The following is a 60,948-nucleotide window of genomic DNA, read 5'->3' as shown; positions in this document are numbered from 1 at the left end:
CTCTCCACTTTCTCTGCCAGCACATACACACACCCTCTGTAGGAAAAAGTTGCCTCTTACACCCTTTTTTAATCTTTCCCCTCACCATAAACCTAGGTCTGTAGTTTCGGACTCTTATTTCCCCTGCCTCACCCCAAGAAAAGACCATATACAGGTGCAACATGATCTCCAACTCCTATACTCAATGTGCTGACTAATCTAGGTGGGTCTAGAGATGGGTGGGGTTAGGTTAAATGTCCAACACCATGGACTGCCCATAAAGGTATATGTACCAAATGCCTTCACTATTGTCTAGCTGTGACTCTGCTTACAAGGAACTATGAATCTGCACACAAAGGTGTAGTTGTTCAGCAACACTCTCCTGGACTTAGCAGTACTTTACCATTCAGTGTCTAAGATTTGAATTTTTCCCCAAAATGTAGCACCTCAACTTTAAACACCATCTGCCAGTCCTTGGCTCATTGTCTGTTTGATCAAGATGCCGCTGTACGGAGGTAAGCTTCACTGTCCAATACACCACTAATTGGGGTGTCATCTGCAAACATAACCAAGCATACCTCCTAATTCACATACAAATCCTTCATAAATGTTAATGCAGTGGACCCAGTACTGGTCACAGGCCTCCAATCTGAAAAGCAGCCCTCCATACCTGTCTCTTAGCTTCAAGCCAATTTAGTATCAAATGGTCAGCTCTTCCCTGGATTCCATGATCTAACCTTTGCTAATCACTTAGGAGTAATTGAGTCCTGTTTTTGAGTTTTAATAAATATACATGTAAAGGGTGTTGATAAAACAGATGAAGAGTATATTCCCCTTGAGAGACTGGAGTTTGGTTAAGGGCCAACAAGTTTAATGAAAGGAAATTACTTCTCACAAAGGATCGCAAGTTTCTAGAATTCACTATAGTGTAGTGGATGGTGGGATTTTTAACTTAAGTTGAAGGGAGTGCAAGGTCAGCAAAATAAAGTTGAGGTAAAGATAAATTCCACATGACCGAAAGGGTAAAGCAGGCTTGACGGCTGAATTTGTCAAAATAAACAATCTGTTCTTTCACGGCTGGTGAACTCTATTTTAGTCAAGCTTGAGGATGTTGATTCTATCACCTCTCCCACTTCATGTGGGCATCAATGGGTATATTAGCAGTAGCCTATTCCACACCCAAAAGGCCATAAGATATGGGAACAGAAGTAAGCCATTCACCCTTAAACTTGTACTATCTGATCCTTTTATCCATGTGTTAGCCTTTTCTGCATTGCTTCATGCCCCTACTGATCGTAATCTCAACCTTAATGCAAGGTAGCCCTGCGAAGCTGTGGTGAGGAGTCCTGAAGGCTCAACGCTCAAATTCTTCCCCATCTCACTAAGGTTGCTTGTTAATTCTGAAGCTCTGCCATTGGTCAGAGACATTTCCCATGAGGGGTAGCCTCCTTTCTGCATATGATTTGTCAAGCCCCTTTAATATTGTTTTAATGAAATCACTTGTCATTCTTCCAGACTAGTGTATAGAATTCCATCCTGTTTAACCTTTGCTGATCACATGTCTTTATACCAGGAATCAACTCCTTCCAATGAATAATATTTTGTTAATGGAACCAAAACTCTTCAAAATACTCAAGACTTGGTTTTACCAGCACAATGTACAATTACAATATGCTTCCTACACTTGTGCTACAACCCCCTTGAAATAAGGGCCAATATTCCATTACCCTCCTTATTAATGCTGTACTTGTTAAGGTAGAGATGAGATGTGCCCAGGGAATTCCTTGTGGACTCAGATGTGTAAGCCTCTCTTGGTTTGTCCTGGAGATTGTCTTTCACTTATCCAAAAAGAACAATAAATTAAGGGAGAAAGGTTAAGTGACAGGTCTGTGTACACTTGACTAATCACTGTCATATAGGTACAGCATGGAAATTTACCCTTTTGGTCTAACCTGTCCCATCCCAACCCAATCTAGTCCCACCTGCCAGCCCCCAGCCCACATTTCTCCAAACCCATCCAAATCCTCTTAAATGTTGTACTTGTACCAGCCTCCACTTCCTCTGGCAGCTCATTCATACATGTACCACCCTCTGGGGAAAAGTTACCCTGTAGGTCTCCTCTTCCCCTCACCCTATACCTATGCACTCTTGTTCTGGACTCCCTTTCCCCAGGGAAAAGACTATCTGTTTATCCTATCCATACCCCATATAATTTTGTAAACCTCTATAAGGTCACCCCATAGCCTCCGCTCTAGGGAAAACAGCCCCAGCCTGTTCAGCCTCTCCCTATAGTTCAAATCCTCCAACCTTGGCAACATCCTTGTAAATCTTTTCTGAACCCTTTCAAGTTTCACAACATCTTTCCGATAGGAAGGAAACCAGAATTGCACGCAAAATTCCAACAGTGGCCTCACCAATGTCCTGTACAGCCACAGCATGACCTCCCATATATGTTTTCTTAACCAAACCATCAATTTCTTTAGTCATCCAGCATTCCCTATACCTAGCAGGCTTTCCTTTCACCTTAACAGGAATATACTTTTTCTGGATTCTCAATCTCATTTCTGAAGGCTTCCCATTTTCCAGCCGTTCCTTTACCTGTGAACATCTCTTTTCTCTTTTTTCCCCCCCCCCCCCCCCCCCCAAAAGTCAGCTTTAATACTGTCAAAATTGGCCTTACTCCAATTTAGAACTCCACCATTTAGATTTGGCTTATCTCTTGCCATTATTTTAAATCTAATAGAATTATGGTGTTTCCCCCACTAACACCTCAGTCACCTGCCCTGCCTTATTTCCCAAGAGTAAGTAAAGTTTGCACCTTCTCTAGGAGGTACATCCACATACTGAATCAGAAAATTGTCTTTTACACATTTAACACATCCCTCTCCATCTAAACCCTTAACACTGGCAGTCCCAGTCGATGTTTGGAAAGTTAAAATCCCCTACCATAACCATCCTATTACTTTTACAGGCCCTAAGCCATTCATCTTGTAGGAAAACAAGCTAAGCAACGTACCTGCTAGTGAGAAACTCCTATCATAAAGAGCTACCAGTCTGAGCTAATTGGAGAGTTCATAAGAGAACCTTGCACAGCTCAGATGTCAGATACAATTATTTTACAAAATGGCTTCTTAGAGGGCAAACTTTTGACTGTAAAATGGCTTCCTGATGGTGTCAGAATCTCTTCAATGTTGGGCTTAGAATGGTTTTTTTCTAAAGTGTAGAGCAGACTTTTTTAAAAGCACTGAATTATTTTGTCCCTGAGGCTGAGATGTTACTGTAAGGTTGCATTTAAACTGATTTCATTAGTCTTCAAATTAAACATGCTTGCTTCTTAGGGTTGATTCAAATTCAGTTAAGACACAGGATCTGATTTAGTTAGAATTGACAGTGGGGCAGTCTGTATGGTCTGCAAGAACAGTGAGTAAGTTAAAGCTTCATCAATATTACTTCAGAGTTTGTATTTAATATCCAGTAATGGCTACTCAATACCACCATAAAGTACCAAAATGTAATTAAGTTCAGTCCATAGCAGTAAGCACTAAAAGTTAATTTTCTACTGGATTCAACAGCCTCAACACTAAAATGGTCTCTGTCTAGTGTCCCTTTGAACTCTCCAGTTAGGGTCTTGTAACAGCAAATGTTGTTCTGTCTCTACCCCACTTTCAAGGTGTAATAAGAATCCATTATAATTGACAAGATCTGACCATTTACCAGGCTTTTGATAGTACTGAGTTTTGTTTCAGGGTCAGAATCAAACAGCCATTCATTTTACAAGGGAACTGCATGCATGTTATCAGTGTCCTGTTTACACAGATTCACTGATGCTAAGGCAACTGTTCTTAATTGCCTTAGGGCATCTTGTTATCACTTAGGGACATGTGGACTCACCATCTCATGCATTCCTTAAGTTCCCCCCCTTTTCTGAGCCTTCCTGCCTATCTATTTTCTAGTGCAGTAAATGTGTTCTATAATTCAGCATTACATTTTAGTCTAAAGGCAAGTTTTAAGGCTATAGACTTTCTCACCTGTGTGCAAGCTTTTTGTGAGCATGTGTCCCCAAGTCCCTTTGATAAAACTTCCATTTAAATACACTTCTTTTCCCTCCCAAAATGAGCAACTTTGTTTTCTCACATACTCCATTTGCTAACTTTTTGTCCACTTAACAATATCTCAAAGTATTTGTATTCCTCCTGTAACTTGTCTTTCCACCTGTTTGTCTTCTGCAAATTTGGATATGGTAAATGAACTGGCTGTTCCTTTCCTGAACCACTGTCCTCCTTGGGGTGTTGAATATCTGCAGTGCTTTATAGGTTTGCAAATCTAATTTTGACCTGATGTCTTTCCCAGTGATGGGAGTTTGAAAGGTGCTACCAGAGGGTATATGGTGAGATGTTAGTGCATCTTGTAAATGGTGCATGCCACTGCCACCACTGGTGAATGTTGAAGGTGGCACATGGGGCACAAATCAAGTGGATTGCTTTGTCATGGATAATGTCCAGTTTGTAGTGTTGGAGTTGCACTCATCTAGGCATACTTGGATTCTGTCCTGACTTGTACCTTGTAAATGGTGGTTGGTTTCGGAGCGGTGAGTTTTTGCTGTGCTTTCTAACTGTATTTACATGGCTGGTCCAGTTCATTTTTTCTATATTTTGGATATTCAGATTGCATCCATGATTACTCTGCAACTATGGTTTTAATTGCTCAGATCATTACTTATAGCGATTCTTGTTTTGTTACAAATGTACAAAGTGAGGTACAGAACTGAACCTAACTTGTCTTTATCTCTAGCCTTGCTGATAATCAAGTATGTTTTCTCTTCCTGTTAGTGATCATTCTTCTAAACTAGTGTGTAGAATCCCATCCCAAATTGCAAACCACCTTATTTCTTTGTGTTCAGTAAGTGTTTTTATGATCTCTTCCACACTCATTTGAAGCCCCTCTGTTAGGTCTAGATGCACGACTCACCAGAACATGTACTTGAACAGCTCCCATTTTCCCCATTACTTTCATACTTGGAGAGCAGTCAGTAATATGGCAAAAGAGCCTCTAGGTGACTGCAATCAAGCTTAGTGGAATTTTACAGTTTGAGGAAAAATTGTAGGCCTCAGACTAAAGGTTTAAACCTAAAAAGCAGTTAAAAGGAATGGTAGTAGAGCTAACAAAGTAAACTGGGGAATGAGGTTAAAAACTAGATTAATAGCAATTAATCAATGTTAAAACCCACCTCTGTATTCTTTGAGCCATATTTTCTTATTTACCCTGTTCAATTTTGCTTGTCTCTTTATAATCCAGAGGTTACTGTTCAAGTTTGCTCTTAATCTTGCTGCTCATTACTCAGATGTAACTATTTCATAGTCCTGCCTCTGGTTACCAGTGTTGCTGTAACAACTGGACCATTGCCAACTGCAAGCTGCTCTCAGCCTAGAGCAGATGGCCTGAACTCTGCCTCCAGGCAGGCAACAAAGCCTGGTGCCATTGTCAGTTCATTTAACCTCCTGATAGCAATTTTTTTATTACTGGTTGGAAGAATTACAAGAGTTGAGGCATCTACCTTGATCCCCTTGCCTAGTGTTTAGTTTGCAGTCTGGAGTCACAAGTAGCCCCAGCTAGACCTAATGCTGCACTTCACTCCCTAAACAACACTAAGCACAGCTTTTTACTTAATTCAAATTTCACTGTCTGCTGTATTAAAATTGGAACGTGCCCAGGATGTTTTAGCCTTGGGTTAAATATTATTGGTCCAATAATACTACAGCACACCAGTCCTCTGTGCTGCTAATATCCCTCATTGCAATTAACTTTGATCTTTTGAGGTGCATGTGCAATGTTACCACACCAATGTCTTTTTGGTAATGGGACGTGCTGTATCTACTAGTTTATGTATCCTGCTTAAGAGCAATAACAAATTTGTCAAGAATTCTGTGGTAATGTCGGGAGTAATGAAGTCTTTCTTCTATTGTATAGGAGCCTGGTTAATCTGTACTCTGAATACTCTGCAGTTTTGGTCGTCCTATTATGGGAAACATTGACATCGAGGGAGTGACACAATTTCACCTAACTTGTACCTAGGATGGCACCACTGTCCTCTGGATCGATCGGGCAGACTGGACCTGTGTCGAATAGAGTTTGAGGTGGCCTCATTGAAGCCTACAAGACAGTTAAAGGGATAGTCATGCAGGGTAGATGTAGGTAAGAGGTTTCCCTAGTTGGAGAGCTCAGTTTCAGGAAGTACATCATCCCTAAAGTTTTGAAGAATCAACACTTTTTTTGGCTTCTGTTTTGTGATAGACTGACACTAAATGAAATATCACCAACAGAATGAGTTAGAATTAGAATCCCGAAAGTGTGGAAACTGGCCCTTTTTGGCCCAACAAGTCCACACTGACCCCCTGAAGAATATCCCACCCAGACCTATTCCCCTACATTTACCCCTGACTCATGCACCTAACTTATACATCCCTGAACATTGGGCAATTTAGCATGTCCAGTTCATCTAATCTGCACATCTTTGGATTGGGTGAGGAAATTGGAGCACCTGGAGGAGACCCAAGCAGACTCCATGAGAATGGTTCAATTCCAGCCTCTGGTAATTTTGTGGAATTTGCAGTCCCTGGTGCTGAGGCAGCAATACTAACCACTGTGCTGTCCCAAGAAAAGCAACAACAAACAGACCCTGCATGTGCAAACCCCAATGTCACACTTGGTCAGTGTGGGGATTGAACTCTCTACCTTGGTGGTGTTAGTGCCATGCTTTAACCATCTGAGCTAACTGACATTCAGTGCTAGGGCTCACTGATGTTTACAGATGTCTTGTTGGGCAAGGGTCCCTTGAATGAAATCTTGAGATTACACCTAGTGAGCACAAGGATACAACTGGGTAGATGAATGGTGTGGTTTGGGTAGGTGCAGGAGAAATAATTTTAGATGATTAGGTTACAGGATCTCTTCTAAGATGGTCTGCACCTTAACTAGAATTGGAAAACATGTCCCTGCTAAACTATTTTACCTCCTACAGCACTAATGCAGTGGGACCGGAGACAGCATTAATTCAGTCGTACAACTGTATATCTTAACCATGGCACAGAATTCAACCATGTTTCTCAAGGGGGTAAGGCAAGGATGGATGGCCTCTACTGTTGGAAGGAAAGCAGATGAGTAGGACATATTTGGGATAGCAATATGGAATTGTAATGTGGTTGTAGGAGGGACAAGGCTGGCAACTCAACATTGTGGTATAGGATACTCAGGAGAGGGAAGGTGCAAAAGTGGAGATGTCTCCTTTTTCAGTTAGGAAGTCAGTTATGCAGCAAAGATGATATCGTTGAAGAGTCAATGTTTGTGGGTAGAGTTTCAGGATCGAGTGCAGTCAGTGAAGGCTTCCAAGCAGTCAACAGGCAATTGAGGAGCAGATATCAGTGAATTGACTGCATATGTAATAACAATTGGTAACTATATTAAGAGATGAGTGACAAGGAAATAAGGGTCCCTGAGCAAATTCAGTTGTTGGTAGCTGTATGTCATCTGGTAGCTCCCCTGCAGCCAATGTGGTTTTGCTTTGCAAGCATGGTGATAGAAAGGGACAAGGTGCTATAGAGCCTTTCCTATAGTAGGGAAACTATTGGAGAAAATACAAGCTAATTAATCTCAATTCTGTGGGGGGAGGTGTTGGCAGAGGGAAAGGAAGGAGAAAGGACTGGAGATCAGAGTTGCGAGTATGGTGCTGGAAAGGCATTGCAAGTCAGGCAGCATCAGGAGCAGGTGAATCGACATTTCAGGTATAAGCCTTTCATCAGGAATGAGGAAGTGTTGATGCAGAAATCAGACAGTCAAATTGTTGGAGATACTTCAGTGGTCAAAACATCTGTGGAGAGAAAGTAACATTTTGGGTGCAGTGACTTTTTATCAGAACTGATTGGTAGGAAAGGGTGTGGTATGTGATGAATGGAGCCCAGAGAGAAGCAGTTGGGTGAAAAAGAGATGGGTGAAGGTCAGCTTGGGAGAATGAATACCTGCTAAAGGGATCATTAGCTGATAAATCCATCAATAATTGTCATAGCAAAACAAAAATCATAGCAAGGTATTATTTGCAGCATTAGGCTGAAACATGATTGCTTGAAACTACACATAGGTAACCAATTGTCTTTTCTTTCCAGCAATAATTTGGGTGGCTCAGTGGTTAGCACTGCTGCTTCACAACACCAAGGACCCAGGTTCAATGCCAGACTCTGGCAACTGTCTGCATGCGTTTCCTCAGGGTGCTCTGGTTTGCTCCACAATCCAAAGATGTGCAGGTCAGGTAAATTGGACAAGCTAAATTGCCCATACTGTTCGGTGCATTAGTCAAGGGGGGTGGGTTGTTCTTTGGAGTGTCGGTGTGGACTTGGCCCGAAGGGCCTGTTTCCACACTGGAGGGAATCTAATTAATATGATGGTAGGGTCTGGGATATGGGTGTTAGGGTAAGGAGATGGGAAAACATGCTCAGGCCCTAAAATTGTTGAACTGAGTCCAGAAGGCTGAGATTTTGTTGTTCTAGCTTGCATTGAGCTGCATTGTAGCAATCTGGAGAGAAATGTTAGCCAGGCAACTGGAAGCTGTCACTTTTGTTGACAATGTACAGATGTTTGCAGATTGGATACCTGCAATGACCGAGACCACATTGTGAACAGCAAGTACAGTCAACTAAGATTTACATTTAGATTACTTAGTGTGGAAACAGGCCCTTCGGCCCAACAAGTCCACACCGACCTGCGGAAGTGCAACCCACCCTGACCCATTTCCCTACACTTACCCCTTCACCTAACATGACAGGCAATTTAGCATGGCCAATTCCCCATACCTGCACTTTTTTGGGCTGTGGGAGGAAACCGGAGCACCCAAAGGAAACCCACACAGACACAGAATGTGCAAACTCCGGTCAGTTGCCTGAGGAGGGTATTGAGCCCAGGTCTCTGGCGCTGAGGCTGCAGTGCTAACCACTGTGCTTATTTAATGGATTGCAGATTAATTTTCACCTGGAAGGTGTGTAGGGCCTTCAATAGTGAGGAAGTAAATGGGCAAATACTAACCTTCTGTGATTGCATAGGAAGATGCCATGGGACTCAGGTGATGCTGGGTGTGAAGGGGACCAAGATGTCCCAGAAGGAATTGTCAGCCTTCCACAGGGACAAGGAAGGAGATGGGAATTTATCTGGTGGTATTCTGCTGGAGGTGCCAGAAATGGTGACTGGTGATAGTTCGGCTGTGGATTCTGGTGGGATAAGTGAGAATAAGGGTACTTATTGTAAGAGGGTGAGAGCTGAGCTGCAGGAGATGGGTCCGACACAGCTGAGGGCTATATCAACCAGTGATCAGAGAACCCTCGGTGAAAGTAGAAAGTGGATATTTTGAGGCCTTTTTGAAGTTTGCATCATTGGAACAGATGCAACAGAGAACCTGGGAGGATTGTATAGTCTTTATATCCCTAGAACCATGTATTACCAGGTATACTCTACATAAGAGTAGGTGGAGAAAGTGAGGTCTGCAGATGCTGGAGATCAGAGCTGAATGTGTTGCTGGAAAAGTGCAGCAGGTCAGGCAGCATCCAAGGAACAGGAAATTCGACATTTCAGGAAGGGCTTATGCCCGAAACGTCAAATTTCCTGTTCCTTGGGTGCTGCCTGACCTGCACTTTTCCAGCAACACATTTTCAGATGAGAGCAGGTGGATCTATACTGGATATTGGTGGCTACCCTATCCTCTGAAATGGAAACAGATGCTGAGGAAGGGAAGGCAGGAGCTGGATGGACTAGAGAAGAAAAGAGCAGGGTGGAAATGGGAAGTGAATTTGAATTATTCCAATTCCAGATAAGGGAAGCCCAAGTGTGGATGGAGGCTAGAGTAGGACTGGAATAAGGAATGTTTCATGTACCCTCACTAAGTGACCGGCATAATTGGGACCCATGCAGGTATGCATGTGCACCTTTTTGACCTGGAGAAAGTGAGTTAGTGTTTTAAGTGAGAATGAGCTTGGCCAGTCAATTCAGACCATTTTCCCTAGGAAGAAGCAGTGTGGCTCAATGGTTAGCATTGCTGCCTCAGTGCTAAGGATACAGGTTCAATTCCACTGTCAGGAGTTTGCATATTCTCCCACCTGGGTTTCCCTACATGCTTGTTTCCTTCCACAGACTAAAGATGTGCAACTTAGTTGGACTGACTGTCCTAAATTTCCCATAGTGCCCAGGAGTGTAGATTAGGTGGATTAGTGAGAAATACAGGATTGCAGGGATTGAGTTTAGCTGGATGGGTAAGAATGGGATCCTCTTCAGAGTTGGTGTGGACATTATGGGCTGAATGGCCAGCTTCTGCACATATTCTCATTCTAAGCCCTGAGCATTTTGGTGGTCAGATGGAAGAATGGATGTGTAAAGCATTTACATGTCCATGGTGAAGTGGCAACAGCAGCAGCATGCAACTGGAAATTGTTTACATGGTGTTTCAGAATCAGAAAAAAGGTAGAAGGGACTGTCCAAGGAGTGGGGGAAAAATTAAGCTGAGGTAGAAAGAGGAGTTCTGTGAGGCAGGAGCAGCCAGAAACAATGGGTCTGCTCGGAGTCCTGTTCATGGATTTTGGGGAAGGGTGAAGTGAGCTGTGTAGGATTGGGCACTTGTGCTGGGGGCAGTTGAAGTGGGAGAGATCATTCCGTGAAATCAGATCACAGACTATGGACAAAATGGCCTGGGTCAATAGGTATGAGCTAGCACTGAGCCTCTAATGTAGAGGTTAGTATATCAGACAACAGCACTATCCATTGTCAACAGATGTGATTACAAAGTCAGGATTGGATCTGAGTATGGAGTGCCATCTGTTGGAGGTTGTAATGGATGAGATGACTTCAGATGTATAAAAGGGGCTGGGGCAAGGTGAGTAGAAAGTAGCTGTTCCCTGAGTGGAATAGTCAATAACAAGGAAGCATACTTTTTAAAGTGAAAGGCAGGTGGTTTAGAGGGGGTATAATGAAAACTCACTTGCAGTGCTTGGTGGGAATCTGGAATGTACTGAGTAGGTAGGAGAGGTAACCTCAAATCTTTTAAAATACTATTTTGCTGCACACTTGAAATGTCAGCTTTCAGGGCTGTGGGGCTGGTGTAAGTGGACATCTGCATGTACAGATTGAATGGGCTGACCAGCCTCTTTGCTGTGATTCCATGGTATGGAACAAGTTAAATTCTGTGCCAACACAATGACCATGATCTAATGTCAACCATGATTGAGAAACTGTCTTCTTTAAATGTTGCTTACCTCTGCTCTTCAGTCAGTCTTTTGTCAAAGAAGCTGTTTCCCATGCTCTTGTCACCATTTCTGAGAGACCCTCCTTACTGACATTCAATATTTCACCTTCCAATTTATCCAAACTGGATATTTGTCTCTCTTTCCAATGGCGTTTTTGCTGCTGTCCAAATGTTCTCAAGAATTTAATTTAATCTTTCCAGTTTCTTGATTTTCCCTCTAGTTTGATTCATTCACATTGAGACTTTTGTAACTATAGTACAACTGGAGCAGTAATCAAAGGTCCCAGAGTCACAAGTTCAAATGAATTAAAGCTTAAAATTTGAAGGAAGGCAAATCAGTGATGCAAGAAACAGATGGTGATGGACTGTAGTGTTAAATGCTTGTATGCTTGGGTGTGGTGTAATGTGTATATAAAATGTACTGTACTCTTAACATGAGAATAAAGTCTTTAAAATTGGAACAATATTTGCATGTTGACAATTTATTGCTTTTCTTAATGGGGAGATGTGACAATATGCCTTGAAGGATTTTTGTCCTGGTTCTCTCTCAAAGGGGGCTGTTGTAAACCTGGTGCCCAAGGTATTTGCTCCATGGAAAGCAGTAAACAGCTTTGGGATTTTAAAATTAGACAAAGCATGAGTGGGTGGAGTAGGGCTCACAGACCCAGTGTTTTCACTTTGCTTTCAGTTGAAGCTATTAGATACACCTGTCAAAAGTTCTAGTTCTTTCTGTTGGTGTTTGTTGTCCTGGACTGGAGATGGCAAGTGAGAAATCTGGCTGACTTTTCCTTTGCCAAAGATGTGGTTATAGGATGCTGCTAATTAAAGCAGTTATGTTGCAGTTGAGTTACTATTAAGTATTTGACAAAATGCCAGTAATTCTCATTGTTATCAATGGTATAAGAATAGTGTTTTTGCCTTAAAGCAGTCATACATTATGGAAACTTTGGCCCAACTTGTCTGTGCTATCCAGATTTCCTAACTGACTTATTCTCACTCGCCAGCATTTGGCCCATATCCCCCTCAACCCTTTCTAGTTATTTACCCATCCAATGCCTTTTTAAATGTTGTATTTGTACCAGCCTCCCCAACACCTCTGGCAGCTCATTCCATACACACTACCCTCTATGAAAAGATGGCCCCTGAAGTAGGTTAGATCTCACTGAATAAAGGAAGAACTAGCCATTTGGATACAGAACTGGCTCAAAGGTAGAAGACAGTGGTGGTGGAGGGTTGTTTTTCACACTGGAGGCCTGTGACCAGTGGAGTACCACAAGGATCAGTGCTGGGTCCTCTACTTTTTGCCATTTTACATAAATGATTTGGATGCGAGCATAAAAGGTACAGTTAAGTTTGCAGATGACACCAAAATTGGAGGTATAGTGGACAGTGAAGAGGGTTACCTCAGATTACAACAGGATCTTGTTCAGATGGGCCAATGGGCAGAGAAGTGGCAGATGGAGTTTAATTCAGATAAATGTGATATGTTGCATTTTGGAAAAGCAAATCTTAGCAGAACTCATACACTTAACGGTAAGGTCCTCAGGAGTGTTGCTTAACAAAGATCTTGGAATGCAGGTTCATAGCTCCTTGAAAGTAGAGTCACAGGTAGATAGGATAGTGAAGGCATTTGGTATGCTTTCCTTTATTGCTCAAAGTATTGAGTACAGGATTTGGGAGGTCGTGTTGCAGCTGTACAGGACATTGGTTAGGCCACTGTTGGAATATTGTGTGCAATTCTGGTCTCCTTCCTATTGGAAAGATGTTGCGAAATTTGAAAGGGTTTAGAAAAGATTTACAAGGATGTTGCCAGGGTTGGAGAATTTGAGCTGTAGGGAGGTTGAATAGGTTGGGGCTGTTCTCCATGAAGTGTTGGTGGCTGAGGGGTTACCTTAGAGAAGGGGCATGGATAGGGTAAATACCTAAGTCTTTCCCAGGGGTGGGGGAGTCCAGAACTAGAAGGCATAGATTTAGGATGGGAGGAGAAAGATGAGACCTAAGGGGCAACATTTTCAGTGGTGCATGTGTGGAATGAGCTGCCAGAGGAAGTCGTGGAGGATGGTACGACTGCAACTAAAAGCCATCTGGATGGGTATATGAATAGCAAGGGTTTGGAAGGATATGAGCAGTGTACTGGCAAGTGGGACTAGATTGGGTTGGGATAACTGGTTGGCATGGATAGGTTGAACCAGAGGGTCTGTCTGTGCTGTACATCGAAGTCTTGACCTATTTTGCCCTCTTTAAACCCTCCAGCCTTGATAGGATGCAAAAATTATTTACAAGGATGCTTTCTGTTGCAGGGTGACCAGAATTGCACTCACAATTTAAGCACATTTTGGAGTACTATCAACTGTTGGAAGGTAAAATACCAATTAAACCAGACACCATCTGGCACTGACTGAGATAATAGAATCAACAATGGAAAACGCAGCCATGACTACCTTGTGAAATCCTCCTTATTTGCATCTAGGAGATGGTGACAAAATTGGGAGGACTGTTGCGTCTAATCAGTCAAGCAAGTAGTCAACTTGCAGCACCCAGTAGTAGTGGTGGTGTGGGGGGGAGAAAGAGGTGTTGCCCTAAGAATGCTCAGCGTAGACTCCAGTTCCCAAGAAGTCTCACGAAATCAAGTCAAGCATGGAAACCTTGTTGATTTTTATTAAGTTCACAGCTTCATATTCTGTGTCATTTGAAGGATGCAATGAAATTGGCACTACTGTAGAATATGCTGTCAGTGGAGAATTCAATGTCTTGGCCAGACTGGAGCTGCTCCAGGTAGTGAGGTAACCAAAAGGGCAAAATACACTACCTCAACATCTCCATGACAGTATCAGAAAAGTATCTCCCCACGACTGGACAACTGCACAAAGTCCCACCTTCCTGTTGAGAATACTTTCTGTTGTCATTGGATTAGATTACTTAGTGTGGAAATAGGCCCTTCAGTCCAACAAGTCCCCACTGACCCACCAAAGCACAACCCACCCAGACCATTCCCCTACAATTACCCCTTCATCTAACACTATGGGCAATTTAGCATAGCTAATTCACCTAACCTGCATATTTTTTGGATTGTGGGAGGAAACCCGCGCAGACACGGAAAATGAGGTGGGAATTGAGCCTGGGTCTCTGCCACTGTGCTGCACACTATATTGTGCTCTGGCATTATTGGTATTAAATGGAAGTGTGAACAGTTTTAGCGGCTCAAGGCTGGTCAGTCATCAGCAGTGGCCAAATTGTACTCCACACACTCTGTAGTCTCTTGGCTCTCGGGGAGGGAGGGGAAAAATAGCAAGTCAAGCAGCATTCAAGGAGGAAGAGTCAACATTTTTGGCATAAGCCCTTTGTTAGGAATGTGGGTGGGAACGAAGGGGGCTGAGATAAATTGGAGGGGGAAGGAGAAGAGCAGGTAGCTTTAAACACAATAGGTGATAGGGTGGAGTGGCTAGGTGGGAAGGAAGGTAGACAGGACAATTTAAGAGGGTGGAATCAAGTTGGAGGGTTCAATCTGGGATAAGGTTGGGGTGGGGGAGGAATATAAACTGGTGACATAGATATTAAACTTGTGTGATTGGAAGGTTGCAAAGCAGAAGATGAGGTGTTCTTCCTCCTGGCATTGGGTGGTTTGGATTTGGCAGTAGAGGAGACCCAGGGCTTGCATGCCCATGAGTGGGCAAGGTAGTTGAAGTGGTTGGCCACAGGATGTGAGGATCATTTGGTGCCTGTGTCCCAGAGATGTTCACCATGGACACCCATTCCCTGTACATGTCCATCTGCCATGATGAAGGCCTCTGAGCCTCCATTTCTTCCCCTCCTGTTGACCCAACCAGTTCCCCCTCCAATTGGTTGAACTGGTCCTCACCCTCAACAACCTCTCCTTCAAATCCTCCCACTTCCTTCAGACCAAAGGGGTAAACTTGGGCACCCACATGGGCCAAGGACAGGATGTGCAAGTCCTGGGCTGCCACCACTGCCAAATCCAAGCCACCTGATGCCTGGTGGGAGAACTCATCTTCTGCCTTCAGACACTCCAATCACACAGGATAGTTGTGGATTTTGCCAGTTTCCTCATCTCTCTTCCTCCACCTTCTCTTCTTTTTTTCCCCCCCCCCCCCCCCCCCCCCCACAACCTTATTCCAGAACCAGCCCTCTTGAACTGTCATACCTGTCCATCTTTCTTCCCACTTACCTACTCCACCCTCCGCTCCGACCTATCACCACACCGACCCACCATCATCTAACTGATGCCCAACCCTAGAATTAAGGTAATCTTATGTTCAGTCAAAAGGATACTTCTAATGCAGACAATAGACAAGACTGAAGATGATTATTGTAGTCCATTTGCACCTTTCCTCCCTCTTTTCCCCCCCACCCCCAGCTCCCCCCTCCACCACCATTCTGCACAGGGTTAAAATTTTCCCAGACCATGCCCCTGAAGCTGCTGGTAGCAAGCGGAGGCAGGTGCTGAGGAATTTCTTCATGAAGCTGCTATTCATTTCTGGTAGGCATTATTCCTGGAAGGGTGTCTCAGCCATGTTCAATCCCAACTTTACCCAACATCTGGCTCAGTGGTTAGCACTGCTGCCTTAGCAGCAGGGACCCAGGTTCAATTCCTGCCTTGGGCAACTGTCTGTGTGGAGTTTGCACATTCTCCCCGTGTCTGTGTGGGTTTCCTCCGGGTGCTCTTAGATGCAAATAAGGCGAGTTTTCTCCCACAGTCCAAAGATGTGCAGGTTAGGTGAATTGGCCGTGCTAAATTGCCCATAATGTTAGGTGGATTAGTCAGTGGTAAATGTAGGGGAATGGGTCTGGTGGGTTGTACTTCGGCCGGTCGGTGTGGAGTTGTTGGGCCAAAGGGCCTGTTTCCACACTGAAGGGAATCTAATCTCAAGCTTTGCAGTTGAATAATCCTGTTTCAAGGGAGGACTTCTATAGTATAATGACAGAGGCCTGCCTTCTCAGTCCCAGGTCACCACCTAACAACCACCTTATTTTGTGCTGGAGCTCATTAAGATTGCCTTAACTGAATGTAATGTATTAGTGCAATTACTGCCACTTTGCCTTTGAAACTGTTCTTTTGTCCGAGCAGAATCTCAGTGCTGGCGGTCAGGTTATAGGTACATGCACCAGGAGGGGTTGAATTCAGGGGTCTTGGTCCACAGGTACCACTAGCACACTTACAAAATAAAAGCAAAGAACAGAGGAACTCATTGGATATCTGCTGCAAATGTGTTGCTGGTCAAAGCACAGCAGGTTAGGCAGCATCTCAGGAATAGAGAATTCGACGTTTCGAGCATAAGCCCTTCATCAGGAATAAGAGAGAGAGAGCCAAGCCGGCTGAGATAAAAGGTAGGGAGGAGGGACTAGGGGGAGGGGCGATGGAGGTGGGATAGGTGGAAGGAGGTCAAGGTGAGGGTGATAGGCCGGAGTGGGGTGGGGGCGGAGAGGTCAGGAAGAGGATTGCAGGTTAGGAGGGCGGTGCTGAGTTGAGGGAACCGACTGAGACAAGGTGGGGGGAGGGGAAATGAGGAAGCTGGAGAAATCTGAATTCATACCTTGTGGTTGGAGGGTTCCCAGGCGGAAGATGAGGCGCTCCTCCTCCAGCCGTCGTGTAGTTGTGTTCTGCCGGTGGAGGAGTCCAAGGACCTGCATGTCCTCGGTGGAGTGGGAGGGGGAGTTAAAGTGTTGAGCCACGGGGTGATTGGGTTGGTTGGTTCGGGCGGCCCAGAGGTGTTCTCTGAAGCGTTCCGCAAGTAAGCGGCCTGTCTCACCAATATAGAGGAGGCCACATCGGGTGCAGCGGATGCAATAGATGATGTGTGTGGAGGTACAGGTGAACTTGTGGCGGATATGGAAGGATCCCTTGGGGCCTTGGAGGGAAGTGAGTGTGGAGGTGTGGGCGCAAGTTTTACATTTCCTGCGGTTGCAGGGGAAGGTGCCGGGGGTGGAGGTTGGGTTGGTGGGGGGTGTGGATCTGACAAGGGAGTCACGAAGGGAGTGGTCCTTGCGGAACGCTGATAGGGGAGGGGAGGGAAATATATCCTTGGTGGTGGGGTCCGTTTGGAGGTGGCGGAAATGGCGGCGGATAATACGTTGTATGCGCAGGTTGGTGGGGTGGTAGGTGAGAACCAGTGGGGTTCTGTCTTGGTGGCGGTTGGAGGAGCGGGGCTCAAGGGCGGAGGAGCGGGAAGTGGAGGAGATGCGGTGGAGGGCATCGTCGATCACGTCTGGGGGGAATCTGCGGTCCTTGAAGAAGGAGGCCATCTGGGTTGTGCGGTGTTGGAATTGGTCCTCCTGGGAGCAGATGCGGCGGAGACGAAGGAATTGGGAATATGGGATGGCGTTTTTACAGGGGGCAGGGTGGGAGGAGGTGTAGTCCAGGTAGCTGTGGGAGTCAGTCGGTTTATAATAGATGTCTGTGTTGAGTCGGTCGCCCGAGATAGAAATGGAAAGGTCTAGGAAGGGGAGGGAGGAGTCTGAGACAGTCCAGGTGAATTTCAGGTCGGGATGGAAGGTGTTAGTAAAGTTGATGAACTGTTCAACCTCCTCGTGGGAGCACGAGGCAGCGCCGATACAGTCATCGATGTAGCGGAGGAAAAGGTGGGGGGTGGTGCCAGTGTAGTTGCGGAAGATGGACTGTTCCACATATCCTACAAAGAGGCAGGCATAGCTGGGGCCCATGCGGGTGCCCATGGCAACTCCTTTAGTTTGGAGGAAGTGGGAGGATTGAAAAGAGAAGTTATTCAGGGTGAGGACCAGTTCAGTCAGTCGAAGGAGGGTGTCAGTGGAAGGGTACTGGTTAGTGCGGCGGGAAAGGAAGAAGCGGAGGGCTTTGAGTCCTTCGTGATGGGGGATGGAGGTGTACAGGGACTGGATGTCCATAGTGAAAATAAGGCGTTGGGGACCGGGGAAGCGAAAATCCTGGAGGAGGTGGAGGGCGTGGGTGGTGTCCCGAACGTAGGTGGGGAGTTCTTGGACTAAAGGGGACAGGACCGTGTCGAGGTATTGGGAGATGAGTTCGGTGGGGCAGGAGCAGGCTGAGACAATGGGTCGGCCGGGGCAGGCAGGTTTGTGGATTTTGGGCAGGAGGTAGAAACGGGCGGTGCGGGGTTGTGGGACTATGAGGTTGGAGGCGGTGGATGGGAGATCCCCTGAGGTGATGAGGTCCTGGATGGTCTGTGAGATGATGGTTTGGTGGTGGGAGGTGGGGTCGTGGTCAAGGGGGCGATAAGAGGAGGCGTCCGCGAGCTGGCGTTTGGCTTCAGCGGTGTACAGGTCAGTGCGCCAAACTACCACCGCGCCTCCCTTGTCTGCGGGTTTGATGGTGAGGTTGGGATTGGAGCGGAGGGAGTGGAGGGCTGCACGTTCTGAGGGTGAGAGGTTGGAGTGGGTGAGAGGGGTGGACAGGTTGAGTCGGTTGATGTCACGGCGGCAGTTGGCTATAAAGAGGTCGAGGGCGGGTAGGAGGCCTGCACGGGGTGTCCAGGTGGATGGGGTGTGTTGGAGGCGGGAGAAGGGGTCGTCAGAGGGTGGGCGGGAGTCTATATGGTAGCATCTCTGGACAGAGCAGCAACGTTAATATTTTGAATCTGATATGACTCCTCAGACCTTCAGGATGAAAGATAGAACTAGGAAAGAGATTTTGCATAGAAAAAAGGAGCAGCTCGGTACTAAATTTAAAAATTGAACCACTGGTTATACTCTCTGGATTATTGCTTGAGTTGTGCACCAACTGGCATAGGCACATAAGACTAAAGATAAATGTGAGGCCCAAAGATTTCTGTGGGTTCCAATTCATAGGTTATTGGTATAAATACTTGGGAAGCAGGGGTTGTACTGTTTGGGTGATCTGCACCTAAACCATGTTGGAGCTGTCTTCTATCTAAATATAGTCTAGTGTTATAAGAAAATTGTGCAATAGCTGCACCATTCAAACTAATGGGTTGGAATTGATTTATAGCCTATATGATAAGGAAAGTTGTATTCTACACAAGTCTAAATTCTTCAGTTGTGTCGAAGAAACACGTGTTAATAGCAGAACCGACTCTACAGAGGAAGGATGTGGTAATCATAGAAAAGTCAAAGAAAGAGGAAAATGTAATCTGGGAAAATGAAGATCAGAGGATAGCAGAAGGGACAAAACAAAAACCTAGGATCGTGTTAACCATCAACTCTGGACCTTAGGAAAATGACCAAAGCTCAAGGCTCTGTATCTGTGAATAGGATTGATATATTGTTAGCTGAAAATGTGTTGCTGGTTAAAGCACAGCAGGTTAGGCAGCATCCAAGGAACAGGAAATTTGATGTTTCGGGCCAGAGCCCTTCATCAGGAATGAGGAGAGGGTGCCAGGCAGGCTAAGATAAAAGATAGGGAGGAGGGACTTGGGGGAGGGGCGATGGAGATGTGATAGGTGGAAGGAGGTCAAGGTGAGGGTGATAGGCCGGAGTGGGGTTGGGACAGAGAGGTCAGGAAGAAGATTGCAGGTTAGGAGGGCGGTGCTGAGTTCAAGGGAATCGACAGACAAGGTGGGGGGAGGGGAAATGAGGAAACTGGAGAAATCTGAGTTCAGCCACAAGGGATGAACTCTGATTTCTCCAGTTTCTTCATTCCCTCCCCCCCACCCCGTCTCAGTCAATTCCCTTGAACTCAGCACCGCCCTCCTAACCTGCAATCCTCTTCCTGACCTCTCTGTCCCCACCCCACTCCGGCCTATCACCCTCACCTTGACCTCCTTCCACCTATCCCATCTCCATCACCCCTCCTCCCTACCTTTTATCTTAGCCTGCCTGGCACCTTCTCCTCATTCCTGATGAAGGGCTCTGGCCCGAAATGTCGAATTTCCTGTTCCTTGGATGCTGCCTAACCTGCTGTGCTTTAACCAGCAACACATTTTCAGCTCTGATCTCCAGCATCTGCAGACCTCACTTTTTACTTGATATATTGTTAGCATACATTCAAGTATATATGATCTGATAGCTATCATAGAGATATAGCTGCAGGGTGATAAGGACTGAGTCCTGAATATTAACAGTCAGGAATGTGCAAGTTAGACATTTGTGGAATAGAGGTGATTTTGGTTCATGAGATTAGGATGTATAGATGAACATGAGAAATATGAGGTGAAGGTGGGAGCAGTCTACAAACTCCAACAATAACCATAATATGGGACAAATGGGAGAAAAAAAATATTGTGTGCTTGTGCTAAAGGGATGGTAATCATGATTCCAAATTGACATAAAAACCAGTAAAATAAGATTGATAGTCATAGCTTGGGTGAGGAGTTGATAATTCTTTGTCCTATTTACCTGAAGACAACTATTTATATTTGGGGATTGAACTAATCTTGGGAAAAACTGCTCAATTATGTTCTTGACCAAGAATACACGTTGTCTTCAGATCTCCTAATGACACAGTGGTAGCGTCATTGGAGTAACAATCCAAACACCCATCAAACAAACATACATGTGCTAATTCCCACATTGGCCTTTGAATTCCAGCAACAAATCTGTAACTGAGAATTTGTTTGTTTCATGGTCACCGTTGTTGTGATCAATGGTAAACTCTCAGCTGGTTCCCTTTTAGGCAAGGGAATCTTTCTTAGTTTGGCCTAATAAGGGTTGGACAACATGAAGAGATTGGACTTTACTAACGTAAATTGGCCCTCAATATAAAACATCAAATAAATTGTTTCAAATAAAAATCCGTATATTTAATCACGTCGTGATAACGCTTGCAACAAATGATATAAGTGACAAAATCTTTTTGGGCATCCAGGGAGTACTATCCATTCTCCCAGTCGTCGTTATTCTGGGCATTTTAAGCAAAAGAAAACACTCGTAGAATTTAAATAGCTGGTCTAAATACATGGTCCTTGCCAGTCTAAACGCCGAAATGTGTATTTTAAATTAGTTGATGAACAATTTCAAATACATTTGTTTCTAACGGTCTCTGAGCTAGTTTTTGCAAAGGGAACGGGATGCTGCAATACACGGTGAAAAGCAGCTGAGAACGACGCCTGCGTGACAAAGCTCCAAAAGTGGCAGACTTTTGACGCGCCACATGGTTTGCTGCAAACTTCCAAAGCATTTCCGCCTCCTCAGGCTCCTGATCGATGCAGAAATGTGAGGCGCACTTAGTACGTTGGCACATCCCTTTTAAATAGGTGTCTATTTTAAACTAGCTGAAAATTTAGGTGAGCAATTTCCATATCTCCGTACTAGGGGAAAAAAAAGAGGGGTGATGCACATTATCCACACTGTGCCATGTGGAAAACAGGCTTGGAATAAAAATGGGTATGAATAAGAATGATAACTGCGGGCTACATACAGCATGGCCTCTTGCTGTAGAGGAGGAAGGGGCCACAGACAAGGGAGAGAGAAAAAAAAAGTGGGTGGGTACTAGCCTGGGCTCTCCTCCACGTGGCCATGAGGCAGAGTCTGAAAGCAGAATCCCCCCCCACCCCCAGCCGGCGCTAGACCCAGCTTTGTGTGAGCTCTGCACCTTCAGAGAGAAAGGGACGTGAATTACACACACCGCATTGCCGCCATGTTCCAGTTCTCTTTCACAGGAGGGAAAAAAAAAGACCCAGGCAGAGCCAACTCCCTCACCCAACTGTTACAAACCAAAAAGAAAACGCCACAGACAATTCAATTTATAATGTTTAATTTTTTTTGCCATTCTCCAAGAAACAAGTTTCGTACAAAAAAAGGTTATCAACATCCCATCAATATTGCTTTTCGAAAATAAATGAATTCACCACGCCTGAGGCGGGATTTAATTTCTTTTATCACATAAAATGACTTTGAAAAAAAAACCAACGGTGATTATTAGAATTCGCGATCTCTTGATCGACCGCCAGGCAAGACACATTCTTAGAAATGTCCTTCAGATTATGCAAAGAATACAACCTAGGTGGTTTGGTTTTTAATTACTTAAAAAGTCACAACAGATGAAAACTCTCGGCCGAACAATAGCGATGGGGCTACAGCCGCCCGATATAACGGGAGCAGGGACAAGCAGAGATCGATCAGCAGCCGCCAGCCTCTCAAACCGGTACATGGCGGGGGCAAAAAAATGGCCAACAATTATATTCTAGTGGGGAAAACACGAGGCTGGGAAATTAACGGATCGCCATCTCTTCCCTAAACAAAAAAAATAGCAAAACCGAGAGGGAGGAGGTCAGACCTCGGATTTAGACCATGACCAGTGTCACTGGTAGGAGCTGCGCCCTCCGTAGCCTCCTCCCCGGCCCCGGGAATAGCTGTCTCCCCGGTAGTAGCCGTCCGCCCTCGAATCGTACTGCCGAGAGCCGTAGCCACCGCCTCCTCGTCCACGTCCGTAACCGCCTCGGCCTCCGCCGTAGCCACCTCCTCCCGACTTCTTCTCGGCGTGGTCCACTCGGATCTGCCGCCCGTCGATGGATTTTCCGTTCATGGCCTGCAGCGCGTCCCTGGCGTCGTCCGGGTTCTCGAAAGTGATGAAGCCGAAGCCGCGGGAAGCCATGGTGTCTCTGTCCTTAATCACTTTCACCTCAGCGATCTGGCCGTACTTGGAGAAAACCTCTTCCAGGGATTGCTCGTCTGTGTCGAAGTTCAGGCCGCCGACGAACAACTTTCCTTCGTCGGACATATTTTCTGCAATAGTCTCTGCGCACGCTGTCTCTGAGAATTGCCCGCCTGCTGCCTCTTTAAGTAGCCGCACTGCGGCCACCCTCTCTCAACGAGGTGTACCATTGGACAGTACCGTTTCGGTTTGGCCAATAGTGTAAAGGCAGGGGCGGCCGTGCTCGAGCCTGCGCCGCCATGTTTGGGGCCTCTTTCTGCTCGGGGTGTGAACTATCTGTTGGCTAGAACATGCACAGGCAAAGTATGTTACATTTCTACTATTGTCCTTCCAGGTTTTACTCCTAAGTGGCTTAGCTCTCATTCTGACATGAGTCCCGTCTCGGACTCTTGTAATTTACAGTATTGAGTTTGTTAAAACCTGTTTTAATTTAGTATTGCCGCTTAAAATACCTATGCTCAATACCTTTGCAACACCCCAGACAGACAGACACACGCTGTCTCCCACACGCACCCTCTCACAGACTTGGGTCCCTTTACACTCACTCACACACATATACACTCTTTCTCACAGACACTCACAACCCCCACCCCAGACACACATATACACAGGTACGTTTGTGAGGTGAATTTGTACTTGTAGAGTTACACTGTACTTTGCTCAAAAACTACGTGAAGCCATGTAAGACTCTTAACTAATTTTTAAGATTAGAATCAGTCGAAACATTATGGCACAGACAATAGACCACAGGGGGTTAACACCTTCAACATCTTATCGGGCCTGACACCAATTGTTATAGTTAACCTGAGAATGTAACTTGTTAAAAACGTTTTGTGATTTACATATAGTCATAGAGATATACAACATGGAAACAAACCCTTTGGTCCAACCTGTCTATGCCGACCAGATATCCCAACCTAATCTAGTCCCACTTGCCAGCACCCGGCCCATATCCCTCCAAACCCTTCCTATTCATATACCCATCCAAATGTCTCTTAAATGTTGCATTTTGTACCAGTCTCCACCACTTCCTCTGGCAGCTCATTCCATACATGTACCACCCACTGCGTGAAAAAGTTGCTCTTCTATATCTTTCCCCTTTCACCCTAAACCTATGCCCTCTAGTTCTGGACTCCCCAACCCCAGGGAAAAGACTTTGTCTATTTATCCTATCCATGCCCCTCATAATTTTTTAAACCTCTATAAGGTCACCCCTCAGCCTCTGACTCTCCAGGGAAAACAGCCCCAGCCGGTTCAGCCTCTCCCTATAGCTCCAGTCCTTCAACCCAGGCAACATCCTAGTAAATCTTTTTTGAACCCTTTCAAGTTTCACAACATCTTTCTGATAGGAAGGAGACCAGAACTACATGCAGTATTCCAACAGTGGCCTAACCAATGTCCTGTACAGCCGCAACATGACCTCCCAGCTCCTGTACTCAATACTCTGACCAATCAAGGAAAGCATACCACAAGCCTTCTTCACTATCCTATCTACCTGTGACTCCACTTTCAAGGAGCCATGAACCTGCACTCCAAGGTCTCTTTGTTCAGTAACACTCCTAGGACCTTACCATTAAGTGTATAAGTCCTGCTAAGATTTGCTTTCCCAAAATGCAGCACCTCGCATTTATCTGAATTAAACTCCATCTGCCACTTCTCAGCCCGTTGGCCCATCTGGTCAAGATCCTCTTGTAATCTGAGGTAATCCTCTTCACTGTCCACTACACCTCCAATTTTGGTGTCATCTGCAAATTCATTAACTGTACCTCTTATGCTCGCATCCAAATCATTTATGTAAATGACAAAATGTAGAGGACCCAGCACCGATCCTTGTGGTACTCCACTGGTCACAGGCCTCCAGTTTGAAAAACAACCCTCTGCCACCATCCTCTGTCTTCTACCTTTGAGCCAATTCTGTATCCAAATGGGGAGTTCTCCCTGTATTCCAGGAGATCTAACCTTGCTAATCAGTTTCCCATGGGGAACCTTGTTGAACGCCTTTCTGAAGTCCATATAGATTCTATCTACTGCTCTGCCCTCATCAATCTTCTTTGTTACTTCAAAAAACTCAATCAAGTTTGTGAGACATGATTTCCTACACACAAAGCCATGTTGACTATCCCTAATCAGTCCTTGCCTTTCCAAATACAATTACATCCTGTCCCTCAGGAATCCCTCCAACAACTTGCCCACCACCGAGGTCAGGCTCACTGTTCTATAGTTCCCTGGCTTGTCCTTACTGCCCTTCTTAAAACAGTGGCACCATGTTTGCCAACCTCCAGTGTTCCAGCGCCTCACCTGTGACTATCGATGATACAAATATCTCAACAAGAGGCCCGGCAATCACTTCTCTAGCTTCCCACAGAGTTCTCGGGTACACCTGATTAGGACCTAGGGATTTATCCACCTTTACCCGTTTCAAGACATCTAGCACTTCCTCCTCTGTAATCTGTATATTTTGCAAGATGTCACCATCTATTTCCGTACAGTCTATATATTCCATATCCTTTTCCACAGTAAATACTGATGCAAATACTCATTACTAAATATCCTAACCTAATCTCGTCCCATTTGCCAGCACTTGGCCTGTAGCCTCATTCCTGATGAAGGGCTTATGCCCGAAGCATTGATTCTCCTGCTCCTTGGATGCTGCATAACCTGCCACGCTCTGGACTCTGATCTCTGCTCTCTTTCTCCTCTCACTGAAAATCTATGCCCTCTAGTTCTGGACCTGCCCACCTGTCTATTTAACCCCCTCCATGCCCCTCATGATCTTATAAATCTCAAATCTTCAGCCTTTGATGTTCCAGGGAAAACAGCCACAGCCTATTCAGCTCTTCCTACAGGACAACCCCTCCAAGCCGAGCAATATCCTTGTAAATCTTTTCTGAACAATATTCCAAAAGTGGCCGAACCAATCAAAACGTGTGGTGGTGGAAAAGCAGAGCTGGTCAGAAAGCATCCAAGAAGCAGAAAAGTCAACATTTCAAACATAACCTCTTCAGCTCTCCTGCTCCTCGGATGCTGCCTGATCGGCTGTGCCTTTCCAGCACCACACTTATTGACTCTTATTTCCAGCATCTACAGTTCTCACTTTCTCCTGGCCGAACCATTGTCATATAGAGCCGCAACATGACCTCCCAACTCCTATACTCAACGTTCTGACCAATAAAAGGAAGCATACCAAACACCATCATCACCATCATTACTACCTGAGACAACATTTTCAAGGACCTAAGAAACTGCACTCCAAGATCTCCTTGTTCTGCAACACTCAACAGGACCTTACCATTAAATGTATATGTACTGCTCTGATTTGCTATTTCAAAATGCGGCACCTCACATTTATCTAAACTAAACTTCATCTGCCACTCCTCAGCCCAATGGCCCATCTGATCCCTATTGTACTCTGAGGTAACCTTCTTTGCTATCCACAATGCCTCCAATTTTGGTGTCATCTGCAAACTTACTAACTAATCCTCCTACGTTCACATCCAAATCATTTATTTAAATTACGAAAAACAGTGGACCCAGCACCGAGCCTTCTGGCGTGCTACTGGTCACAGGCCTCCAGTCTGAAAGGCAACCCTCCATTACCCCACTCTGTCTTATACCTTGGATCCAGTTTTGTATCAAAATGGTTAGTTCACCTCGTATGCCATGAGATCTAACCTTGCTAACCAGTTTCCCATGAGGAAACTTGACAAAAGCCTTACTAAAGCCCATGTAGATAATTTCCTCTGTGCTGTCCTCATTAATCCTCTTTGTTATTTCTTCAAAAAACTCAATCAAGTTTGTGAGACATGACTTCCCACACACAGGCCATGCTGACTAACCCCAGTCAGTCCTTGCCTTTCCAAATATGTAAATCCTGTCCCTCAGGATTCCTTCCAACAATATGCCCACCACTGATATCAGGCTCACCAGTCTGATATAGTTCCCTGGCTATTCCTTACCATCTCTCTTAATTAGCCAACCTCCAGTCTTCCAGCGCATCACCTGTGACTATCAATGACACATATACCTCAGCAAGGGGCTCAACAATCGGTTCTCTAGCTTCCCACAGAGTTCTAGGATACACCTGATCAGGTCCTGGGCACTTATTCATTTTTATGTGTTTCAAGACATCCAACACTTCCTCCTCTGTAATATGGACATTTTTCAAGATGTCACCATCTATTTTCCCAAATTCCAAATCTTCCATGTGCTTTTCCACAGTAAACACTGATGCAAAATACTTGTTTAGCATCTCCCCCATCTCCTGTGGCTCCACATATTGACTGCATTGCTGACCTTTGACGGGGCCTAATCTCTCCCTAGTTACCCTTTTGCCCTTTATGTATTTATAAAATTTCTTAGATTCTCCTTCACCCTATTTGCCAAAACTGTCTCATGACTCTTTTTGCCCTCCTGATTTCCCTCTTAAGTATACTCCTACTGCCTTTATAATCTTCCAAAGATTCACTCGATCCCTATTGTCTATACTTAACAAATGCTTCCTTCTTTTTCTTAGCCAAAACCTCAATTTTTCTTGACATCCTACATTTCCTACAACTACCAGCCTTTCCTTTCACCCTAACAGGAATATACTGTCTCTGGACTCTCATTTTTGAAGGCTTCCCATTTTCCAGCCATCTCTTTACCAGCGAACATCTGACCCCAATCAACTCTTGCCTAATAGTATCATATTGGCCTGCTCCAATTTAGAACTTCAACTTTTAGATCTGGTCTATCCTTTTTCATCACTACTTTAAAACTAATAGAATTATGTTTACTGGTCCCGAAGTGCTCCCCCACTGACACCTCAGTCACCTGCCTTGGCTTATTTCCAAAGAGTAGGTCAAATTTTGCACCTTCTCTAGTAGGTACATCCACATGCTGAATCAGAAAATTTTCTTGTCCACACTTCAATTCCTCTCCATCTAAACCCTTAACACTATGGTCAGTCTATATTTGGAAGTTAAAATCCCCTACCATAACCACCCTATTATTCTTACAGATAACTGAAATCTCCTTATAAATTTGTTTTGCAATTTCCCGCTGACTATTAGGAGGTCTATAATACAATCCCAATAAGGTGATCATCCCTTTCTAATTTCTCAATTCCATTCAAATAACTTCCCCAGATGTATTTCCGGGAATATCCTCCCTCAGTACAGTTGTAATGCTATCCCTTACCAAAAACACCACTCCCCCTCCTCTCTTGCCTCCCATTCTGACCTTCCTGTAACATTTGTATCCTGGAACATTAAGCTGCCAGTCCTGTCCATCCTTGAGCCATATTTCTGTAATTGCTATGATATCCCAGTCCCATGTTCCTAACCATGCCCTGAGTTCATCTGCCTTCCTTGTTAATCCTCTTGCATTGAAATAAATGCAGTTTAATTTATCAGTCCTCCCTTGTTCTCTGATTTGTCTCTGCCTGTCCTGACTGTTTGACTTGCTTTAGTTCTCAACTGTACCAGTCTCACATTGAAATCTTTCCTCACTATCTCCCTGGGTCCCACCTTACAGTTTAAATCCTGTCGAGCAGCTCTAACAAATCCAATGTGTTCCTGTCTCTCAATCAGGTTCACTTTCAGCCTTCTATGCTCCACAGAACACCACCCAAGCCTACTCAATTTCTCTTAGATAAAATGCTCCAACTCAGGCAATTCCCTGATGCATCTCCTCTGCACCCTATCGAGTGCAATCACATTCTTCCTACAGTGAGGTGATCAGTTTTGCACAGAGTGCTCCAGATTTGGCCTAACCAAAGTTTTGTTCAGTTCCTATATTAGACATTAGCTCCCAGCTCTTATAATCTCATTGTCAGCAATCACTTGCTAACAAGCATGGTTGTCCACCTAGGAAATCCCATGTCACTAGTCAAGGGTGCTGTGGGTCCTTGTGTGGCAGATGAGCCCAATCCTCGTGTCACATCTCCTCCGCACATTTGGTAGATGTTTCTGGAAGTTGGAACTGATCCAAGGCCTTGAGGTCACTGGCATTCCTCTCTCCAGTTCCTTTTTCGTACTTCCTCTTGCCTATGGGTGTTCTCAAAGAATTGTGTCTCTTCATATTGGGGTTTGTTCTGAGTCAGTTTCTTCTAAACAAGGATCTCCCATATACAGATCTCACATCATGCACTTCTTGAGGGAAGTCTTCAGGGAATCTTTGAAATGCTTCCTTTGTCCCCTGTCATTTGAGTACATTCCTTTAGCTCAGTGAAAATTACTTGCTTTGTCAGTCAGAACTCAGGGATTTGTTGTGGATGTTGATGGCCTTGGTGCTGATGCTGTTAGCTGCTTCAAGGACACCGATTTTACTATGCCTGCCTTCGCAGCTGATGTAGAGACTTTTGTCTCAAACATTGTTGATGTTACTTCTCAAGGGCCTTCAGTAGCATGTATATGCAGTCCAAGTTTCTAAGCTATTGAGCAGAGTTGGAAAGATAGCTGCCTTATTCACAGGTATCTTGGTATCAGTAAGGATATCACTGTTGGTGAAGACTCTTGGGTGTCCAAAGGCATTGCTCACAGATTGGATTGTATGTCAATGTCAGCCTGAGATGAGAGATGCCTTCCTAGATAGGGAAATATTCAATGTTTGGGATGATTTCTTTGTTAATCTTAATTAAGGTATAGACTGAACTTGCCTTGTGACAGATTAGTAAAGGACTTAACTCTTCTTGAGGTTGAAGCTGAGACCAATTCTGCAATATGCTTCCAGAAAGGCATTTAGCAAAGCTTGAAGATTCACTTCTGAGACAGCAGCGATGACATTGACATCCATAATCTGAAGCTCCTTGGTGAGGTTGATGTAATTTTTTTGCTTGGATTTCAACTGGTTGAGGTGGAAAAGTTTTTTATCTGTTCTGTGGACAATGTACACACCACTGGGAAACTTGTTCTTGACAAGATGAAGAATGGTAGCAGTGATGATGGAGAAAGGCACTGACACACTCCTGCTTGACTCCTATCTTGACATCAAAAGATTCTGTTATATTACCACTGGTGAGGACCATTGCCAGTACCTTGCGGTAGAAGAGATAGAGGATGTTGATTAATTTCTCCAGACAGCTGGTCTTTGACAACGTCTTCCATAGCATTTCCCAAATGACTTCAAAGCCCTCATCAGATTGGTGAAGACCACATAGACTGGTTGGTGTTGTTCCCAGTATTTCTCTAGGATTGTTGATCAATGAACGTAACAGTTCCAACGTGACCTCCCTGATCTTCTAATCTATACCATGACTGCTAAGGAAAGTGGCCTATATACTTTCTTAACCATCCTATTAATCTTCAGGGACCTGTGGTCAAGGACCCAAGATCCTGCTGAGCTTCCATGTGTTTTGTCATTCATAGAGTAATCTCTTGTATTGTTACTTCTTCCAAAGTGCATCTCCTCACAATTTTTAGGGTTAAATTCCATCTGCTATTGATCTGCTTATCTGACCAATCCAACTGTATCCCCTATTCAGAAATCAATAAGAACATTGCAATTAAAATTCTGATACTCCCTGCAGTTAAAGAAATGATTCACTGTGGATCATCTTGTGGCTGTACTGACCATAATGTGAAACTCTTGTAGTGTATGAAGAAGGACTAGTCCTCTTGTTCAGAGAGATCTTTGACACGGTTCTGCAAGCATTGCGAATTGTGGTAAGGCTTCCTCCAGAAAGCTTGTACTTGCTTAATAAAATGTTCACAGAAGTTAGCATATTGCAATTACATCAAGGGTGTAAGAATCTCAAGAAAAAGAACCTAACATTTGGTGGTAACGATGGGACTCCAACATAGACAGACCTTCTAGGTGGACTGAATAAGTGATTGTCTGAGTGCTGGTTACATGAGACGGATCAGCCCACGAGGGAAAATTTACCTTGATCTCTCTCCTTAGCCTACCATTCAGTCAACCCCTCGTCCCCTAGGACTTTGTGGTGACGAAATCTCTCAGATAACTTACACACTTGCACGCCAACGAGTTTGCTTTCAGAATCATAAGTTACTGGGATGGTAGGTCCCTGTGGGAATTCGGAAATTAGAGTCCCCCTAAGAAAAAGAGGTCGAAATCCCCCTGGGAAAAGGAGGTTGGAGTCCTCTAGTGGTGAGGTTTGAGGCTCCGAAGCATAGTGCATCAGATAAAAAAATAAGAAATAACTACTGTGTCTGTCTCAAACACCCTGCCTTCCCCGGCTATTAAAAGAGGAAATCCCCCCACGAAGGTCAGGACCCTGAAGTGGGTGTGGAGACTGAGGACACTGGACTAGTTTATTGAGATAAGTTAGGAAGTTGAGACTTTAAAAGTAGGACAAGCATTCCAATACAGGTTTTAAATGCAAATCTTTTATTTGCATAAGTTTCATCAGAACTCTTGATAAGCTTTGTTATTGTAGCTTAAACAATAAACTATTGACATCTGACAATAGGTACGAAATTCACATGGAAAAGGTTGATGATTGTGACAATAATGGGTCAATGAAGACCCAGATTTGTTACTGAAATACTAAGTGATACCTCTTTGCTGGTTTAAGTTTTAGTTGTCTATGTTCACTGTGTATGGTCAAAATTTGAAGATGCTTATAACACCAGTCAAACTTGCAAGGGTTGAAACTGTTGAAGAATGTAAGGGTAAGCCATGCTAAAGACTTCCAGCAATTTTTAAAACACAAGAAGAATGATGACCTGATGCAACAGTACTGTCTTTATTCAGGGAATGAGGCATGAATTGGCAGAATATTTGTAATTACAGGTATAGGGAACTGGTTTGATTTCATAGGGAGTTTGGAGGTGAAACCCAACATCCTTTTATGTAATTGTTTTACCTTATTTGAATTAGGATCTCAATTCATTGTGTTTTGTGGGCTATGTAACAGGGCAGATTTGTTTTTCCATTAGTATTATACCAACATTAGGTCCTTTTTCTCCATTCACAGGCAAAGCATGCCTTTGGACCACCGCCCACCCCTCTACAACCTGATCCAATGGATTCAACCAGCTCCTCAGTCATGAGCATGAAAAGCGAAGAAGATAACAACGGTGAAGAGGGGGTCCATATGCTTTTTGTCAGTGGCCTTCCTATGTGAGCTTTACCTTCTCTTTTGATCATTTAAGGGATATGAAGGCTCACTGATCAATCTAAATCACAACAAACATTTGGCTTTGTTACATTTGACAGCAGAGCAAGAGCAGAAGCAGCAAAGAATGCTGCGTTCACCTATTCTGCAGCTGCTGCACTGCACGCTCAGATGCGCTGGTATCCTTCATCTGAAGCATCTCCGCAATGATGGAAGTCTCGTCAGTTTCGTTAAGTATTCAACTGCCTTTATCCAAGAATTCAGATTTCTCCATGGAGTGCAAGGACAAATTGGATTTTGTTTTCAGGTTGGAGTTTACTGAAGGAGATTTTGGATAACTGGCTCATTTCCACTCAACATTTAGGGGTGGAGTGGTCACTAAGGACTGTGGATTTAAGAACTTTACCAGCGAACACTAATTTTCCTATGTAGAGGATCCTGCAAATCCTACCTACCACACGGATTAGTAATTTTTGTTATAATAGTTGTATTTTGTGTGTCAATATCTTGCTTAAGTACTGGCCATAAGATTCTTATGAATAAGCTGGTAGCAACTTTCTGATCCCCCATCTAGGTACTTATCATGGAATGATAAAAGGAGGGAATGAGATATTAAAGGGGTTAATTTGCTCTGCTGACCTGCAGGAAATTGGATGTCCTGAGGGTGGGGTGGTATGCCTCTGTCTTAGGGTGGGATGTCTCTGCCTTACAAGAAGAATATAAGGAATTTACATTGCTGTCTCTTGCCATCCAGAGCCATTTGCAAGGCCATTTCCTAGTTATTCAGAGTAAAAGGAATTCTATTATCATTCCCTATTCACAGCACAGAATCAGATAAATTAATTGTTGTTTTAAGTGGAGCCTACAGAGAGTCTACACTAGTGAGTAGAGTGGATTCTTTCTTGATTATATGTTTTTGGAGATATGTCTCTTGATTAAACTTAAAATATAAGCCATAATTATTAATTTAACCTGGGGCAGTGTTTGTAGAGGAATATGACAGTGTTAATTTCTGAGTCTGTAGATTGGGAAGGAGCAAAAATGGCCTTTAATAGAGTGGTATATACTTCTTGTCAGATGTGGGAGTTTAAAGAGAGTTTAAGGGTTTCTGCGGATTATATCTGCCATAAATGCTGTTGGCTGAGAATCTTATCAGATCGAATGGATCGATTGGAGACACAATTAGAAGCAATGAGGAATTTGCAACAGCAACAGTATGTGATGGACGGCAGTTATAGGAAGAGGGGAAAGTCTCAGATACAGTCACATAGATGGGTTAACTCCAGGAAAGGTAAGAGAGGTAGGCAGCTAGTGCAGGAGTCTTTTGTGGATATACCCATTTCAAATAGTATGCTGTTTTGGAAAATGTAGTGGGTGATGGATTCTCAGGGGAATGTAGCACGAACAGCCAGGTTTCTGGTATTGAGAAGGGTACGTCGGGTTCCAAGAGATCAATTGTGTTAGGCGATTCTCTAGTCCAAGGTACAGACAGAGGTTTCTGTGGCCAGCAGAGAAAAATCAGAATGGTGTGTTGCTTCCTTGGTGCCAGGATCAAGGATGTCTCAGGGTGCAGAATGTTCTCACGGGAGAGAGGGGCCAGCAAGAAGTCATTGTCCATATTGGAACCAACGACATAGTAAGAGAAAAGGTTGAGATTCTGAAGGGAGATTACAGGGAGTTAGGCAGAAATTTAAAAAGGAGGTCTTCGAGAGTAGTAATATCTGGATTACTTCTGGTGCTACGAGCTAGTGAGGGCAGGAATAGGAGGATAGAGCAGATGAATGCATGGCTGAGGAGATGTGTATGGGAGAAGGATTCACATTTTTGGATCATTGAATCTCTTTTGGGGTAGAACTGACCTGTACAAGAAGGACGGATTGCACCGAAATTGAAAGGGGACTAATATACTGGCAGAGAAATTTGCTTGAGCTGCTCGGGAGGATTTAAATTAGTGGGTGGGACCAGGGAGATAGTGAGGAAATAGATCAATCTGAGACTGGTACAGTTGAGAACAGAAGAGAGTCAAACAGTCAGGGTGGGCAGGGACAAGGTAGGACTAATAAACTGCATTTATTTCAATGCAAGGGGCATGACAGAGAAGGCAGATGAACCAAGGGCATGATTAGGAACAAGGGAATGGGATAACATAGCAATTACAGAAACATGGCTCAGGGATGGGCAGGACTGGCAGCTTAATGTTCCATGATACAAATGCAACAGGAAGGGTAGAAAGGGAGGCAAGAGAGAAGGGGGTGGCATTTTTGATAAGGGATAACATTACAGCTGTGCTGAGGGAGGATATTCCCAAAAATGCATTCAGCGAAGTTATTTGGGTGGAACTGAGAAATAAAAAAGGGATGATAATCTTACTGGGATCCCTCTGATCATGAGACCCCCGAATGATCAGAGTGAAATTGAGAAACAAACTTGTACGGAGATCTCAGCCATCTGTAAGAATAATAGGGTGGTTATGGAAGGGGATTTTAACTTTCCAAATGTAGAATGGGACAGCCATAGTGTTAAGAGTTTAGATGGAGAGGAATTTGTTAAGTTTGTATGAGACAGTTTTCTGATTCAGTATGTGGATGTACCTACTAGAGAAGGTGCAAAACTTGACCTACTCTTGGGAAATAAGGCAGGGCAAGTGACTGAGGTGTCAATGGGGGAGCACTTTGGGGCCAGCAACCATAATTCTATTAGTTTTAAAATAGTGATGGAAAAGGATAGACCAGATCTAAAAGATGAAGTTCTAAATTGGAGATGGACCAATTTTGACGGTATTAGGCAAGAACTTTCGAAAGCTGATTGGGGACAGATGTTCGCAGGTAAAGGGACGGCTGGAAAATGGGAAGCCTTCAGAAATGAGATAACGAGAATCCAGAAAAGGTATATTCCTGTTAGGGTGAAAGGAAAGCCTGGTAGGTCTATACCTTACATAAGCTTCCTTCTTTTTCTTAACCAAACCCCCAATTTCTTTAGTCATCCAGCGTTCCCTATACCTACCAGGCTTTTCTTTCACCCTAACAGGAATATATTTTCTCTGGATTCTCATTACCTCATTTCTGAAGGCTTCCCATTTTCCAGCTGTCCCTTTACCTGCGAACATCTGCCCCCAATCAGCTTTCGAAAGTTCTTGCCTAATACCGTCAAAATTGGTCCTTCTCCAATTTAGAACTTCATCTTTTAGATCTGGTCTATCCTTTTCCATCACTATTTTAAATCTATAGAATTATGGTATAGACAGGATAGATCAAGTAAATCCTTAGAAGAGTAAAAAGAAAGTAGGAGTATACTTAAGAGGGAAATCAGAAGGGCAAAAAGGAAGACGGGAGGTTGGTAACGTCGTGCCACTGTTTAAGAAGGGTAGTAAGGACAAGCCAGGGAACTATAGACCAGTGAGCCCGACCTCGGTGGTGGGCAGGTTGTTGGAGGGAATCCTGAGGGACAGGATGTACATGTATTTGGAAAGGCAAGGACTGATTAGGGATAGTCAACATAGCTTTGTGGGTGGGAAATCATGTCTCACAAACTTGATTGAGTTTTTTGAAGAAGTAACAAAGAGGGTTGATGAGGGCAGAGTGGTAGATGTGATCTGTATGGACTTCAGTAAGACGTTCGACAAGGTTCCCCATGGGAAACTGATTAACAAGGTTAGATCTCCTGGAATACAGGGAGAACTCGCCATTTGGATACAGAACTGGCTCAAAGGTAGAAGACAGAGGATGGTGGAAGAGATTTGTTTTTCAAACTGGAGGCCTGTGGAGTACCACAAGGATCGGTGCTGGGTCCTCTACATTTTGTCATTTACATAAATGATTTGGATGCGAGCATAAGAGGTACAGTTAGTAAGTTTGCAGATGACACTGAAATTGGAGGTGTAGTGGACAGCGCAGAGGATTACCTCAGATTACAACAGGATCTTGACCAGATGGGCCAGTGGGCTGAGAAGTGCCAGATGGAGTTTAATTCAGATAAATGTGAGGTGCTGCATTTTGGGAAAGCAAATCTTAGCTGGACTTATGCACTTAATGGTAAGGTCCTAGGGAGTGTTGCTGAACAAAGAGACCTTGAAGTGCAGGTTCATAGCTCCTTGAAAGTGGAGTCGCAGGTAGATAGGATAGTGAAAAAGGCGTTTGGTATGCTATCCTTTATTGGTCAGAGTATTGAGTACAGGAATTGGGAGGTCATGTTGCGGCTGTACGGGACATTGGTTAAGCCACTGTTGGAATATTGCGTGCAATCTGGTCTTCTTCCTATTGGAAAGATGTTGTGAAATTTGAAAGAGTTCAGAAAAGACTTACAAGGATGTTGCCAGGGTTAGAGGATTTGAGCTATAGGGAGAGCCTGAACAGGCTGGGGCTGTTTTTCCTGGAGCGTTGGAGGCTGAGGGGTGACCTTATAGGGGTTTACAAAATTATGAGGAGCATGGATAGGGTAAATAGGCAAACTCTTTTCCCTGGGGTCGTGGAGTCCAGAACTAGAGGGCATAGATATAGGGTGAGAGGGGAAAGATATAAAAGAGATCTACGGGGCAACTTTTTCACACACAGGGTGGTACGTGTTTGGAATGAGCTGCCAGAGGAAGTGGTGGAGGCTGATACAATTGCAACATTTAAGAGGCATTTGGATGGGTATATGAATAGGAAGGGTTTGGAGGGATATGGGCCAGGTGCTGGGACGAGATTGGGTTGGGATATTTGGTCAGCATGGATGGGTTGGACTGAAGGGTCTGTTTCCGTGCTGTACATCTCAATGACTCTAAATCAATAAGAACATTGCAATCAAAATTCTGACTACTCCATGCAGTTAAAAAACGATTCCCAACAGGTCTGGCCACCTGGGAGTGATTTACATTACATTGTTTCTGGAAATGATGTGGTCACTACATTGTGTCTTGAGTGGCATGTGACTGTGGGGGAATAGCTGTGGGTCATCCTGTGGACGCTACTGACTGTAATGTGAAACTTTTGAACTGCATAAAGGAAGGACTGGTCCTTTTGTTCAAAGAGATCTTTGACATGGCTTACGGAGCTGTGTGAATTATGTTAAGAGTTTCTCAAGAAAGCATAATGAAATTTTGATTGTTCACAGAAGTTGGCATGTTGCAGTTGCATCAAGGGCTTAAGAATCTCAATGAAAAGAACGTAACAACCCAAGACCTTCTTCTTCATTGTCAACCCTCCGGCTGATCTGTGTTATTCACAAGCTTACTTATCATCTCTCTACATTCTCATCTGTATCATTTAAGTATCATGAACAATAAGGGACCCAGCACGGATCCCTATGATATGTCACTGGACAGTGGCTTCCAATCACACAAGCAACCTTCAAACACCACCCTTGTCTCCTACCACACTGCCAATTTTGGATTGAATTTGCCATGTTATCCTGGGTCCCAAGAGCCTTTATCTTCTTTACCAGTTTCCTATGTGAGACCTTGTCAAAAACCTTGATGAAATTCATAAAAACATCAAATGCCCTACCTACATCTGCACATTTTGTCATCTCTTAAAAAATTCAGCCAGATTTTTTGGACATGACAACCATCTGACAAAGCCATGCTGACTAAACATGATCAAACCTTGCCTCTGAATGGAGATTAACTGTCTTCAGAATTTTCACCAATAGCTTCCCTACCACAGATGTGAGACTTAATGGTCTAGAGTACCTTGGTTTACCTCTGCCATCCTTCTTATAAAATGGAAGCACATTACCTGTCCTGCAGTCTGCTGGCACCTCCCTGTGGCCAGAGACGGTTTAAAAATTTGGGTCAGAGTCTCTAGAATTTCTTCCTTCCAGTGTTTTATCTAGTGCCTACTCTCTTGCATTGCTTTGTTTGGGATTTGCACTCGCTTTAGTTGTTTGCAGTGTTTTATCTGGTGTGAGCACTGTCTCACTTATATAGTGTCTGCGCTCTTTGTCTCTTGCAGTGTTTTATCCTGTGTATGCTGTCTTGCAGTGTTTAGCTTGCTGTCTTCTATCTCTTGTGGTTTATTGCCCATTTCTAACTGCCCAGAGGGCACTTAAGAGTCAACCATATTACTGTAGGTCTGGAGTCACAAACCATCATCTCCCAGATCACACATAATCTCATCACCTAAGGGGATCTCCCACCCACAGCTTCCAATCTCATAGTTTGGGCACCCTGCACCGCCCGATTCTACCTCCTACCCAAGATTCACAAGCCTGACTACCTCGGCCGATCCATCGTCTCAGCCTGCTCCTGCCCCACTGAATTCATCTCCATCTACCTCGACACTGTCCTCCTCCCCCGGTCCAGGAACTCCCCACATATGTTCGGGACACCACCCACACTATCCACCTCCTCCAAGACTTCCGTTTCCCCGGACTCCAACGTTTAATCTTCACCATGGACATCCAGAACCTGTACACTCCATCCGCCCTGACCAGGGTCTTCAAGCCCTCTGTTTCTTCCACTCCTGACGTTCCCACCAATACCCTTCCACTGACACTCTTATTCGTTTGGCTGAACTGGCCTTCACTCTCAACAATTTCTCCTTTGAATCCTCCCACTTCCTCCAGACAAAAGGGGTAACCATGGGCCCCAGCTATGCCTGCCTCCTTGTTGGCTACATGGAACAGTCACTCTTCCAGAGATCCCCCCCCCCCCGTCCCCGACCCGACCCAACCCGATCCTTTCCTTTGCTACATTGATGACTGCATCGGAGGTTGAGCGCAGTTCATCAACTTCAACACATTCCACCCAGACCTTAAATTCACCTGGAACATCTCTGAAACCTCCCTCCCCTTCCTGGACCTCACCATCTCTATAAAAGATGACCGACACAACACTGACACTTTTTTACAAGCCCACTGACTTCCACAGCTACCTGGATTACACCTCCTCCCACCCTACCCCCTGCAAAAATGCTATCCTGTATTCCTAATTCCTCCGTCGCATCTGCTCCCAGGAGGACCAGTTCCATCATAGAAAACACCAGATGGCCTCCTTCTTTAAAGACTTACAATTTCCCCTTCCACATGGTTGAAGATGCCCTCCAATGCATCTCATCCATGTCCAGCACCTCCTCCCCCGAACCCCACCCTCCAACCGCAGCAAGGACAGGGCCCCCCAGTCCTTACCTTCCACCTCACCAACCTCCGCATAAACCGCATCATCTGCCGACATTTCCGCCATCTTCAAATGGACCCCACTACCAGGGATATATTTCCCTTCCCACCCCTATCCGCTTTCCGCAAAGACCATTCCCTCCGCAACTATGTGGTTAGGTCCACATCCCCTAACAACCCACCCTCCCATCCTGGCACCTTCCCCTGCCACCGCAGGAATTGCAAAACCTGCAGCCCCCCCCACCCAAACCTCTGTCCAAGGCCCCAAAGGAGCCTTCCACATCCATCAAAGTTTCACCTGCACTTCGACACATTGTATCCGTTGCTCTCATCAGTTTCCTCTACACTGGGAAGACCGGATGCCTTCTCGCAGAACGCTTCAGAGAAATCTCCAGGACACCCGCACCAATCAACCTCACCGCCCCGTGGCCGGACATTTCAATTCCCTCTCCCACTCTGCCAGGTCCTGGGCCTCCTCCATCGCCACTCTCTCACCATCTAATGCCTGAAGGAAGAACGCCTCCTCTTCTGCCTCAGGATTTGTCAACCCCCATGGCATCAATGTAGACTTCACCAGTTTCCTCATTTCCCCTCCCCCATCTTACCCCCAGTTCCAACCTTCCAGCTCAGCATAGTCCCACCTGTCAATCTTCCTTCTCACCTATCCACTCCACCCTCCTTTCCAACCTATCACCTCTACCCCCACCTCCATCCACCAATTACACTCTCAGCTACCTTCTCCCCAGCCCCACCCCCCTCCCCTCCTATTTATCTCTCTATCCCCGAAGCTCCCAGCCTCACCCCTGATGAAGGGCTTTTGCCCGAAACGTCGATTTTCCTGCTCCTCGGAAGCTGCCTGACCTGCTGTGCTTTTGCAGCACTACAGTAATCTTGACTGTTGGCTAGATCAGGTAAGGATGACAGATTCATTCCCTAAAGGGCTTAGTTCTTTATTAGTGAACCAGATGGGTTTTCCTCTGACAATCAGCAATGGTTTCATGATCATCATCAGACTCTTAATGCCAAATTTTGTTTTACTGAATTCAAGTTCCACCATCTGCAGTAGTAGGATTCAAACACAGGTCCTTCAAACATTACCTGGGTCTCTGGATTAATAGATCAACGATAATACCACTAGTCATTGCCTCCCCAATGTTTATTTGATACCTGTACTCTCGTTCTTTATCTGGTGTCTACTCTCTCAAGTTTTATTTGGTGTGCAATGTGTCTCATACTGTGTTTTATCTGTTGATCTCCCTCTTTCTCAGTGTATTTTTTTTTATGTCCCTAGTGACATAAGTAAATTGCAGATTGATATAGGTAGGTTGAATGAGTGGGCAAAAATCTGATAGATTAAGAACGAAGTGCAAAAAATGTGAAGTTCCGAGGTGCATAGAGATTCTAATGCACGAATCACAACATGCTAACGGCGTACTATCCTTTATTATGAGAGGAATTAAATATATAAGTATGGATGTTATGCTTCCATTATACAGGGCATCTTAATACTATGTCCAGTTTTGGCCTCCTTATTTAAGTTAGGTAAGTTCAGAGCAAGCTTACTAGTTTGAGACCAGGAGATGAGAAGATTTTGGCTTCTCTCAGCAGGTTGTGCAACTTTGCAGCTTTGCCTCAGAAGGGGACAGAGGGGTGGGATTAAATATTTTTAAGGCAGTGGTAGCTAAGACTTCTGTGAAGCAATGAACATAGGAATCACATGTTGTGGGAATACAGATAGTTCTTCCACAACATGGTAGATGTGTTCTTATGCAACCCTGCATCTTAGAAAAATTGTGCTTTAGCAACAGTGCTTAAAGTGTTGGCGAGGTAATCACATTACAGCCAACACGTTTTAAAGGTTTGCACTTCAGAAAAATTGTCCTCAATTCGTCAATCACGTTACAGCAAATTGACGTTAATGAAACATGCACTATAGCAGACTAATCTGGAGATGGGAATGTGCAATTCAAATGCAAATAGATCAATCATTATCTTATTGAATAGCAGAGTATGCTCAAAAGATCAAATATGCCCTTCATCAGGAATGAAGCTTGTGGGCCAAGGGGACTGAGCGATAAATGGAAGGGGTGGGGGAGAAGAGAAGATAACTGAGATGCGATATATAGATGAAGGTGGGGGTGATGGTGGTAGGTTGGAGAGGAGGGTGAAGCAGATAGGCAGGAAGGAGGATGGACAGGTCAAGAGCGCGATGCTGAGTTGGAAAGCTGGATCTGGGATAAGGTGGGGAGGAAGGGAAATATGAAAACTGGTGAAATTCACATTGGAGGATCCCAGAGCAGAAGATGAGGTGCTGTTTCTCCAGGTGGCACGTGGTAAGGGTTTGATGATAGAGGAGGCCAAGGACCAGCATTTATTGCCCTTAAGGCAGTTAAGAGTCAACCACATTTCAGTGGGTCTGAAGTTACGTGGAAGTCAAACCAGGTGAAGTCAGCAGATTTTCCTCATTAAAAGGACATCAACAAACCAGATTGTTGTTTTCTTTTTTAAAAAAAATCAAGAGTGGTTACATAGTCACCATCAGACTAGCTTTTTATTCCAAATTTTTGTCAAACTCATATTTTGCCATTTACCATTGTGGGGATTTGAACCCAAGTAACTAGAATATTAGCCCCGGGGGGTGGGTCTATATTACTAATCTGTGGACATGAATACTGCATCACTGCCTCCTGACACTGCTCAGTGATTAATGGTGCTCCTGTACATAGTTGAGATCTGTACCACCTAGGCTTAGGTATGAGAAAAGACAACACTTTGTGATCTTACTGCATCTTTGCTGTCTCAGATGTAGCCTGAGCATCGCTTTCAAGGTTAAAGTCTTCAACTCAAGGGTCTTGGAGAATGCTAATTCCATCACTATACTCTCACTGCTAAGCCAACAACAGGTGGATTATGGTCCAAGAGCCAAATACCATCTGTACCGTGAACTGGCTACTGGGTCATAAATGATCACTTCACAAGGAGGCACCAGGATTAACCCAATCTTTTCAACAAAGCAAAAATTATACAAGCCACCTTAAATCGGAGTCCTCTTATTATTGACCCTTCAGTCATCAAAACCAGTTTCTCCTTATAGGATAATTTTAAGAGAATTGCCAATGAGAACATTATCATTAAGTGCAACTGGATAGCACCATCAATGATGTTTTCCATTACTTTACTGATAATTCTGAATAGATTGGTGTAGTGGTAATTGGCTGGTTTGGATTTGACCTTACTTTATGCACTGAATATACTTGAGCAATTTTCCACATTGCTGGGTTGATGTCAGTATTGTAACTATACTGAACAGTGTGTCCAGGAGGATATAGTGACTTAGTCATATAGCACAAAAACAGACCCTTTGGTCCAACCAGTCCAATTCACCATAATCCCAAACTAAACTGGTTCCACCTGCCTGCACTTAGCCCAAACCTTTTTTATTCATGTACATATCCAAATGTCTTTTAACTGTACCCATATCTTGGAAAGGCAAATCAGGACAGGACTTATACACTTACTGGCAAGGTCCTGGAAGAGTGTTGCTGAACAAATACACCTTGGGGTGCAGGTTCACAGTTCCTCGAAAGTGGAGTCTCAGGTAGATAGGATAGTGATGAAGGCATTTAGTATGCTTTCCTTGATTGTCAGAGCATTGAGTATAGGAGTTGGGAGATCATGTTGCCCTGTATAGGGCATTAATGAGGCCACTTTTGGAATATTGTGTGCAATTCTGGTATTTCCACTATAGGAAGATGTTGGGAATCTTGAAAGGGTTCAGAAAAGATCTACAAGGATGTTGCTAGGGGTTGGAGGATTTGAGCTATAGGGAGAGGCTGAATAGGCTGAGGCTATTTTCCCTGGAGCGTTGGAGGCTGAGGGGTAACCCTTAAGAGGCTTACAAAATCATGAGGGGCATGGATAGGATAAGGTCTTTTCTCTGGGTTGGGAGAGTCCAGAACAAGAGGGCACAGGTTTAGGGAGAGAGGGTGAAGATTTAAAAGGGACTTAAGGTGCAACTTTTTCACGCAAAAGGTAGTGCATATATTGAATGAGCTGCCATAGGTGGAGGCTGGTAAAATTACAAGATTTAAAAGGCATGAAGGATGTGGGCCAAAATGCTGGCAAGTGGGACTAGATTAATTTAGGATATCTAGTCAGCATGGCCGAGTTGGAACGAAGGCTCTGTTTCTGTGCCATACATCTCTATTACTGCAATGGTTCAAGATGCAATGTATACTCAGTGCAGCATTGTTAGGGTTTAAATGCTGGTCAAAAGATTTGTACCATGCCATTGATGTTTGCAAATTGAACACTGCCACTAGCCTCTGCACTGTTAAGATATCAGTGACCCTCCAAAAAAGGGAATGCTTGCCAAAAGTAATCCATTAACTTGTGAAACATGCAACGGTGTTATAGGAGTCAGAGACCATTACATGTAAGTATAAACACTGAATGTGATGAAAGATTGAATGGCTCTGGATCTGGGATGGAAAAGGGGTTGAAAGACTGCAGGCTCTGCCTTTATAATGTACTATGTTGTTTACTCAATCAGCATGGCACCTTCACCATACTGCACATGTTGAAGCTAAAGCTGAATGCAAAATGGCAACATGAAGGAGCAGGTGCAGTCCTCACCTTCAGTTAAAAATCACAACACCAGGTTATAGTCCAACAAGTTTATTTGGAAGCACTAGATTTCACAGTGCTGCTCCTTCATCAGGTGGTTGTGGAGTATAAGATCACAGGACACAAAATTCATAGCAAAAGTTTACAGTGTGATGTTACTGAAATTATATATTGAAAAAGACCTGGATTGCTTGTTAAGTCTCATCTTTTAATTTCAGTTCTTTCATATGTAAATCCCAGAACTTCCTTAAAGTTACACTCTCAAGTGAACTTTAACAGTAGGTGCCATGTTGGCCCAGATAATGCATTGAAGGTGTGAGGCTATCTGTGGCCCACTGTTCAGACTGATTCTAATCTAAAAAAAGGGGATTTACAGAATCTTACCTGGATTCATGTAGTTTTTGAGCAAAATAAAGAGTAATTCTGCAAACACAAATTCACCCCACAAACTTATATGTGGATGTACATGTGCAAGGTGATAGGAGTATCAGAGTGTGTGTATATATGTATGTGTGAGGGTAATGGGGTATAATTCCGTGACAGGGATGGTACATTGGTGATACCGAGCAGAGGCTACAGCAACAGATGAATGGACACCGCACAACAGACAGGAGTGTTCCCTCCCAATCGGTGAGCAGTTCAGTGGTCCAGGACATTCGACCTTGGACCCATGGGGATGGCCACAACTTGGACCTTGGCTTCATGTCACACTACAGGTGACCCCACTGCACTACGCACACACATTTCTGCAGATGCTGGCCCTCTCATACATATACTCCGACGCACCCTCTTTCAGACTTCTACCCCTTTTCACACACACTCATACTGACCCCCCACCCCACACACATGCACTTAAGTTTGTGGTGTTTATTTGTAGTTGCAGAATTACATTTTATTTTGCTCAAAAACTATATGAATCCAGGTAAGATTCTGTAAATCCTTTTTAGATTAGAATCAGTCTGAACATTAGGGTACAGACAGCCTCACACAGGGCATCTCACATGTTCAATGCATTATCTGGGCCAGCATAGGACCTATTGTTAAAGTTCACTTGAGAATGCCACTTTAAGGAAGTCCTAGAATTTACATATGAAAGAATTGAAGCCAACATGCCCATTCTAAAGGATAATAGACTTAACAATCCAGGTCTTTTTCAATATATAATTTCAGTTACATCACACTAAATCTTTGCTATAAATTCTGTGTCCTACGATCTTATACTCCACAACCATCCAATGAAGGAGCTGTGCTTTGAAAGCTAGTGCTTCCAAATAAACCTGTTGGAACTATAACCTGGTGTTATGTGATTTTAAAATCCTTAACAGCAGTGAGTTCCAGATTCCCACAATCCTCCAGGTGAAAACATTTTCCCTCATATTTCCTCTAAACCTGTGCCCTTACATTAAATCAATGCCCCCTCCACCCCGGTCAGGATTATCCTCTTTTTAATGAATTGTTCTGTCCCATAGCTTACCTGATAATGCTGCTTGTACCCGATTTTTGATGTTCTTCTGTTCCTCATAGCTTCATCCTTGATGTTAACTTGTGTCTGCCCGGAACTGGACTGCAGCCCTGGTGCCAGACCTTCTGACTTTTATTTAAGTTGCAACAGAATACATGATGTAATGCTACAGCTATTTCTGCTCCAAGTCTTCACATTTCCTCCCAAATCCGGATGGAGTACTGTACCCTGTAATGTACCAGTGTTTTATACAGGCTTATCCTAATTTTATTTTGTATTCTGCATTCCCATTAATACAACCTAGGATTCTGTATACTTTTGAGATGAAGATAAACCATCTTCATCCACTGTAGTCTATTAGATGTAGGTGTACATGACCAGCACAATTTCCAGGATTCTAAGCCAGCGACAGTGAAATAATTCCAAGACAGGATGATGTATGCAGCTGGTGTTGTTTCCATGTATCTGCTACCCTGTCCTAGGTAAAGGTTGTGGGTATGGAAAGCACTATTGCAGAAGCCTGGGTAGTTTGCTGCAGTGCATCTTGTGGATGAAATGATCTGCCAGAGGAAGTGGTGGAGGCTGGTATACATATAATATTTAAAAGGCATTTGGTGGGAATATGAATAGAAAAGGGTTTGGATTTCCATACCCACAGTCTTTACCACATAGAAGGACAGGGTAGCAAATCCATGGCAACAGCACCAGCTGCATTTACCATCCTGACTTGGAATTATATTGTTCCATCACTGGCTTGTAGATGGTAGACACTGGCGTCACTGGTCGATCGAGTGAATATTTAAGGTGTGGGTGTAAACTGACCTCCAATCAAATACGCTGCTTTGTGCTGGAGTGTGTATAGCTCGAGTATAGGTGGAAGATGCACCCATCAACAAACATGGAAAGCTACCTTTCACACTCCTGTCTCATTTCTTAGCTATAGGTATAACTTATCTTGAGTTACTGTCAGATCTGTCTTACAGTTCAGATGTTAAAACTGACACTCCATTTGCCTCCTTAGCTGGAAGTAAAAGAGCCCATTTATGATTTTATAGGGAGTTAATCCTGGTGACCTAGCAAAGCAAAGTCATAGGAAAAAAAATCCTCTGGTCCATATCTCATCATTGTCAGTTAAAATGTGCAGATTGTTCTGCTGTAACATGTGTTTCGTTAATGTGAATTTGCTATAAAGTGATTGACAAATTGGCACATTGTTTCTAAAGCACGAACATTTAAAATGTGTATTGGGTGTAATGCGATTATATCACCAACACTAAGCACTGTTTCTAAAGCATGATTTTTCCACACATAGGGTGGCACAAGAGCATGCTCAGTGTTGTGGAAGAAGTACCTGTATTTGGAAATTGATGGTTTTATGATACAAAGGTGTAATAGATATGGAGTTAGACCAAAGACTAGTTATAATCTCAACAAATGCCAAAACAAGCTCCAAGGACTAAATAGCACACTCCTGTTTAAGTTCCATTCCCATATTCCTTTGAACCAACAAAATGAATCAACATTATAAGCAACAATCCAATTTGATTTCCACATTGAAAAAAACTATTAAGAATGTGCATTTCTGTTTACTACCAAATTTACTTCCTATCTCTTCTTGCTGCTAAGTGTACAACAAGATGGGGTTTTATTACTAGCTATAAATGCTTTCATGGCAATGTCTGAGCCGAGGTAACCATTCCAGGAAAAGAGCTTTCAGACACACTATCCAGATACACATTAACCACAATCATTTATGACATATCTTGGCAAAAGGAGACAATATCTTTCAGTAATCTAGGAGAAAAAGAGTTTAATAAGATAGTCTCAAACTAAATGCCCAATGCTTTAGAATTATAGAACTTCACAGTGCATAGGGAATTTCCTCAAAAGCAACACCGTCAAATATACTTACATGATTAAAATCAGATTATGAAAAGAAGCAAGTTTGGGATTAATTATCAGAATTCATCTCCTTGGAAAGAATTTGAGTGATGTATACAAAGACAAGCCACTGGGTTTCTGAAGCTGTATTTTATCCACTGATAAAGATTTGTCTCCCAAACAATATGGTTCTCCAAAGTTTGTGCCAGCTGATGGAAGTACAAACGGCACTTGACTTTTAAACTACAGTTCTCAACAAATTTTGAAACAAAACACCACGATCAGATTGTTCAAGAGTCTCTTGAAACAAGCTAGCAGAAATTGCTGTCGTGCGATGGATCTCTCACTACAATAAAGTGAGAAAGCAAATGGATCAAACCACACGAACTTACTTGTGGCAGCATTCAAAAAGTTTTTCTCCCCAAAATAGCAGTTTCTAGGAGTTGATCACTTCTCCAAGTAAAGACATTTAAATATTAAAAAAAAAATGATTTTTAAAAAAAAAGTTCAATCTTCATAACGAGTCATTGGAGCCAAGTTGAAGCATTCAATGAACATCGTACGATCACTGTTCCAGCGATCAGTCAATTTAAAAATAACAACCGGAGATTCCAGAGATAAAATGGCGTTTGGGGATCGGCCACATGGGGGACACAGGGAAAAGTGCTTTTTGCGCGCTCTTTCTTTCTTTGCACCATATGGAATTGTGGAAAAAATCTCACCAGAAAGCAAAACGATTTCAACAAATTCCAAAGGGAGCTGATGAAAAGAGATTCAATGGTGATATAAACCGGCAATGAACGTTCAAACGACCAAAGGTCCTAATTTTAAAAGAAATATAGAAAACGACATGGTATTATGTTCGAAAAGCCATCATGAGGCAGTACTCCAGACTAAACAACAGGTAACAAGATTAATCATGACAACAGTGAAAATGGTTTTCTAGCATTTTAACATAACAGGCAAATCATAATCATCAGATGCTGCTTTCTGTGGTTCCAAGCGCCATTTTAAAGAACAAGGTGGAAAGTCGATCCTGAATCTGGAAGAAATGCTTCTCTAGATGTGATCAATCATAGTCCCTGTAAGGGCGGCTTCCATAACTACCACCGCCGCCGCCGCCGTAGTAGTATGCTCCTTGGTTCCTGTATCCAGCCGAGTAGTTGTCCCGCTCTCCTGGATCGTAGCGGCCTCCGCCGCTGTAGCCGGCGCTCCTGTCAGCATCCCAGTAACCGCCGCCGCCTCTCCTCCGGTTACTGTAACCGCCTCGGCCTCCGCCGTAACCACGGCCTCCTCCCGACTTCTTCTCGGCGTGACCCACTCGGATCTGCCGCCCGTCGATGGATTTTCCGTTCATGGCCTGCAGCGCGTCCCTGGCGTCGTCCGGGTTCTCGAAAGTGATGAAGCCGAAGCCGCGGGAAGCCATGGTGTCTCTGTCCTTAATCACTTTCACCTCAGCGATCTGGCCGTACTTGGAGAAAACCTCTTCCAGGGATTGCTCGTCTGTGTCGAAGTTCAGGCCGCCGACGAACAACTTTCCGTCGTCGGACATGGTGAGGGGATTATTGCGCACTCGAAGCTGAAAGTGCAGGAGCGGAGAATGGCGCCGATCAGTCAGTCCGCACAAACAGACAAAGAGGAAGCAGAGAGCGGAAATAGCCTCATTTCAATGGCCGCAAGAGAAGATGGCCGTCTCTCCCACCCCTTTCAACTCGGGGGCTCGGCTCGTTCTCAAACAGCAGCTGCAGGAGGATAAATTAAAACCACTGACCAATGTAGGGAAATGAGCCTAATTTGAGATCCCAGCAAATTAAGAACAGGATTAAGTGAACAGGAAATCATATCAAGCAAACTAGTTTGTGCTTCTTTTTACGCTCTGTCCCACATGGCTTCAATCAATATCACCCACAGCAAAAATTTACGTGTACAACACTTTAATCACATTTCCTTATAAGGCGCTTCGCAGGAGCAATCGTCAAACAGTATGACGAGATACAGTGCTTTTAAAGATAAGACAGATTTTGTTTGAACAATGAAGGGTTATGCTAAGAGAACGGGTAAGTGGAGCTGAGACCACGAAAAAAAAATCAACTATGATCTTATTGAATGGTGGAGCAGGCGTGAAGGGCCAGGCGGCTGACTCTTGCTCCTAGTTCTTATATATGGACATTGTACTCCCTCCAAGGCTAATATACATCTTTTCCAAGGCAAAACAAGGACTGCAGATGCTGGAAACCACAGTTCTAGATTAGAGTGGTGCTGGAAAAGCACAGCAGGACAAGCAGCATCCGAGGAGTAGGAAAATCAATGTTTCGGGCAAAAGTCCTTCACCACACCTAAGAGGTGGTGACCAGACTAACCAGAGGTTTGTACAGCTGGAGCATAACCTCTGTGTCCTTACACTCCAAACCTCTAGATATAACCATTCCCTCCGTGACTACCTGGTCAGGTCCACGCCCCTCTACAACCCACCCTCCCATCCTGGCACCTTCCCCTGCCACCGCAGGAATTGCAAAACCTGCGCCCACACTTCCTCCCTCACCTCCATCCAAGGCCCTAAAGGAGCCTTCCACATCCATCACTACCAGACGCCTGGAGGAAGAACGCCTCATCTTCCGCCTCGGAACACTTCAACCCCAGGAGTTCAATAGTTTCCTCATTTCCCCTTCCCCTAGTTCCAAACTTCCAGCTCAGCACTGGCCCCATGACTTGTCCTACCTGCCTATCTTCTTTTCCACCTATCCACTCCACCCTCCTCCCTGACCTATCACCTTCATCCCCTCCCCCACTCACATATTGTACTCTATGCTACTTTCTCCCCACCCCCACCCTCCTCTAGCTTATCTCTCCACCCTTCAGGCTCTCTGCCTTTATTCCTGATGAAGGGCTTTTGCCCAAAATGTCGATTTTACTGCTCCTCGGATGCTGCCTGGACTGCTGTGCTCTTCCAGCACCACTAATCCAGAATCTGGTTTCCAGCATCCGCAGTCATTGTTTTTGCCCTCTAGATATAAAGGCAAGCATTCCATTAGCCGCCTTGTTTATTTTCTGTACCTGTTCATGACATTTTAAAGATCTACGCAGTTGAACCTCCAAATCTCTTTGAACATCCACTGTATTTAACTTAATATCATATAGAAAGCACCATAAATCATTCTTTTTCAGTCCTATCATTCTCCCCAAGTTCTACTTTAACACAAGTAAACTCGATAAATACAATCAGAGCTAGAACATTTTAATCTACAGTACTCATTAACAATGTCCTATTATGTTGAATGATTTGATTACAACATAATCTCAAATAATGGATTAACCATGCTATGGATCTGTTGCTATGAATTTGGTTCCCAGAACTCAAAGTCAAAAACTTTCCTGACAGAACTTCTTGTCTAAGGTAGAATTAATATGGAAATTCAGAATCAGCTTTCAGATGAAAAATAGCCACCGTCACAGATTCTCCACGTATGCATCAGTCAAAAGGCAAATTCAGAACATAGAAACAGTAACTAGGAGAAAGAGAGGACTGCAGATGCTGGAGAGTCAGAATCTAAAAGATTGATGCTGGAAAAGCACAGCTGGTCAAGCAGCATCCGAGGAGTGGGAGAGTTGACGTTTGGGCATAAATCCCTTCATCATTCCTCCTGCGCAAATGCTGCCCGACCTGCTGTGCTTTTTCCAGTGCCACACCTTTTGACAGAGAAACAACAGTCAAATGTGACTTGCCTTTACTAAGCATCATTAGAGTTAGAGTCAAACAGCACAGAAACTGATCCTTCCGTCCAACTAGTCCACACCGACCATGTTCCCAAACTAAACTAGTTCCAACCTTTCCCATTTACGTACTTATCCAAACATCTTTTAAACATTGTGACTGTACCTACATCTATCACTTCCTCTGGCAGTTTGTTCCACACACTAACCACTTTCTGTGTGAACAAGTTGCCCTTCATATCATTTTAAAATTTTTCTCCTCTCACCTTAAAAGATATGCCCCCTAGTTTTGGACTCCACCACCTTAAAGAAAAGATCTTTGCTAGTCATCTTATCTATGCCCCTCATGATTTTATAAACCTCTAAATGATCTCCCCTCAGCCTTTCAAGCTCCAGTGAAAAAAGTCCCAGCCTATTTTTATAACTCAAACCTTTCATTCCCGGCAAAATTCTGGTAAATCTTTCTGAACCTTCACCAGTTTAATAATATCCTTCCTATAACAGGGCGACAAGAACTGCCACGTGGACTCCAGAAGAGGCCTCACCAATGTCCTGTACAATCTCAACATGATGTCCTATTTTTATTTTCAAATTACTTTTTCAATCTCAATCATATTCTCCAGCACAATAACCTTCCAAGATCTCTGTGCTCTTCCATTTCTGACCTGATGTCCATAGATGACTGTCTCTTTCTCCCTATGACATGCAGCTTCACCTCAGATTCCATTCACTATCTACATTTTCAGAGCGTTTGTATGACATCCACTAATAATGAATTTTAAAACTTTCTCTAAACATTGGGAAGACTAAGCATCCCTGATTTGAATTTCTCCACTATGGGTGGCTGTGACTACACTAAGCTCTGAAATTCTGCTTTCTAAACATCTGTGCCTCACTGTCCTATAAGACGTTCAAAACTTAACAATTAAATGTGTGATCAAGCAAGTTTTAAGCAGTGTCTTAAAGGAGGCAAGAGACATAAAGGCTGAAAACATTTAGGGAGTCAACACATTTACATGAAAGGGAAATGGTGTTATATTAGTTATTTATTAACTCTTTCTTAAGAGCCTTTTAAAAACCACACCCAGTAGGCTAGATATGTGAAAGCCAAAGTTTATAATGTATTTGGATTTTCTGAAGAAATTTGATAAGATGCCACACACGAGGTTGTTCCTCACGTAGAGAGCTCAAGGGATTTGCAGTAATATATGAACATAGATTGAGGATTGTTTAACAGACAGAAAGTAGCATAGCAATGAACAGGTTATTTTCAGGTCAGCAGAGTGTATCTTGGTTAATGTCATAAAGATCAGTAGCTAGGTTATGGAGGTGCTGGTCATGTACTGGGGTGGACCAAGTTAAAAGTCACATAACACCAGGTTGTAGTCCAACAGGTGTATTTGGAAGTACAAACTTTTGGAGTGCTGCTCCTTTGTCAAGTAGCTTATCACTAGCTACCTGATAAAGGAGCAACGCTCCAAAAGCTTGTACTTCCAGATAAACCTGTTGAACTATAACCTGGTGTTGTGTGATTTTTTAACTATAAAGATCAGTGTTTTAGTTTATTTATTCACAGGACAGTGCTAGACATGCTGACATTTATTGTCCATTCTCAATTGCCTTTGAGAAGTTAGATTTAATGATAATCTAGTAAAAAAATGAGTCAAAATGTAAATGGCATGTTGGCCTTTTAACGGACGCGAAAATACAAGGGGAGTGACAATATCTTCATTGTGCAGAGTCTTGAGTGGAGTTAGGCATTCAAATTTGGACTCTAATTCATCTGAATGATAGAGGATTTAAAAGATTATTTATAAAAACAAGTCATTTATGCAACAATTCCCTCAAGTTTAGAAGCTTGAGGGGTAATTGAATCAAGAAATGATAAATGTTTTTCATGAACACAGATAAACTATTTCCTCTGAAAAGGGAGTGTTGAATAAGGGAAAATAATATTAATGGCTAGATTATTTTGGAGTGAAATAAAGAAGGACTTTCATGGTGAAATCTGGAATTATCTCCTCAAATATTTTAATTCAGTTTAAAGTTGCAAGACTAGAGGTAAACAAATTTCAAGAATCAAGCAATAATACAATCGTGTCTGGAATATTTTTGTTGCTGTGTCACAAGTCTGGAGTTAACATTATTGCCCTAATGATTGTTAATGGTAAACCTCTGGAGGTTTTCTGTGCATGACTGCGTTGGTCAGCTACTGGTGTCCAAGCAGAAAGAAAAATGGAGATGGAAGGAAGGGAGCGCCAGGCTGGAGGAAACAACGAGATGTAAGGGGGATCCCAGCTGGAGGAGGCGAGGAGACGGAAGGAAGGGGATCCAGGCTGGAGGAGGAGTGGAGATGAAAGAAAGGGGATCCAGGCTGGAGGAGGAGTGGAGATGAAAGAAAGGGGATGCAGGCTGGAGGAGGAGTGGAGATGAAAGAAAGGGGATCCAGGCTGGAGGAGGAGTGGAGATGAAAGAAAGGGGATCCAGGCTGGAGGAGGAGTGGAGATGAAAGAAAGGGGATGCAGGCTGGAGGAGTGGAGATAAGATTCAATCACAAAAGGCAATGAAATATTTGATCAGTCATAATCATGTTAAATGATGGAGCAGGCTCAATGGGCTGAATTGCCTACTGTTGTTCTAACATTTCTGTATGCCACAGGTACATTTTTAGGACTTTTTTGAGGATGATGACATTTAACAGTCAGGAAATTAAGGATTATGGAAAATACAGGACATGAGGGATATCACATTAGCCATGATCCTATTGAACAGTGGAGTAGGATTGAGGGGCTAAATGGCCTAGTCCTGTTCATATTTTTTATGATTTTTTTACATAATAATAATAAAAAAATTAAGGTCCTAACACACAGGAAAGGTTGATTTTTAACTTTTGGTTCATGAATATCTGAGTTGCTTTTTGTAAAGCTCGAAGTTATTTTGAGCAGAGAACTAAAAACAGCATTTGCAAGAAATTGTGAGAGTGATTTTAGCTAATTGAACCCCCAACCCCACCTCCATGATCATTACTATAGGCAAAGTTAAAAATCACAACTCTAGGTTATAGTCCAACAGGTTTATTTGGAAGCACTAGCGCTGCTCCTTCATCAGGTGGTTGTGGAGTATAAGATCTTATAATCCACAACCACCTGATGAAGGAGCAACGCTAGTGCTTCCAAATAAACCTGTTGAGTATAACCTGGTGTTGTGTGATTTTTAATTTTGTCCACCCCAGTCCAACACTGGCACCTCCAAATCAGGTTTATTTGAAAATAAAAGCTTTTGGAGTGCTGTTCCTTCGTTAGGTAGCGAAAGAGCAGTGCTGTGAAAGCTTGTACCCTCAAATAAACCTGTTGGACTCCAACACCGGCATCTCCACATCATTACTCCACATTAACAACCTGGTATACATTTCATGCTGTCCTGGAGATTTTTCTACATTTACACCTGTTTGACTATTCAAATGTGAGGGATATGCTCTTTTTCTTCGAATAATCAGTTGCCAATAGGTAAAAAAATTGAGAATTTTTATTACAAAGCGGTGACAGTTACATTCTAGTTGCCGAGAATAAACATATAACTCCACTGATTCTAAGTTTGGCTTACGTTTTAAACATAGAGAAGCGATTGCTGAGCCTCTTACTGAGATATTTGTATCATCGATAGTCACAGGTGAGGTGCCGGAAGACATGAGGTTGGCTAACGTGGTGCCACTGTTTAAGAAGGGTGGTAAGGTCAAGCTAGGGAACTATAGACCAGTGAGCCTGACCTCAGTGGTGGGCAAATTGTTAGAGGGAATCCGACAGGACAGGATGTACATGTATTTGGAAAGGCAAGGACTGATTTGGGATAGTCAACATGGCTTTATGCGTGGGAAATCATGTCTCACAAACTTGATCGAAGAAATAACAGAAGAGGATTGATGAGGGCAGAGCGGTAGATGTGATGTACATGGACTTCAGCAAGGTGTTTGACAAGGTTCCTCATGGGAGACTGATTAGCAGGGTTAGATCTCACGGAATACAGGGAGAACTAGCCATTTGGATACAGAACTGGTTCAAAGGTAGAAGACAGAGGGTGGTGGTGGAGGGTTGTTTTTCAGACTATAGGCCTGTGATCAGTGGAGTGCCACAAGGATCGGTGCTAGGTTTGGATGCGAGCATAAGAGCAGTTAGTGACTTTGCAGATGACACCAAAATTGGAGGTGTAGTAGACAGTGAAGAGGGTTACCTCAGATTACAACAGGATCTTAAACAGATGAGCCAATAGGCTGAAGTGGCAGATGGAGTTTAATTCAGATAAATGTGAGGTGTTACATTTTGGGAAAGCAAATCTTAGCAGGACTTATACACTTAACGGTAAGGACCTAGGGAGTGTTGCTGAACAAAGAGACCTTGAAGTGCAGGTTCATAACTCCTCGAAAGTGGAGTTGCAGTTAGATAGGATAGTGATGAAGGTGTTTGGTATGCTTTCCTTTATTGGTCAGAGTATGGAGTGTGGGAGTTGGGAGGTCATGTTGCGGCTGTGCAGGACATTGGTCAGGCCACTTTTGGAATATTGCGTGCAATTCTGGTCTCCTTCCTATCAGAAAGATGTTGTGAAACTTGAAAGAGTTTAGAAAAAATTTACAAGCATGTTGCCAAGGTTGGAGGATTTGAGCTATAGAGAGAGGCTGAACAGGCTGAGGCTGAGGGGTGACCTTATAGAGGTTTACAAAATTATGAGGGGCATGGATAGGGTAAGCAGGCAAAGTATTTTCCCTGGGGTCGGGGAGTCCAGAACTGGAGAGCATAGGTTTAGCGTGAGAGAGGAAAGATATAAAAGAGACATAAGGGGCAACTGTTTCACACAGAGGGTGGTATGTGTATGGAATGAGCTGCCAGAGGAAGTGGTGGAGACTGGTACAAATGCACCATTTAAGAGGCATTTGGATGGGTATACGAATAGGAAGGGTTTGGAGGGATATGGGGCAGATGCTGGCAGGTCAGACTAGATTGGGTTGGGATATCTGGTCGGAATGGACGGTTTGGACTGAAGGGTCTGTTTCCATGCTGTACATCTATGACTCTATAAAGATGCTGATAGCTTTAATAATCCAATCACAACATGACATTCTGTTAGTAAGTTACTTGACTTGAACCCTTGTAACATCAGTGAGGTTCAGTTTGTGGTAGCTGGTTTATGTGTTTAGGTAAACTGTTCAACACTCTGCCACATAAATTTGCTTCTGCTGCGAATAGGTTTAACTGTTATACAATGTTAACTCAAAACAGGTAAGCTGTTTTCTAGTATTTTTAAATGATATTGGCTCAATCACACTGTTTTCTTATATCCCCACAAAACCTTGTCTCTGTCTCTGCTAATTTCTTCAATTGTATCACAGTCCTCCTCCCTGTTCTCTGTACAGTATTCATATCGTCCCCTCATGAGTGAATATAGACACACAGTATTCATTTAGAACCCTACCTATGTCTTCCAGCTGCGTACACAAGTTACCACTGTGGTCTTAATGGGCGTGACTCTTTCCCTCATTATCCTTTTATCCTTCGTGTAAAACAACTTGGGATTTTCCGTTTTTTAACTCCCAGTACTTTTTCCATGAACCTTTAGTTCTCCTGATCTTTTTAAAGTTCCCTCATATATCTTCTCTCAAGTTTCTGCTGTTGTGACCCCTTGGTATCTACCATATGCCTCCTTTTTTCCCTGAATCCACAGTATATATCCCTCAATATTCAGCTTTCAAAGGATTTGATGGTCTCACCCTTTCTCTTTATTGGAACATGTTGTGTACTCTCCATAGTTTCTTCTTGAATGCATCCAGTTCTGAGGCAGACTTACTTGAAAGCATCTGCTCCCAGTCCACTCTGGACAAATCATATCTGATCTTATTAAAATCAGCTTTCCTCCCGTTGTGAACATTTGATTTCAGGCCCATCCACGTCCTTTTCCGCAGCAATCTGAGTTATGATCACTGTCTGCAAAATGCTCCCTTATTGATACTTCATCTACTTACCCAGCTGCATTAGTTAAAATTAAGTCCAGAACACCCCCCTTCCTTGTACAGCCTTCTATGTAATGAATTAAATAGTTGTCCTGGAAGCATTTCAAAAATTCCACTTGATCTTTTAACCTTTCTCACTCCAGCTAACCCAATTAATGTTAGGAATATTGAAATTCCCAAAATATCACAACTCCCTTAGTAGTAGGCAGATATTAAAATTAGCGAGGAATATTTTGATATTCTAGGACTTGATATTAAGAGGACGGACTGTTGGGTACCTCGAAAAACAGTAAGATAGGTAAGTCCCCAGGGCTTGAAGGGGTCTATCCCATAAGACAAAAGGAGGCAAAAGATAAGATTGCTGAGGTCTTGACAGAAATCTTTGTATCTCCTTTAGTCACAGGTGAGGTCCCAGAAGATTGGAGAATAGCTAATACTATTCCTTTGTTTCAGAAGAAAATAGGGATAATCCAGGAAATTGTAGGCTGGTGAGCCTTTTACAGTAGTAGGGAAATCACTGGAGAAGATTCTTAGGCACAAATGTACTTATATTTGGAAAACAATGGACTTAATAGAGATAGCCAGCATCGCTTTGGGTGGGGAGGTCTTGTGTCACAAATTTGATTGAGTTTTTTGAGGAAGTGACAAAAGTGATTCAGGGTAGGGAAGTAGATGTTGTCTAAATGTTCCTGATGAAGGGCTCTGGCCCGAAATGTCGAATTTCCTGTTCCTTGAATGCTGCCTAACCTGCTGTGCTTTAACCAGCAACACATTTTCAGCGTTGTTTAAATGGACTTTATTATAGAATTTTACAAGGTACCTTTTGTAAACTGGTGCAGATTAGTCACTTGGGATTCATGAACTAATTGGATTCAAAATTGGTTTGGTTATTGAAGACAGTTATGGAGGAATATTTTTTGATTGGCGGTCTGTGACCAGTGGTGTTCCGCAAGCATCAGTGCTGGGACTGCTTGTCTGTAATTTATGTAAATTATTTGGATGAAAATGTCGGTGGTCTGCTTAGTAAGTTTGCAAAAGAGAAGAAAATTGATGGAATTGTGAATAGTGTGTAAGGTTACTGAAGGATATGGCATAATATAGATAAGCGGAAAGTTGGGCAGAGATAGTTTAATTTGGACAAGTGTAGGGTGATGCATTTTGAGAGGTCAAATGCAAGAGAAAAATGTAGTCAATGGCAGGACCCGTAGCAGTGTTGATATAAAGAGGAATCTTGGGGTGCAAGTCCATAGCTCTATGGAAGTGGCATAACAAATGGATATGGTGGTAGAGGTGGCATACAGCCAGTCAGGACATGGAGTATAAAAGTTGTCAAGTCATGTTGCAGCTGAATAAAAATTTAGTTCGACCATATTTGGAATACTGTTTGCAGTTCTGGTCACCACACTATAAGAAGAATGTTAGGAAGGATGTGGAGGCTTTTGAGAGAGTGCAAGAGGTTTACTAGGATGTTGTCTTGATTGATGTGTATTATTGGTGGGGCTCATGCAACCTGTCCACTTTTCTTTTTTTTCTCTATTTTCTTACCTCATGGTGAAGAGCTTGGATGCATCGATGACATCGGCGGCAGCAAGAAGATCCAGCAGCACGGATACAACTTTGGGTTTCTGACAGATACTGCATTTTTTGAGGCTGTCCTAGTGCTGACTCATGGCTGATGCTTCCAGAGGTAAGTTTGGGTTCCCAGCAGCATCAGTGGCATCTGCATGGGTGAGGTCCAGTGAGATTCAGTGGTGAGGGTGTAAGTGGAGGCGAGATGCGCCAAAGACTGGTGACCTTTGCCTCAAAGGTAGTGGCAAAGGACTCTTACCTGGCCACCAGGCCCATGTCGCAAGATTGAGCACTTAACAAGACTGTAAAGTTGGACACTTTCTTGATAAAGTTGTCCCTAGTCAAGATGATGAATAATATTTATAAGTTTCAAATCCAAAGGCATGTCTGGAACAAGAGAGCTCTAGATACTTCTAAATAATGGATTAGCAATTTTCTCACCTATTTCTTAGTTTCCATTCCAGAGTACCTCAGATCCTGAAGATTCTTACAACACTGGTAGTTCATTCTTTTCTTCCACTGTGAAAACAGATAGCATTCTCATTGAGCAAGTCTTCCACTTCTTTATGCCAATTTTGCCCACATGTTTAAGAGGCCCAGTTCCATTTAATAATTGCACCATGTTTATTAAAAATGCTGTCAACTTTGCTATTTCTGAATATTTTTCAGTATCACATTTCCTTTTTGAATCTTATTACTTTCTTTGCATCCTTTAGTGTCTCTTTGTCTACTAAATTTCCACTTATCCTGGCATTTGATTAAGTCTTTTCTTTCAACAAGATACTGTGCCTTGCCTCATTTGTCAATCATGATTGGTTAACAACACAAAAAGCTTTTACTTTTCTTCTGACATTATACTTCTTTTGCATTATACGGAGTACGTATTTTAATACTTACTCTTTGCCTTTCAGTTTATCCATTAACAATTCAACACAATTTACTGTGGTCAACTCTCCTCACCTCTCGCCTTTGTTTTAGAGACTGTTTTATTCCCCCTCAAACTCATTCATACTATGGTCATTATTGGCAAAATGTTCCCTTAACCGGAAAGATTATCCAGGGAGGGATTAGACAACCATGGCTGACAAAGGAAGTCAGGAAATGTATGAAAGAAAAAAAAGAGAGATCCTACAAAGTGGCCAAGAACACTGGGAAATCAGAAGATTGGGAAGGCTACAAAAACAAACAGAGGATAACAGAGAGAAATAAGGAAGGGGAGGATCAAATATGAAGGTAGGCTAGCCAGTAATAATAGAAATGATAGTAAAAGTTTCTTTCAATACATAAGAAACAAATGACAGGCAAAAGTAGACATTGGGCCACTTCAAACTGATGCTGGAAGCCTAGTGATGGGAGATAAGGAAATAGCAGGAGAATTTAACAAGTACTTTGCGTCAGGTCTTCACCGTGGAAGACATGAGTAATATCCCAATAATTAAAGGGAGCCAGGGGGCTGAGTTGAGTATGGTTGCCATTACAAAAGAGAAAGTGCTAGAAAAGCTAACAGGTCTTAAAATTGATAAATCTCCTGGCCCCAATGGGATACATCCTAGAGTCCTGAGAGAGGTGGCTGAGGAAATAGCAGAGGCATTGGTTGAGATTTTTCAAAAGTCACTGGAGTCAGGGAAAGTCCCAGATGATTGGAAGATCACTGTTGTAATCCCCTTGTTCAAGAAAGGATCAAGACAAAAGATTAGATTAGATTAGATTACTTACAGTGTGGAAACAGGCCCTTCGGCCCAACAAATCCACACCGACCCACTGAAGCGCAACCCACCCATACCCCTACATTTACCCTTACCTAACACTACGGGCAATTTAGCATGGCCAATTCACCTGACCCGCACATCTTTGGACTGTGGCAGGAAACCGGAGCACCCGGAGGAAACCCACGCAGACACGGGGAGAACGTGCAAACTCCACACAGTCAGTCGCCTGAGTCGGGAATTGACCCCGGGTCTCAGGCGCTGAGGCAGCAGTGCTAACCACTGTGCTACCGTGCTGCCTACAAATGGGAAATTGTGAGCCAATTAGCATAACCTTGGTTGTTGGTAAAATTCAAGAATCCATCATTAAGGATGAGGTTTCTAAATTCTTGGAAGAGCAGAGTCTGATTAGAACAAGTCAACATGGATTTAGTAAGAGGAGGTTGTGTCTGACAAACTTGTTGGAATTCTTTGAAGAGGTGACAAGTAGGTTAGACCAGGGAAACCCAGTGGATGTGGTCTATCTAGACTTCCAAAAGGCCTTTGATAAGGTGCCACACAGGAAGCTGCTGAGCAAGGTGAGGGCCCATGGTGTTTAGGTGAGCTACTGGTATGGATTGAGGATTGGCTGTCTGACAGAAGGCAGAGATTTGGGATATAAAAGGTTCTTTTTCGGAATAGCAGCCGGTGACAAGCAGTGTCCCGCAGGGTTCAGTGTTGGGACCGCAGCTGTTCACATTATATATGAATGATCTAGATGAAGGCACTAGGGGCATTCTAGCGAAGTATGCCGATGATATGAAGTTAGGTGCACAGGCAGGTAGTACTGAGGAAGTGGGGAGGCTGCAGAAGGATCTAGACAGTTTGGGAGAGTGGTCAAGGATGGAATTCAACGTGAGCAAATGCGAGGTCTTGCACTTTGAAGAAAAGAATAAAAGCATAGACTACTTTCTAAAAGGTGAGAAAATTCAGAAAGCCGAAGTACAAAGGGATCTGGGAGTGCTAGTCGAGGATTCTCTAAAGGTAAACATGCA

General features: G+C 43.6%; 2 protein-coding genes and 1 long non-coding RNA gene across 3 annotated transcripts; 1 reads left to right on the top strand and 2 right to left on the bottom strand.

The window, feature by feature from the left end:
• Positions 1–462: 462 nt before the first annotated feature.
• On the top strand, positions 463–11,715 carry LOC132830531 (uncharacterized). The gene is made up of 2 exons (XR_009646382.1): positions 463–494; positions 5,947–11,715. It is a non-coding gene; the product is annotated as an uncharacterized LOC132830531 (long non-coding RNA).
• A 10,179-nt stretch (positions 11,716–21,894) lies between these two features.
• LOC132830505 (cold-inducible RNA-binding protein B-like) lies at positions 21,895–22,920 on the bottom strand. Its single transcript, XM_060848270.1, has one exon. The coding sequence runs from the start codon at positions 22,875–22,877 to the stop codon at positions 22,458–22,460; it is 420 nt and encodes a 139-aa protein (XP_060704253.1). The 5' UTR covers positions 22,878–22,920; the 3' UTR covers positions 21,895–22,457.
• A 24,141-nt stretch (positions 22,921–47,061) lies between these two features.
• Positions 47,062–48,597, bottom strand: LOC132830487 (cold-inducible RNA-binding protein B-like). The gene has a single exon (XM_060848247.1). It carries the CDS (start codon positions 48,480–48,482, stop codon positions 48,000–48,002), a length of 483 nt encoding a protein of 160 aa, XP_060704230.1. The 5' UTR covers positions 48,483–48,597; the 3' UTR covers positions 47,062–47,999.
• Positions 48,598–60,948: the final 12,351 nt, after the last annotated feature.

This window comes from Hemiscyllium ocellatum, chromosome 3 (genome assembly GCF_020745735.1).
Source record: "Hemiscyllium ocellatum isolate sHemOce1 chromosome 3, sHemOce1.pat.X.cur, whole genome shotgun sequence".
In the NCBI taxonomy this organism is placed as follows: domain Eukaryota; kingdom Metazoa; phylum Chordata; class Chondrichthyes; order Orectolobiformes; family Hemiscylliidae; genus Hemiscyllium; species Hemiscyllium ocellatum.
Note: the sequence above shows the minus strand (reverse complement) of the source record. Positions and strands in the feature narration are given on the sequence as shown.

Bases quoted from the DNA above. Each gene is read 5' to 3' on its own strand.
- LOC132830487 (XM_060848247.1), bottom strand. From the start codon at position 48,482: ATGTCCGACGACGGAAAGTTGTTCGTCGGCGGCCTGAACTTCGACACA.
- LOC132830505 (XM_060848270.1), bottom strand. From the start codon at position 22,877: ATGTCCGACGAAGGAAAGTTGTTCGTCGGCGGCCTGAACTTCGACACA.